General features: G+C 33.3%; 4 protein-coding genes and 1 pseudogene across 5 annotated transcripts; all 5 read left to right on the top strand.

Annotated features, from left to right (window-relative positions):
- Nucleotides 1-37,315: 37,315 nt before the first annotated feature.
- On the top strand, nt 37,316-38,308 carry LOC131600995 (xyloglucan endotransglucosylase/hydrolase protein 22-like; annotated as a pseudogene).
- A 1,320-nt stretch (nt 38,309-39,628) lies between these two features.
- On the top strand, nt 39,629-41,102 carry LOC131628327 (xyloglucan endotransglucosylase/hydrolase protein 24-like). The gene is made up of 3 exons (XM_058899174.1): nt 39,629-39,968; nt 40,088-40,281; nt 40,378-41,102. Exons 1-3 carry the CDS (start codon nt 39,687-39,689, stop codon nt 40,784-40,786), a joined length of 885 nt encoding a protein of 294 aa, XP_058755157.1. The 5' UTR covers nt 39,629-39,686; the 3' UTR covers nt 40,787-41,102.
- A 10,282-nt stretch (nt 41,103-51,384) lies between these two features.
- On the top strand, nt 51,385-52,640 carry LOC131628306 (xyloglucan endotransglucosylase/hydrolase protein 24-like). Its single transcript, XM_058899159.1, has 3 exons — nt 51,385-51,770; nt 51,890-52,083; nt 52,174-52,640. The coding sequence occupies exons 1-3, from the start codon at nt 51,489-51,491 to the stop codon at nt 52,520-52,522; spliced, it is 825 nt and encodes a 274-aa protein (XP_058755142.1). The 5' UTR covers nt 51,385-51,488; the 3' UTR covers nt 52,523-52,640.
- A 4,269-nt stretch (nt 52,641-56,909) lies between these two features.
- Nucleotides 56,910-58,263, top strand: LOC131628316 (probable xyloglucan endotransglucosylase/hydrolase protein 23). Its single transcript, XM_058899166.1, has 3 exons — nt 56,910-57,348; nt 57,468-57,661; nt 57,753-58,263. The coding sequence occupies exons 1-3, from the start codon at nt 57,067-57,069 to the stop codon at nt 58,099-58,101; spliced, it is 825 nt and encodes a 274-aa protein (XP_058755149.1). The 5' UTR covers nt 56,910-57,066; the 3' UTR covers nt 58,102-58,263.
- Nucleotides 58,264-66,419: 8,156 nt separating this feature from the next.
- Nucleotides 66,420-69,863, top strand: LOC131628297 (probable xyloglucan endotransglucosylase/hydrolase protein 23). Of its 2 annotated transcripts, none has more exons than XM_058899149.1 (3): nt 66,420-66,953; nt 68,991-69,184; nt 69,274-69,863. In XM_058899149.1, the coding sequence occupies exons 1-3, from the start codon at nt 66,690-66,692 to the stop codon at nt 69,665-69,667; spliced, it is 852 nt and encodes a 283-aa protein (XP_058755132.1). In that variant the 5' UTR covers nt 66,420-66,689; the 3' UTR covers nt 69,668-69,863. The 2 variants fall into 2 exon arrangements, with proteins under 2 accessions (XP_058755132.1, XP_058755135.1); XM_058899152.1 differs by having other exon boundaries at nt 66,650-66,953; nt 68,981-69,184.
- The last annotated feature ends 2,226 nt before the right edge of the window (nt 69,864-72,089 follow it).

Below are 72,089 nucleotides of genomic sequence, written 5' to 3'. Positions count from 1 at the left end.
TTGTAACTGGTTAACACAAATTATTTATCGGTTACAGCAGACAAAATCATAATAACTCAGTGTCGTGTGTAACCAGTTAATGTGTTTAATTAATCAGTTAACACGACCTAAAAACTATTTTTTTCTTGTCCATAAATATTTTTCTACCAGCTCTAACCAATTATACCTTATTTATCAGTTGAAACATTTAAATTATCAAGTTTTGACTCAACAAATTCTACATCATTAATATCATCACCGAAATTGAAACAAAGACACTTTGCATTACTAGTTACGTTTTATTTTTCCATGACTCTAGCATAGGGATCATATAGTTTTATAAATTAACGCGGTTTAGAATTTTGACAGTGAAATAATAATTTCCTTCCTTACTTGTACGATAAGCGGCATCACAGAAATTCAGACGTAGTAATGTGACTAAACGGAGCATTTTGACCAATCTTTATTCTTAATCCTTAACATGACCGTAGTGCAACGCAATGAAAGTCGGTGAAATTTTGAGCGGTTTACATGAAATGGTGTATACGATAGTCAACCTTATCAAAATAGTTTTTTTCTTTGTTATTCCAGTCAAACCACATGATATAGAAACCAGAAATTAATACATATTTCTAGAATTTACACACTTTGTAGTAAAAGGTTATGTAGGGAGACGGTACTAGAAGCTACTTCAATTTGTAGCACTTTTGATGAATACCATACCACGAACACTAGTTCGGTTTAATAGTGCTAGCTACCCTTAAAAGCACCATGTAATGGACCACTAAACTGATTAAAAGTCATAAACTATGATTAACTAACATTATATGCATCTGAAACCGATTGCTGTGTACACCTGTCCATTTTCACTTCATCTCACCAACCAACTATTATAGTAACCAGTAACAAACTCGTGTTCCAACGGGTTCTAATATGGGACGCGCATTTGTTTCAGATATATATTTTAAATAGAAAAATGTTTGGTATCCATGAAAAAATAATAATTAAATGTATGAAAAAATATCTAATATCCGTAAAAAAATGATAATTGAATATATCAAAAAATGTCTGGTATCCGTGAAAATATAACAATTGAATGTATAGGAAAATGTCTGGTACCCGTGAAAAAATAACAATTGAATGTATAGAAAAATGTCTGGTACCCATGAAATGATAACTGAATGTATAGAAAAATATCTGGTACCCGTGAAAAATAATAATTGAATGTATAGAAAAATGCATGGTACCCGTCAAAAAAATAATAATTGAATATATAGAATAAAAAATAATAATTAAATATATAAAAAAATGTCTGATATCCGTAAAAAATAATAATTAAATGTATAAAATATATTAAATTTTAAATAAATATAATTTTTTAATTAGCTATAAAAAAACGTGAATACAAATATTTGTTTTAATTTAATATTTTAAAATGATGATCATTATCATAAAAAATATTAATAACAATAAATATCTTAAATCTATAATTTCAGATCATAAATAAAAAATTATTTATAATATATAAAAAAAATAAAAGTTGAAAAATATTTAGAATGTTAGAATAATTATAATTATTTTATAATTATTGATTTAATTGTAATAAATATGTGTCTCATATAATTGTTGATATTTTTTGAAAAACAACAATTAAATAAGAATATGGTAGAATAGAAAGAGAAAAAAGCATGAGCATATGTAGAGTAGGAAAAGAAAAAAGTTCTGTTTTCAAGGAAAATTTGGTTAATTTTTTAATTTGAAATATTCAAGCATGGATTGGAAAGAGCTCCAAAGGATGTAAGAGTAAAAGATAGAAGCAGAAGGGATCAACGTAGCACCATAATGAAGCAAAAGAACAGATTGGTACTTTTTAAAACAGTTTTTTTTCTTATATTGTAGATGCTATTTTTAGACTTAGTTCTTACACCAACACATATATCCAATACTATTCAGTATTCACCTTATTTATACGGTGAATAGTATTTTTTAAAATAAAAAATATTTTAAGAACAATGCTATGAATATTGAACAATGACATACACATGAATAATAAACAATGATAAAGTTGGTTAATGAAGAGATCAAATTGGTTAATAAACGTCAAAATTTTAAAATAATTTAGTAATAAAATAAGTTGGCTAATGAAAAGTAAAAATGGTTAATAAAACAATGAAGTTGGTTAATAAACGTCCAGATATTAAAATAATTTTTAGTAGTAAAAGTCAAAACTCGAGGTTGTAACTGGTTAACACAAATTATTTATCGGTTACAGTAGACAAAATCATAATAACTCAGTGTCGTGTGTAACCAGTTAATGTGTTTAATTAATCAGTTAACACGACCTAAAAACTATTTTTTTCTTGTCCATAAATATTTTTCTACCAGCTCTAACCAATTATACCTTATATTTATCAGTTACAACATTTAAAGTTGATATACATATTGTTATCTTATTGAAAATGTTAGAGAGAGGTTCTCTACCTTCTCTCTAACTCTTCGAGAGTTTTTCTTTTTTCAAGCTGTTCTCATGGGATTCTACACGGAGCAGGCAGGAGGGTGGAATAGGGTTGACAGGCACAAAGCTAAGAATGAAGGTAGGGGAATGTGGGATGTGGCGGACGGAGGGAAGAAGAAGGACGTTGCCGGTGGGGTATCGTCTTTTTATATTACGGAGTTTGGGAACGAATGGGGAGCCAAGGATTTGTTTCACGAACTGAAAGATCATGGTGATTTAGTGGAAGTGGTCATCCCTCCTAGGAGGGACCGCAGAGGCAAAAGATTTGGGTTTGCACGTTATCAAAATGTGGTTGATGAGAAGTTATTGGCTATCAAGTTAGACAATACGTTGCTGGAAGGAAGGAAACTTTATGCCAATATTCCTAGATTCCAAAGAGTTGGGTGCACTAATGTTAGGGCACCACCTAAGGGTAACCTTGTGAACGGAAGAAACGTAGAGGTCAGAGGAAGACATGGTGCAGGATGGATAGATAGACGGTCTTTTGCGGAGGTTGCGATGAATCGGAAGTCCTCAGGGATTTCTAACGGAGGGGCGTCTTCCATCAAAACTTTTGAAGTCTCTGCGGAGGAGGAGGACGTTACCAGATATGGGAGGGCGTACGTAGGAACTTTGAAGAATTCTGCGTTGGCACCAATCTTGAAAAAGCTGTTTATAGAAGAAGGGATTTTTACGATCAGGGTGACGTTATTGGGCCCTAATTTATGTCTGCTTGAAGATCTTATCATAGGGGAGGTAGAAATTTTCATAGAAGAACGAAGGAAGTGGTGGGAAGAATGGTTCAGTAGCATCAGGGCATGGAAAGCTTCAGACATTGATAAGGAGAGATTAATCTGGATTAAAGTTTCTGGTCTTCCATGTCATGCATGGAGTGTGAAACTTTTTAATCTAATGGCTGAAGCGTTTGGAGTTTTCATCAAATGTAGTGACAATACGGTGACAAGAGTGGTGATGGATGAAGCTAAGTTTCTTATCAAGACCAAGCTAGGGGTTTCGATCGATGAAACTTGTGTGGTGATAGTAGATGGTGAATCGTTCAGGTGCTTCCTAAAAGAAGAGGCGTTTGCTCATGAATCTGCCGAATCGGCATCTAGAGACAGAGATGTGGAAGAATCGGAGTTTTCTTCCTCTCCGGCGGAGCAGGGTTTTCTCGAGGAAGTGGTAGGGGGTGACAGTGACGCATCAAATGATCCTTTGACCTTGGACAGAGTGTTGAAGGAGACTAGCTATGAGGTAGGGTCTGGGACAGACGGCAACAGAGGGTCTGTTTTGCAGCCAGTAGGCGGCGGGTTGGAGAAGTCTCTCTCAAAAGGTGTCAACGTGGTATTTAACGTGGAGAGGGAGCCAAATGATGTTTCGGTAAATTCCCATGCTCCAGGTGCATTTAATGCAGCCGAAGATGTCAGGTTTTTTAAGGAGGACGTGTCCTTGTCCCGTAGCGGCAAGAAGGAGGGTTTGATGGCTGGCATTAGTGTTAGTGGGACCCGGGCATCTAGTGGAATAAAAGAGGTTGGGTGTGATGCTTGTGGGCCATCGAAACAGGCTGCCAAACTTTTAAGCCCATTATCTTTCGATAATGCTTGCAGAAAGGCTATCTCTAAGCCCAATGGGGCTTGTAGCAAAATAAGGAAAAAGTCTGTGAGGAAGATTCACGAATACGCTGAGAGGGTAAATGCTGCCCCTTCTTATTTTGCTTGTATCGCGCCGAGAAAAACCAATAGCGCTCACCAATCTGGCTGCCACGTGGAGAAGATAGCAGAAGACCGTTTTAGCCTTTCCAAGGAGGAAGATGACATCTCGAACGGTACGTTTTTGCCTTGTCTGTCTCATACCGATTCCGACGTTAGGAGGTGTAACCGTAGGATTATCAATTCTCCTAATTCTGAGGTGGGTAACAAATTGTGGAAATCTCTTTCTGATTTGGGGGTTGTTGGTGGTGGTGATGAAAACAGTTCTGTTAAAAAGCTGGAGGAGATGGAAAGGAGAGACAGTAGGGGAGCGAAGGGAGGGAAGGTGTTTAAAAAATCGTTGTTATGAATATTGTTTCTTACAATATCAGAGGGGGTGGGAACTATTCAAAGAGAAAGAGAATTAGTTTCCTGTTATGTTCTGGAAATGTTGATGTGTGTTTGTTACAAGAAACCAAGCTTGAATGTGTTAATGACTTAATTGCTAAATCCTTTTGGGGAGGTTTTGAAGTTGAGTGGACGGCTAGTAGCTCGGTTGGAGCGGCGGGAGGTATGTTAATTCTTTGGAAGAAGGACTCTCTGCAAGTCAATTACAGTTTTAGAGGGTTGGGTTATGTTGGGATCAACATCTCCTTAGATGGAAGGTTGATTAATGTAGTTAATATTTATGCTCCCAACTCGGTAGTGCAAAGAAGAAAGGTGTGGGACGGTTTGGTGGAATTGCGGAACAGGGCTGGTGACGTTCAGTGGTGCTTAGGGGGTGATTTTAACGAGGTTACTTCTAGTCAAGAGAGGTTGGGGGAAGGGGCTAATCATAACAGGAGAGGTATGATTGACTTTAAGGACTTTATCGGCATGATGGGTGTGGTTGATGTTCCTTGCGTCGGTGGAAAGTATACTTGGTTCAAAGATAACGGAAAGGCGTTCAGTAGACTTGACCGCTTTTTGGTGACAAATAAGTTGTTAGAGGTGTGGGGGGTTATAGACCAAAGGATTGGCGCTAGAGATTTATCGGACCATGCCCCGATACGTCTTTTTTGTGGGAACATTGATTGGGGACCGAAGCCTTTTAGATTCAACAATGCTTGGCTTAAACATGAGGATTTCAAATCCTTTATTTGTAATGAATGGGCAAAACTGAAGTTTGTGGGAAGAGGAGATTTCGTTCTTTTCGAAAAGCTAAAAGCCTTGAAGCCTCTTATCAAAAATTGGAATCATGAGGTGTTTGGGTGGGTCGATTTAAAGATAGAGGACGAGGTTGGTAAGATCAACGATTTGGATGATTCTTTGGCTAACAACTTCGGGAGTCCCTCCCTCTCTTTAGCGGAAGATAGGAAAGAAGCTAGTAAGGAATTTTGGAGATTGATTGGTGTCAAAGAAACCATGCTTAGACTAAAGTCTAGGCAACTTTGGTTAAAGGAGGGCGACAAGAATACTCGATTTTTTCACAACTCTATTAGAGAAAGAAGGAGGAGAAATGCCATAACAGTGTTGGAAGGCGCCGAGGGCACGGTTGAGGGTGTGGAAGAGATTAAAGAGGAGATCAAAAACCACTTTGAAAATTACTTTAAAGAAGACGACATGGATAGGGCAGTCCCGGAAGGAGTTGAAATCGCAAGATTGAATGAGGTGGACAGAGATTGGTTGGATAGGCCTTTTGAGGAGGATGAGGTGAAACGAGCAGTATGGGATTGTGATGGTAGCAAAAGCCCCGGTCCGGATGGCTACTCAATTGAATTTTTTCAATTCTTTTGGGAAACTCTTAAGAAGGATGTGCTTTTATTTGTGGAAGATTTTTACGCCAAGGCGAGATTAACTAATGGTTGTACGTCTTCTTTCATAGCTCTTATTCCGAAGGTTAAAAACCCTCAATCCTTAAATGAATTCAGACCAATTTGTTTAGTTGGATGCTTGTACAAGATCCTTGCTAAAATGTTGGCGGGTAGATTGAAAAATGTTGTTGGGAAATTGGTGGCGCCTAACCAAACGGCTTTTGTTCCGGGTAGAAGCATTCTTGATGGTGTTTTGGTGGTGAACGAAGTTTTGGATCTAGCAAAAAGAGAGAAGAGGAGTTGTGTCATTTTGAAAGTGGATTTTGAAAAAGCTTATGATCGGGTGAATTGGAAGTTTCTTCTTTTCGTACTTAAGAAGATGGGGTTTGGAGATAGATGGTTGAGATGGATGGAGGGATGTATTTGCAATAGTGGAATGTCCGTTTTAATCAATGGTAGCATCACGAAAGATTTTAAGGTTTTTAAAGGGCTCCGTCAAGGTGATCCGTTGTCTCCTTTCTTATTTGTTCTAGTTTCGGAAGTCCTCACGGCTTTAGTGAGAGGAGCTATAGCGAATGGAGATTTTAGGGGGTTCAAAATAAACGAAGAAGTGAGTGTTAATGTGTTACAATTCGCGGATGACACCATCTTAGTGGCGGAAGGTGATACGGCGAATCTATGGAGTTTCAAGGTTTTGCTCAGGGGCTTTGAACTTATGTCGGGGCTGCGTGTTAATTTTAACAAAAGCAAACTATACGGGGTTAATGTGGACGAAGACTATCTAGAAGCGGCGTCTACTTTTCTTTCTTGCAATGTGGGGATAACTCCTTTTAAATTTCTTGGAGTTAAGGTGGGAGACAATCCGAGGAAGCTTTCTATGTGGAGGGATTTGATTTCGATGTTTAAGAGGCGGTTGTCCGTGTGGAAGGGTATCAACCTCAATTGTGCGGGGCGGGTGTGCTTGATTAATTCCGTGTTAAGCTCGTTACCTATTTATACTCTTTCCTTCTACAAAGCGCCGACTAAGATCTTAAATGAAATCCGGGCAATTCAAGCAAGATTCTTGTGGAATGGTAATGATTCAAAAAGAACTATCCATTGGGTGTCTTGGGATACCGTTTGCAAACCTCGGGAAGAGGGTGGTTTGGGTGTTAAAAATATCGAAATAATGAACTTGGCTTTGATTAGCAAATGGAAGTGGAGGATATTGGTGGAGAAGGAGGCGGAGTGGAGTAAAATTCTCAAGGCTAGATACGGAAACTTAAGGTTGAAAATCCTTATAGGTGACATATCGGTCGTGAAGAAAAAAGACTCCATTTGGTGGAGGGATTTGGTTACATCTGACAATTATTCTGCTCTTTTTAACCATAATTTTGCAGGTGCAATTGGGTGTCAACTCGGAAGCGGCGCTGCTGTCCCGTTCTGGTACAGCAATTGGGCGGGGCAGCCGGCACTCATGTTCCAATTTCCGGAGCTGTTTGTGCTTGCAACCGACGATGCCTTGTCAGTATCGGAGGCTGGCTGTTTTGTCGACTCTGTTTGGTGCTGGAAGTCTGCCGTAGAGCTGCTCCACAATGGCAGCAGTAGCAGCATCTCTTTATGGCTGGATTTGATCGATCAAATCGGTGCGTTTCGGCCTACGGAGGGGACTCAAGACAAGTTTTCTTGGGGCTGTAACGGGGAAGGTATTTTTAGCGTAAGCTCATGCTACGATAGATTTTATGAAAAGCTTAAAAGCCCCTCCTTAGTCTCTCCTTTTCTCAAGAGTTTTGGTTTTCTTTGGAGCATTAAAGCCCCTCCGAAAATCCTTTTTTTCGGTTGGAGACTCTTGCATAATAGATTGGCAACGAAGGATCAATTGACTAAACGGGGAATACCTTTGGTTGATGGAGGGAATAGGTGTGTTTTTTGTCAAGTGGAGGAGGAAGATTTATATCATTTAAAGGGAGGGTGTTCTGTCATTTCGAGTATTTGGAGGAAGGTGTTCGAATGGATCGGTCCGGTTGACAATTTTCTTTTGGTTGACTTTGAGGAGTTCTTTGTTTGCTATGAGAAGGTGAAGGTTAAAACTAAGAGAATTATCATTGCGGTCATATGGCTAGCTACGGTGTGGATCATTTGGTTAAATCGTAATGCGATTATTTTTAGAAATGAATCTTTTAGTTTTACCGAATGTATGTCGGGGATTGTTTATTACTCTTGGATTTGGCTTCAATCGTATTATGCCGTTAGGGATAATTGTAATTTTCACATATGGAATATCCTTCCTCTCAATTGTTTTGAGTAGTTGGAGCTTTCCTTTTGTTCTTCCCGGTTTGGAGTATCCATAATACTCCGTTTTAATCCCATTGCTTATTAAAAAAAAAAACATTTAAATTATCAAGTTTTGACTCAACAAATTCTACATCATTAATATCATCACCGAAATTGAAACAAAGACACTTTGCATTACTAGTTACGTTTTATTTTTCCATGACTCTAGCATAGAATCATATAGTTTATAAATTAAGGCGGTGTAGAATTTTGACAGTGAAATAATAGTTTCCTTCCTTACTAGTACGATAAGCGGCATCACAGAAATTCAGACGTAGTAATGTGACTAAACGTAGCATTTTGACCAATCTTTATTCTTAATCCTTAACATGACCGTAGTGCAACGCAATGAAAGTCGGTGAAATTTTGAGCGGTTTAGATGAAATGGTGTATACGATAGTCAACCTTATCAAATTAGTTTTTTTCTTTGCTATTCCAATCATGCACCACATGATATAGATACCAGAAATTAATGCCTATAGTACATAATTCTAGAATTTACACGCTTTGTAGTAAAAGGTTATGTAGGGAGACGGTACTAGAAGCTACTTCAATTGGTAGCACTTTTGATGAATACCACAAACACTAGTTCGGTTTAGTAGTGGCTACCCTAAAAAGTACCACGTAATGGACCACTTAACTGATTAAAAGTCACAAACTATGATTAATTAACATTATAAGCATCTGAAACTGAAACCGATTGCTGTGTCCAGCTGTCCATTTCCACTTCATCACACCAACCAACTTTTATTATTTTATTAAAAATAATGTTATTCTTACACTTAATTCTCATGCTTATGAGTGGCAATAGATCAGGTCTGTCTATAAAAGTCGATGACTTAGTTTATTTAAGGCCAAATCAGACTAAGCTTTTTGCTAAACCGGTCAGATTTAAGTTTTTTAAAAGTTTATGTAGTTAAATAGCTTAGACTTTAACTATTAAAAAAAGTTTAGGGTTAAATATGTTTTTCGTCTCTATAAAATTGTAAATTTTGTTTTTAGTCCCTATAAAAATAAATGTCATGGTTTGGTCCCTACAAAATTATTATGCACGTAGTTTTAGTCCCTACTGTTAAACTAATATGTATTTTTGAATGATTCTTTTGGAGACATGTTAAGAACGTTTTAAAAAGTTTCTTGTAAAAAAATAAACTCAAAATTTGATTTTTTAAGTCGAGATTTTCATTACTTTTATCATTATTTATTGAAATTTAAAAAATTCATATTTAATTCATGTCATTCTAAAAAATTATAAAATTTGGTAAATAAATATTTTACAGTATTCTAAACAGTCATAAAAAAAATTCAAAAATTTAAAAATTAAAGGGTAATTAAACAATTTTTAAAATTTAAAAAGTAGCAGGGACTAAAAATGCATGAAATTTTTTTTAGAAGGACCATTCATTGAAGAAAAAATTTTTAAGGACTAAAATTAAATGTTGATTTATTTATAGGGACGAAAAACTTATTTAACCCAAAAGTTTATAAAATCGTATAGGCCGGTGTATATATATATATAAGCTAAATAGACTGACATATATTAGAAAAAAAATGCTAAATAGGTCGACCTTTATATGCATGTATAGACCGACCTATAAGGCTTATTAAGTAATATGGATTTATTGAAAACCTTAATGAGAAGTAGATTTTTAAATAGACTTTCAGGCCAAATTAGATTTTTAAAAAGGTCAGGCCAAGTCAAAAAAATGAGCCTATAGTAGGCCATAGGTCAGACTCAGGCCTTGTAAGTTTATCGTAGGCCAGACTCAGGCCTTATAAAGCCTAGCCTAACCTGACCTATTTCCACCCCTACTTATACCAATACATACACCCAATATTATTCACACTATTTGTATAGTGAATAGTATTTTTTTAAATAAAAAATATTTTTTGAACAGTGATATTAAATTGACACTATAAGAAAAATGCCTCCCAGCGACGTGATGTTGTGACGTGGGAAACACGTGGCATAAAAAGTGCAGTCGCGACATGGAAAGCACGCCACTATAATTTTTTCATATTTAATAATCAAAACTAAAATATCACATGGGTAGTCAAAGAATACTTTTGTAAAAAATAGGTTGTGACGTTGGCACTACAAAAAAAGTGCTTCCCAGCGACATATATTAGCGACGTGGAAGTCACGTGGGTAATTATTGCCTCTAGCGACGTGACAACCACGTCGCAATAGCTTTTTAAATTTAAAATAACTTTATAAACATAAAGTAATGAGGAGTCAGGCGTTGGGTTACGTGAATAAAGTTGCGACGTGGGTTACACGTCGCTACATTAAATGTATAAATTAAAATTTAAAAAGCTATAACGTTCACATGGGTGGGAAGATTCAAATTTTAAAAAATTCAGTTGTGACGTTATAAACACGTCGCAACCTTTAGAGGGAAAATTCAACGTTCCAATGAAGTGACATGGTGGCAGCATTTATGGCAGAGACATTAATTAAATATTACCGTTTGCTTGTTGCGACGTGGTTTGCACGTGGCAAATAACGAGGTTTAATACACGTCGCTACATTTGGTATTAATCAAAGCAATTCACTTCACTCCACCACACCAAATTCGTTTCAGAAACCATTTTCGTTTCAGCAAGCTAATTCTCTCCCAAAATTGAAACCTTCTCTCCCAAAATCCAACTCCAAATTGAAACCATTTTCGTTTTATATATCAAAGGTAATTAAGGTTGCATCAGTATTTTCTTATAGTATCATTCTATATTCTGTTTTTAATTTTTGATTTTTTTTTTGTATAGGTTTAGTAGATTGAAGAAGGTGGAGTAGATTGAAGAAGGAGGAGTAGATTGAAGAAGAGGTAAGTAAATAAAATAGATTTTTAATGTGATTTATAATGATTTTTGGTATAGATTTATGGTATAAAATAAAATTTATTTGTATAGGTTTTTGTTTTTAATAGGTTTTTGTTTATATTCTGTTTTCTGTTTTCAATAGGTTTTTGTTTTTTTTATAGATTAATAGATTTATTATAGTAAATAAAATTTTTAAACAGAATATATTAAAACTAAAAACGAAATATTAAAACTATAGATTTATTATAGATTTAAAAAGAATATAGGTTTTTAAATAGAATATAGATTTATTATAGATTTAAACAGAATATAGGTTTTTAAATAGATTTATAATATATTTAAACAGAATATAGATTTAAATAGATTTATTATATATTAAAATTATTATATATTAAAACTATAGGTTTTTATTATAGATATAAATAGAATATAGTAAATAAAATAAAAATGAAAATTAAATATATTTTTTATTAATATTTTTAAAACTATTAGAAAAAAATTGATATATTAAAACTATCATTAAAATTATTATATATTATTATTATTATTAAAACGAATTTTTTGTTTAATACTTTACAATATATAAAATAGATTATTATAAATATTAATATAATTTTAAAAAGAATATAATAGTTGCCGAATGAGGAAGCGCAGAAATTTTATCAGTTGTTGAATGAGATGAATACGCCGTTGTTTGATGGATCGTCTGACTCAAAGTTATCAATGTGTGTGAGATTGTTGGCCGCCAAGGCAAATTGGAATGTTCCTGATCAGTGTTTGGAATTCTTCGTAAAGATGATGTTGAACTCAACTGCAATGAAAGACAACTTGCCTACAACATTTTATGAAGCAAAGAAGTTGGTGTCGAAGTTGGGCTTAAGAGTAAGAAAGATTGATTGTTGCATTAATGGTTGTATGTTGTTCTACGACAATGAGTTTGGTACTCAAGATGGGTTGTTGGAGGAATGTAAGTTTTGTATGAGTCCAAAATATAAAGTTCCAAGTAGAGCCGTTAACACTAATCAAGACCGTGTAGCAGTAAAGTCCATGTTTTATCTTCCGATAATACCAAGGTTAAAAAGAATGTTTGCTTCAATGCACAGTGCAAGTCAAATGACATGGCATCACACAAATAACACAAGTCCAGGCACTATGCGGCATCCATCTGATGGCGAGGCATGGAAGCATTTTGATCGAATACATCCTGATTTTGCCGCAGAACCTAGAAATGTCAGGCTTGGATTATGCTCAGATTGTTTTACTCCTTATGTTCAAGCGTCGGGAAGTATGTATTCTTGTTGGCCAGTTATTGTAACCCCTTACAACCTCCCTCCTGAGATGTGCATGACAAAACCATACATGTTTTTGACGTGCGTCATTCCAGGACCTTCGAGTCCAAAAGCAGGAATTGATGTGTATTTACAACCTTTAATTGATGATTTGAAGAGATTGTGGATTAGAGAATGGACTTATGATATATCATGTAAAGAAAACTTTACAATGCGAGCTTCATTGATGTGGACCATCAACGACTTTCCAGCATATGGCATATTGTCTGGTTGGGGTAAGCATGGCAAAATGGGTTGTCCGCATTGCATGGGAAACAACAAAGGGTTCACGTTGGATAAAGGTGGGAAAAGCTCGTGGTTTGACTGTCACCGCAGATTCCTACCACGAAATCACTCCTATAGAAGAAACATGACAAACTTTAAAAAAGATGTACGAGTGAAAGATTCGCCTCCGCCTCGATTGTCACCATGGGCTATATGGGAACAAGTTAGTGAGCTACCAAAATTTACAGATACTGGCAAAGAATGCAGAATTGAAGGATACGGAGTCACGCACAATTGGACAAAAAGAAGTATATTTTGGGACCTCCCGTATTGGAAAGATAACTTGTTGCGCCATAATCTAGATGTTATGCATATTGAGAAGAATTTTTTTGATAATGTATTTAACACAGTGATGGATGTGAAAGGCAAAACGAAAGATAATGAAAAGGCCAGACAAGACATGGAAAAATGGTGTAACAGAAGAGAGTTGGAGTTGAAGCCTCTACCGAATGGAAAGTTATTAAAACCCAAGGCTTGTTTCACTCTGACTTCCCAAGAAGCTAAAGCTGTTTGTCGATGGCTAAAAGATTTGAGAATGCCCGATGGGTATTCATCAAATTTATCAAGGTGTGCTGACCCTAACACTGGGAAGTTGCATGGAATGAAAAGTCACGATTGTCACATTTTCATGGAACAATTGTTACCAATTGCATTTGGCTCGCTACCCAAACATGTTCTTGATCCACTAACTGAAATTAGTCAGTTTTTTAGAGATATTTGTGCGTCAGCTTTAAAAGTGGAAGACATCATGAAGTTGGACCAAAACATTGCAATCATTCTTTGTAAGTTGGAACAAGTATTTCCGCCTGGTTTCTTTGACTCCATGGAACATTTACCTGTGCATCTTGCATATGAAGCTTTTCTTGGTGGACCAGTTCAATATAGGTGGATGTATCCGTTTGAAAGGTTCATGGGTGATTCAAAGCGATCAGTGAAGAATAAAGCAAGAGTTGAAGGTTCTATATGTGCACATTACCTGCATCGAGAAACATCACATTTTTGCAGTCATTATTTCAATCACTTGATGTTAACTCCTAGAACCATACGGAATCCGGTAAATGTCAACCAGAGGAGTCAATTCACCTTATCAGTATTCGGTCTTCCAGGTCGACCTTCTGGAAAGAAGAGTGTGCATTGGTTGACCCAGAAAGAAATGCAATCCGCACATGTCCATGTCTTGATCAACTGCGTTGAAGTTAAACAATACCTTGAGTAAGTTTACCCAATAGTTTTTTTACCTTTGTTGACAATGTCTGTATACCAAACTTATTTAACTTATGGTGTATATTTTGTAGGGAATTTAACAATGCCTATTTTCATAGTAACGGTGTACAGTCAACATCCGGCGTCATTCATGCTCAATTTCCCTTATGGTTCAAGCAAAGATTGTCTACCGTGTTTCCACCAACTCCAGAAATACTCCATTTGAGAAACTTGGCAGAAGGCCCTATCCAAAGCGCAAATGATTGGCACACATACTTCGTGAACGGATATAAGTTTCACACTGAGGCATGGACCGAAGGGAAAAAAACCATAAACAGTGGTGTATTTGTAAAAGGAGTTACAGATGGTGGTGAAGATGACTTTTATGGAGTTATTAAACATATCTACGAGTTGGTATACCATTACTTGGATTCAGAAAATAAAGTTGTCTTGTTTTATTGTGAATGGTATGATCCAAGTAGAGGCACAAAAATAGACAGGTCATACGGTACTGTTGAGATTCAAATGAACCGGAAATACAAAGAGTATGATCCTTTCATAATGTCAAATATTGTTAGGCAAGTTTATTATGTACCTTATCCTTCATTTGTGACACGTAAAAGAGGATGGTGTGTTGTAATAAAAACAAAACCGCAAGGTCATATTGAAAATGGCGATCAAGTAGAAGATGTTGCCTATCAAGTTGATGATGTTGATCAAATTAATGAAGTGGTTGCAGCTGAAGACATTACAAGTTTGAATGACACAACTGTTGAGGGACATCAAGTTGATGCATCTATATTGTTGGTTGAAAATAATGTGGATGAAGAGAATGATGAAGAGTTTGAATCCGATGACAATAATGAAGAGAATGACGAAGAGAATGATGAAGAGATTGCTTCCGATGACAAAAATGAAGAGAATGACGAAGAGAATGATGAAGAGAATGATATGGATAGCGAAGATGAAGAATAACTAAACATTGAATGTAATATCTAATTATGTGTTAATGAATAACTATTTATGTGTTAATGAATAACTATTTATGTGTTAATGAATATCTATTTATGTGTTAATGAATAACTATTTATGTGTTAATGAATATCTATTTATGTGTTAATGAATATCTATTAAATATCTATTTATGTGTTAATGAATAATCTATTTAGTGTTAATGAATATATATTGATCTTAATGAATTTATTATCTTTGTTGGTGAATAACAAAATAGGTAACATGCCACCTAAGAGTAAAGATAGTGGTAGGAAGTCCCAACGTCCGAGGATAGTAGTATGTGACGCGCCTCACACAGCCGCGTGTCCCCGCCCTCAGAGTCATGTTGATCCTATGTCTCTAGCCAGTACTCAGGCTTTTACCCCATTACTCTCCTCCCACACATTCCCGCCTGGGGTACCTGCATCTTTCCAGTACTCAGCGGTACCGCCATCCTTCCAGCATCCTGGTGTGCCATCGTCCTTCCAGCAGGCAGGAGGACCTAGCTTTCCATTCACACATACTGGTGTGCCCCCGTCCAGCTTTCCATTCTCCCATACTGGCATGCCTTCATCCTTCCAGCAGACTGGAGGATCTGGTTTTTCATATCCCATCCAGATGACTTCATCCTTCCAGCAGATGGGAGGGTCCAGCAGTACACGTCCGACACAGGCTGGACGATCTCATAGTCCACGCCCCACACAGGCTGGACAATCTCCCCGTTCACGTCCCACACAGGCTGGACGATCTCCTAGTCCACGCCCCACACAGGTTGGAGGCTCACGCACCCCACATCCCACACATGTACCAGCACGTGAGGTTGATGAGGCAGTTGATGAGATAGATGGAGCTGATCTTCGTGGGAGGGATGATCCCGATGAGATTCATGTCATTGACGACAGATTTTGGATTCAGCCCGAAGGAAGCAAGTAAGTTTCCTATTTAAAAACTTTTATAGTATGTATACATTTTCATTTTTTATATAAATTTATATCTAACATTTTCATTTTTTTGTTTTAGTTTTACGCCGAGTCGGACTACTGCTAGGATTGTTAACTATATAATTCAGCAGATGTATAAATAAGCTTTTAAGAGCTATGGGGACGTCAAATATAAAGATGAATGGTTTAGAATGTTTAAGGTATTGTTATTTATATAGGTTATGCATTTAATTTATTGTTTTAGTTATAGTTATTTAAATAAAATTCTCATTATAATTACTTAACATTTTATTTTAATGTCATACAACATTATTGCAGGAGAAATGTGTGTGGGATCCTTTGAGTGAAAAAAGTATTCAGAAAGTTTTCAATACCAGATGCTCTAAAAGAATGTCTGATATGCTGCGGCGAGTAAGGGAGAATTATGAGCTTCATGGCATCCGTCCTAACTGGATAGGCGAGGAGGTTTTTCGTGAGCTTGTTACATATTGGAGGAGTCCAGAATTCCGGGCTAAATCAGAAACTTTTAAGAAGATGAGGGCATCTGAAAAGGGCGGTTGTGTCAACACAGTTGGAAGTATTAGCACCGCCGAGCATGCCCGACGATTGGTAAAAATTTTAAAATTTTTAAGTTACATCTTTATTCATAATATATTTTACTAATTATTTTTAATTATATTATTTAGGCTAAGGAGTTGGGGAGAAGATCATTGATGCCTGAGCTGATTTCGAGGACCCGGACAAGGAGATTGGGAGGTTTTGTCGACGAGCGCACGAAGTTGTATCTTGTAAGTGAAATTTACGTTGTTTATTTTTTTTAAATTAATACAAAATTTGTGACGTGAATTTCATGTGGCAATTGATAAATTGCCACGTGAAAATCATGTGGCAAATCATAAGCTGTGGCGTGAAAATCACGTGGCAACTTTTTAATATATTTTAATTTATAGTATGTACATATTTAATTAGTATAATTAAATATGCATTTAAATATTTAACTTAAATTTTTTTATTGAATATGTGTGCAGGAAGATTATGATAGCCGACTTGCCATTTTTCTGGAAAATAATCCTCAATTCATGCCAGCAGAGGGGGAGCCGCTTAACGCGGATGTTGATCACTATATTTGGTGTGAGGTTATTAAAGAAAAAGGACCTAATGGTTGCTTTTTTGGTGCTGGAAATTTGGCGGCCAGCTATAGACGTGGTGACCGCAATCTGTTTCAAAGAGTTCAGGATGGAGAAGGTGGATCGCGTCAACCAAATCTGACACAGGAACAAACTGAATTAATAAGGCAATTGGCGAGACGCGAAAATGAGGCCCAGATCGAGATGATGCGGAAGAAGCAGTCTGATATGGAGGAGCAGCATGCGCGACAGATAGAGGGCATTATGAAGAAGCAAGCTGAGATGGAGGAGCGGATGAGACGGTTTATACAAGGAGGTGGAAATTACAGTAATGCTCCTCCTCAAGAGCCGGAGGATGACGGAGTGGCTGATGATTTTAATCCGGATAATTATTTTCCGGATGATGCCTCTTAAAAACATTTTGTATTTTATTTGTTTTAAATTTATTTTTATGTAAAATATTCTACATTTTAATTCATTAAAATATTAGTTTTAAATTTTTAGTTTTATTTAATTGAATTTATTATATAAAGTTTATTATATGAATTTATTTTATACAAATTTATTATATAAATTAGTTTTTATAGATTTTATTATATAAATTTTATTTTATAGATTTTATTATATAAGTTTTATTATATAAATTTTATTATATATAAATTTTATTATATATTAATTAATTATATAAAATATATAAAACAAATCAAATCTAGCCTGAATAAATTTTTTTAAAAAAAAAAACATTTAATGTAGCGATGTGGGAAACACGTCGCTACATTGGTCAACAAACACACTTTCCCACACCTGCCACACCTGCTGTGTGTGCAGGGAGCTGTTTCCTATGTAAACATGTTGCGACGTTTGTTTCACGTCGCTACTTTATGACGTGGTCTCCACGTCGCTACAATGTTGCCACTCGTGCTCCTGCGACATATATGCTCACGTCGCTACTTTTTGGTTGCCACGTGATTTTGCACGTTGCGACGTGTGGTCCACGTCGCTGCAGACAACATTTTTTGTAGTGTGGGACCACGTCGCAAGCTCTAAAATAAAAACAAAAAACAAAGTCTGAAACGTACATATAGGGTGGGAAATTTAAAAAATTTCAAATTTCTAGTTCTGACGTGTAAAACACGTAGCAAACTTTTCAGAGGGAAAATAACATTTACTTGACTTGACTGGTGCAGGTAATGGCAGGGAGAAGCAGTAAATGTTTTGATCGTTGAGCATATTGCGACGTGGAAAGCACGTGTGTAAACGGAGGCGTGAATCCCACGTCGCTAATGATGACTTTGACTTGACACTGGCAGGTTATGGCACATGGTGGTAGTTGGGAAAGTAAATGCCCTTTACCGTTGAGTGGGTTGCGACGTTGATGACATGTCGGAAATTAGCGACGTGAATGACACTTCGGTCCAACATTTAATTTCTTGACCATTAGAAGTATTGCGACGTGGATTTCATTTGGGAAGTTTGTGTCATGTATCCCACGTCGCTGTTAGTCTTATATATTCCATACTCACAATACTCTCCACCCCCTTCACGTTTCTCTTCTTCTTCTTCCCCTCACAATTCTCTTCTTCCTCCCCTCACATAACTCAGAAACATTTTTCTGTATTGCTCATCTTCAAATCATTTCCTTTTTTTCTTCCATTACAATTTCTATTAAGGTATGACACTTTTATCATATTCTTTTAGCTGTATCTTTTATTTTCTTCAAATATTATTTATACTAATTTAGATATTTAATTTCTGTTAATTTTTTTTCTTAAAGGATTGAAGAATATTGAAGAGATTTAAAGAAAGATTGGACAAAAAAGATTGAAGGAGACGTATTTTTGCAATTTTAATTTTGATATATTGTTTGGATGGTTGCTTAATTTTTAGATATTATATTTTTTTGTTTTAAAATTTGACAAATTAATTTTAAACAAAAATATATGTATTTATATATTTATTATAAAACGGAATATATATTATATTATTAAGACAACAAAATATATGTTATTTAATGATATAAAATAGTTATTATTAGTTTGTTTTGAAATATTATGTTTTTTATTTTGTAAAATTTATTATTAAGTAAAACGAAATAATAGTTAATATTAGTTAATATAATTTATATTATGTATTTTTTTAAACAGAATGTAAGTTGAGGTAAAACGAAAATTTATTTTTTAAAATAGTTAATATTTGTTAATATAATTTATATTATATTATTATTTTCATACAGAATATTATTTTATACATAATATGTATATTATATTTAAAATAGATTATATTTTTAAAACATAATATATATATATATATATATATATATATATATATATATATATATATATATATATATATATATTGTATTTTTTTTTGTAAAATTTATCTTTAGGTAAAACAAAAATTATAGAATATGTAATATAATTTATATCATATTAATTTTTTTTTAAACAGAATAATATTTTAAGACTGAATATTTAAATTTTTTATTAGGTAAAACAAAATTTATATTATATTACTAATTTTTAAAACAGAATATATATTTGTTAATGGAAAATAAAATATTTATTATGTTTAAATGGTAAGAAAAAAATTTAATGTTAAACAAAATTTAATATATATATATATATATATATATATATATATATATATATATATAATTGGTAAAAAAGAAAATGTAATATTTATAATTAAGTATGTTATTATGTTTAAAAGGTAAAAAAGAAAATTTTAGTAGAAAAATAGAATATCATATTATATGTTAGATTTTTATTAAATGTTTTTTAATAAATAAATAATAGCTATGTAATAAAAATATTCTATTAAATGAATTTAAAACAAACATATAATATTATTATATGTATTAATTGTAATATTTGTATTTAAAAATAATTTATTATTTGAAGCAAACAATGTAGACTAATAATGTAGATTGTTAAATTTTGTATTAGTAAATATTTTTATTATATTAGAATAAAACTTAAAAAAATAGAAAATAATAGTTATGTGTTAAAAATATTTTATTAAATATGTATTTTAAACAAACACATAATATTATTATATGTATTATATTTGTAGTATTTGTATTTAAAAAAGTATTTTATTATTTATAGTATAAAATATAATATATTAAATAGTAAAAAATTTATTCATATGAAATTGTGTGACTGTAAAAATATGCAGTATGAAATATTATCTGTACTATCTTAGTTGGATGTACGATAGATTGGAACCAGGAAGACGTGCACTTAAATCAAATTTCATAGAAGAGGTTGATGGGTTTATCAAGTGGGCATTTGTTCAGGAATGTTGTCGAAGCGAAAGGGGGGGGGTTAGGTGTCCTTGTCTTAAATGTGAATGTAGACGTATAATTAGTGATCCAGAGGAAGTAACACGTCATTTACATAGAAGGGGTTTCATTAATAATTATTGGGTTTGGACGTTTAATGGTGAAAAACTGCCGATGAACGTGCCGGAGACTAGCAATTCGCATGCTTCAAGTAGTAGACCGACTATGGAATATGAGGAAAACTTTAATCTGATCGGTGACATGGTTGAGGATGCTTTTGGTGTGAATGTGACCTATGATCAACCCGGAGATTTTGATGAGGAAGAGTTGCCGAATGAGGAAGCGCAGAGATTTTATTAGTTGTTGAATGAGATGAATATACCGTTGTTTGAGGGGTCGTCAGACTCAAAATAATCAATGTGTATGAGATTATTGGTTGCCAAGGCAAATTGGAATGTTCCTAATCAGTGTTTGTAATTCTTCACAAAAATGATGTTGGACTCGACTCCTATGAAAGACAACTTGTCTACAACTTTTAATGATGCAAAGAAGTTGGTTTCGAAGTTGGGTTTAAGTGTAAGAAAAATTGACTGTTGCATTAATGGTTGCATGTTGTTTTATGATAATGAGTTTGGTACTAATGATGGATTGTTGTGTTAGAACAAGAATTGTTCTGATCAATTATCTTAGTTTTGATGATAACAATAATATGAATTTTGCTTAAGATAATATGGTACTCTAATCCAATGCAATTTCCTTTTCAGGAAATATATATAAAGAGTACGCATAATTCAGCGCTCAGAAGCTTTGTCTCAAAGGGTTCAGCATGCAACATCAGAACATGGTCTGGCAAGACATCAGAAGATGGTCGAAGCAGAATCAGAACATGGGTCTATGGAAGCATCAGAAGAACATGAGATCAGAAGCACTGAAAGTTCTGATGGTATCACGCTCAGAAGCACTTCAAGGTCAGAAGATCAGAAGATGCTATGCACCAAGCTGTTTGACTCTGATGATATTCAAACGTTGTATTCACAAACATCAGATCAGAAGGAAGTACAAGTGGCAGGCTACGCTGACTGACAAAAGGAACGTTAAAAGCTACTAAAGGCTACGTCAGTAGACACAGCGTGAACAAGGCTCGAGGTAGTTGACAAAAGCGTATAACATTAAATGCGATGCTGTACGGAACACGCAAAGCATTAAATGCACTCAACGGTCATCTTCTCCAACGCCTATAAATATGAAGTTCTGATGAGAAGCAAGGTTAACCAATTCTACACCTATTCTGTGAATATCAACTTGCTGAAACGCTGTTCAAATCAAAGCTCAGAATCTTCATCTTCATCAAAGCTCACTACATTGCTGTTGTAATATATTAGTGAGATTAAGCTTAAACGTTAAGAGAAATATCACAGTTTGTGATTATAGCTTTTAAGAAGCAATTATAATACTCTTAGAATTGATTACATTAAGTTGTAAGGAACTAGAGTGATCGTGTGGATCAGAATACTCTAGGAAGTCTTAGAGGTTATCTAAGCAGGTTGTAACTAGAGTGATCGTGTGGATCAGAATACTCTAGAAAAGTCTTAGAGGGTATCTAAGCAGTTGTTCCTGGAGTGATCAGTGTGTGATCAGAAGACTCTGGAAGACTTAGTTGCTGACTAAGTGGAGAACCATTGTAATCCGTGCGATTAGTGGATTAAATCCTCAGTTGAGGTAAATCATCTCTGCGGGGGTGGACTGGAGTAGTTTAGTTAACAACGAACCAGGATAAAAATAACTGTGCAATTTATTTTTATCTGTCAAGTTTTTAAAGCTACACTTATTCAAACCCCCCCCCCCCTTTCTAAGTGTTTTTCTATCCTTCAATTGGCATCAGAGCGCCGGTTCTAAGGTGCAAGCACTTAACCGTGTTTAGAAAAGATTCAGGAAGAGAAAAACGCTTCAGTAAAAGATGGCTGGTGAAATTGAAAAGTCTACACCTGCATCTACATCTGGCTCTGCTGAGCAACACAACGGTAACAATGGTTATACTAGACCGCCGGTATTTGATGGCGAAAACTTTGAATACTGGAAAGATAAATTGGAAAGTTACTTTCTTGGTCTAGATGGTGATCTATGGGATCTTCTAATTGATGGTTACAAACATCCAGTAAATGCCAGTGGCGTAAAGCTGACAAGGCAAGAAATGAATGATGATCAGAAGAAGCTTTTCAGGAATCATCATAAATGCAGAACTGTTTTGCTAAATGCTATCTCTCATGCTGAGTATGAGAAGATATCTAACAGGGAAACGGCCTATGACATATATGATTCCTTGAAAATGACTCATGAAGGAAATGCTCAAGTCAAGGAGACTAAAGCTCTCGCTTTAATCCAGAAGTATGAAGCCTTCAAGATGGAGGATGATGAAGACATTGAAAAGATGTTTTCAAGATTTCAAACTCTTACTGCTGGATTGAGAGTTCTTGACAAGGGATACACCAAGGCTGATCACGTAAAGAAGATCATCAGAAGCTTACCCAGAAGATGGGGTCCTATGGTGACTGCATTCAAGATTGCAAAGAATCTGAATGAAGTTTCTCTGGAAGAGCTTATCAGTGCCTTGAGGAGTCATGAAATAGAGCTGGACGCAAATGAGCCTCAAAAGAAAGGTAAGTCTATTGCATTAAAATCCAATATCAAGAAATGCACTAACGCTTTTCAGGCTAGAGAAGAAGATCCTGAAGAATCAGAATCTGAAGAAGAAGATGAACTGTCCTTGATCTCCAGAAGGCTGAATCAACTCTGGAAGACCAAGCAAAGGAAGTTCAGAGGCTTCAGAAGTTCAAAGAAATTTGAACGTGGAGAATCTTCTGATGACAGAAGATTTGACAAGAAGAAGGTCATGTGCTATGAATGCAATGAGTCTGGACACTTCAAGAATGAATGTCCAAAACTTCAGAAGGAAAATCCCAAGAAGAAGTTTCATAAGAAGAAAGGTCTTATGGCAACCTGGGATGAGTCAGAAGATGATTCAGACTCTGAAGATGAGCAGGCTAACTGTGCGCTGATGGCGACAGAAGATGACGGATCATAATCTACATCAGAATCAGATTCTGAAGAGGTATTTTCTGAACTTACTAGAGATGAGTTAGTTTCCGGTCTAACAGAACTTCTGGAACTCAAGTCTCAGATTAGTCTCAAATACAAAAAGCTGAAAAAGCTATTTGAATTTGAAACAAAGAAGCTTGAGTTGGAAAATTCTGAATTAAAAGAAAAACTTTTAAAATTATCCAATAATGTTGGATCTCCTTCTGATTCAGAAAAATCCACTCCTAGTCTAAACCATATTCTGAAAGAATATGATTTAAGTTTCAGGAAGTTCTTATCTAGAAGTATTGGCAGAAGTCAGCTAGCTTCTATGATATATGCTGTGTCTGGAAACAAAAGAGTTGGCATTGGTTTTGAGGGTGAAACCCCATACAAACTTGAACCAGTTGATGAAATGAAATTCACATACAAGCCATTGTATGATCAGTTCAAGTATGGCCACTCCCATGATATTAGGCACACCTCACATGCTCAAAGTTTTCACATAACACACACCAAAAAGCATGTGACACAACCTAGGAAATATCATGAAACTCACATTAAGAATTATCATGCTGTTCCTTCTATTGCTTACAATGTTAAACCCAAGTTCAATCAGAACTTGAGAAAATCTAACAAGAAAGGACCCAAGAAAATGTGGGTACCTAAGGATAAGATTATTCCTATTGCAGATATCCTTGGCTGCAAAAAGGACAAAGCACAACATGTCATGGTACCTGGACTCTGGATGCTCACGACACATGACAGGAAGAAGGTCTATGTTCCAAGACCTGGTGCTTAAGTCTGGAGGAGAAGTCAAGTTTGGAGGAGATCAGAAGGGCAAGATAATTGGCTCTGGAACTATAAAGTCTGGTAACTCTCCTTCCATTTCTAATGTACTTCTTGTAGAAGGATTAACACATAACCTCTTATCTATCAGTCAATTGAGTGACAATGGTTATGATATAATCTTTAATCAAAAGTCTTGCAAGGCTGTAAATCAGAAGGATGGCTCAATCCTATTTACAGGCAAGAGGAAGAACAACATTTATAAGACAGATCTGCAAGATCTTATGAGTCAGAAGGTGACTTGTCTTATGTCTGTTTCTGAAGAGCAGTGGGTCTGGCACAGAAGATTAGGTCATGCTAGTTTGAAAAAGATTTCTCAGATTAACAAACTAAATCTGGTCAGAGGACTCCCTAATCTGAAATTCAAATCAGATGCTCTTTGTGAAGCATGTCAGAAGGGCAAGTTCTCCAAACCTGCATTCAAGTCCAAGAATGTTGTTTCTACCTCAAGGCCATTAGAACTCTTGCACATTGATCTGTTTGGCCCAGTCAAAACAGCATCTGTCAGAGGGAAGAAATATGGATTAGTCATCGTAGATGATTATAGCCGCTGGACGTGGGTAAAATTCTTGAAACACAAGGATGAGACTCATTCAGTGTTCTTTGATTTCTGCATTCAGATTCAATCTGAAAAAGAGTGTAAAATCATAAAGGTTAGAAGTGATCATGGTGGTGAATTTGAGAACAGATCCTTTGAAGAATTCTTCAAAGAAAATGGTATTGCCCATGATTTCTCTTGTCCTAGAACTCCACAGCAAAATGGGGTTGTAGAACGAAAGAATAGGACTCTGCAAGAAATGGCCAGAACCATGATCAATGAAACCAATATGGCTAAGCATTTCTGGGCAGAAGCAATAAACACTGCATGCTATATTCAGAATAGAATCTCTATCAGACCTATTCTAAATAAGACTCCTTATGAATTGTGGAAGAATAGAAAGCCCAACATTTCATATTTCCATCCTTTTGGATGTGTATGCTTTATTCTGAACACTAAAGATCATCTTGGTAAGTTTGATTCCAAAGCACAAAAATGTTTCCTTCTTGGATATTCTGAACGCTCAAAAGGCTACAGAGTATACAATACTGAAACATTGATTGTAGAAGAATCAATCAATATCAGGTTTGATGATAAGCTTGGTTCTGAAAAACCAAAGCAGTTTGATAATTTTGCAGATTGGGATATTGATATATCAGAAGTTGTTGAGCCAAGAAGCAACGCATCAGAAGCAGAGCTTCTCAGAAGCAAAGAATCTGAAGATCAAGTATCAGCTTCTCTGGAGAATCTAAGCATTTCTGAAGAACCATCTGTCAGAAGATCATCCAGACTCATCTCTGATCATTCAGAAGATGTCATTCTTGGAAAGAAGGATGATCCAATCAGAACAAGAGCATTCCTTAAGAACAATGCAAACTGTCAATTAGGTCTTGTATCTTTGATCGAGCCAACTTCTGTTGATCATGCTCTAGAAGATCCAGACTGGATAATTGCTATGCAAGAAGAACTGAATCAGTTTACAAGGAATGATGTTTGGGATCTTGTTCCAAGACCAGATGGATTCAATATAATCGGCACAAAATGGGTCTTCAGAAACAAGCTCAGTGAGATAGGTGAAGTGGTAAGGAACAAAGCCAGACTGGTGGCTCAGGGTTATAGTCAGCAAGAAGGGATTGACTATACAGAAACCTTTGCACCAGTGGCCAGGTTAGAATCTATTCGTCTATTAATTTCATTTGCCACTCAACATAACATCACTCTCTATCAGATGGATGTTAAGAGTGCCTTCTTAAATGGTTATATAGATGAAGAAGTTTATGTCCATCAACCTCCTGGTTTTGAAGACTCTCTGTCTCCTAATCATGTTTTTAAACTAAAGAAATCATTGTATGGATTGAAACAGGCTCCTAGAGCTTGGTATGAACGCTTAAGTTCTTTCCTTCTGGATAATGGTTTCACTAGAGGAAAAGTGGACACTACTCTCTTTTGTAAAACCTTTAAAAGGGATATTTTAATTTGTCAAATATATGTAGATGATATTATTTTTGGAACATCTAATGCTACACTTGGAAAGGAGTTTGCTGAGTCTATGCAGGCTGAGTTTGAAATGAGCATGATGGGAGAACTCAAGTATTTCCTTGGAATACAAATAAATCAAACATCAGAAGGAACGTATGTTCACCAAACCAAGTATGTGAAGGAACTTCTGAAGAAGTTTAATCTTCTAGACTGCAGAGAAGCCAAAACTCCTATGCATCCAACATGCATCCTAGGTAAGGATGAGGTAAGTAAGAAGGTAGATCAGAAGTTATACAGAGGTATGATTGGATCTCTTCTATATTTGACTGCTTCTAGACCTGACATTCTGTTCAGTGTTTGTTTATGTGCTAGATTCCAATCAGATCCTAGAGAATCTCATTTAACTGCTGTTAAGAGAATTCTAAGGTATCTGAAAGGTACTACTAATGTTGGCTTAGTTTACAGAAAATCTAAAGAATACAACTTAGTAGGATTCTGCGATGCTGACTATGCTGGAGACAGAATTGAAAGAAAGAGTACTTCAGGAAGTTGCCAATTTCTTGGAAGTCATTTGATCTCCTGGTATAGCAAGAAGCAAGCAACTATTGCTCTATCAACAACAGAAGCAGAATATGTCGCTGCTGCTGGTTGCAGTACACAGATGCTCTGGATGAAGAGTCAGTTAGAAGATTATCAGATATATGAGAGTAACATTCCTATATTCTGTGATAATACTTCTGCTATATGTTTATCTAAGAATCCTATTCTTCATTCAAAGGCTAAACATATTGAGATTAAACATCATTTCATAAGGGACTATGTTCAGAAGGGTGTTATATCTTTAAACTTTGTTGATACAGACCATCAATGGGCTGATATCTTTACAAAACCCCTGGCTGAAGATAGGTTTAAGTTCATTCTGAAGAACATCAGTATGGATTTATGCCCAGAATGAGAAGATGAGAAGTTCTTATGTATGAGTATCTTCTGAAATGATTGTGAATTTTTTGTTAATCAGAAGTTCTGATTGAAATCTTTTAGAAATTATGATTCGGTTATTACTAACGATTCATTGTCTAAGTTGATTCAGAACCTCTTTTAAAGCAAAACAGCTATAACGTTTTATCTCGGGATGGTAAACCTGTCGTTACTATTCATGGATAAGCGCGCGTGCAGTTGAAGGGACGCCGACCATAGGTAACTGTGCTAGTCACCTCATTCGTCTTTATTATCTCTCCTCACGTCACGTAACATTAAATGCTTTTCATCATTTACTCTCTTTCAGTTTTCTTTTTATATTCTTCAAACGCGTCTCCTTCCCTCTTATATTTTCTCTATTACACTCTGTCTGTGTTTTCTTTCTCTATCTTTTTGCATTCATATCAAACCCTAGCTGTTCATTATCTGCAAATCCATCATGAACTCTTCATCAAGCCCAGGAAACCATGAAAATGATCAAAACAAAAAGAGAAAAGCTGTTGAAACATCTTCGTCCAAACCCAAAAAGATAAAGATCACCTATGACCCTCTCAAGGTGAATCCATTCGAAGCAAAGTTGTCTGGAAACTATTCTAGACGTGTGTTTCAACCCCCTGCATCAGAACCAAGTCTCCCTGACCCCTCGCCTGGAAGCCCAAGAAGCAGTCAATGATGCGTTTCACTCCTTCATGGCATGCTGGCGCAGATTTTGTCTTAGCTAGGGTCTTAGTTTTTGGTCTTAGCAGTTTTCTTTCCTTGTTGCATCTGCTTGTTAAACATCTTCTCATGTAATATCGTTTGATTATCAATGAAAAGTTTTCTCTGTTTTTACATTTCATGGATTTTTATTTGTCGTTTCATTCACCTGAATCTTTTGATATATTCTTTTTGATGTTATGACAAAAAGGGGGAGAAGATAAATGATAAATGATTTGATTAATCTATCAGTTGCTGGGTAAAGCTCCCACACATTTACTAACAAGAACTGCAAGTTCTATATGGTTTAAGTGTTTTGCAGGTATAAAGAAGTGAAGAGAATCTTCAAAGCAAACACAAGAAGCAAAACCATAAGAAGTGTTATTCTGTAAAAAGAATAAACTCATGGAAATTGAAGCAAGCTGAGTGCTGTCAAGCTTCAGAAATCAGAAGCAAGAAAGAAGAATGAATCAGAAGCACTGATAATAGAATTTGATCCACATTTGTCTATTTGCTCTGACAAAATTCTATTTGCTCTGATACATTAATTTAGCCTATATGGCTCTGATACATATCATGTGTTATAATATACATTTTATGTTCTGAATCGTTCATGCTGACTTTTGTCGTTTAGTTTTTTTTCTGTAACATTTCAGGATGTAGAGATGCTCTGATGATGCTCTGGTACATTCAACAATGTTCTGATACAAATCTAGCATGAAGTGATGTTGGTAGAAATTCAAGCTCTGAAGCTATCTGAGGGAAGCAGAAATCAGAAGCTGTGAATGTTCTAAAGATCAAGAAATTCAAGTTCTGAAGCTGTCCTAGATGGAAGCAGAAGTCAGAAGCTGTGAATGTTCAGAAGATCAAAGAAATTCAAGTTCTGAAGCTGTCCTAGATGGAAGCAGGAATCAAAAGCTGTGAGTGTTCTAGGGATCTAAAGAAATTCTAGTTCTGAAGCTGTCCAATGGAAGCAGAAGTCAGAAGCTATGAATTCTCTAAAGACAGAAGCTTATGTGATCGTCTCTACCGAAATAATCAGGGAAGTCTTTTATTAAAGTTCTTCGAGTATTTATTTCAGGGGGAGATTATTTATCTCAGGGGGAGACATATTCATATGCTTATGCTATAGCTGTGTAATTTGTCTTTTGCCGTCTGCTCTTTCTGATCGCAAATTCATATCATTTATATATGTTTTTGTCATCATCAAAAAGGGGGAGATTGTTAGAACAAGAATTGTTCTGATCAATTATCTTAGTTTTGATGATAACAATAATATGAATTTTGCTTAAGATAATATGGTACTCTAATCCAATGCAATTTCCTTTTCAGGAAATATATATAAAGAGTACGCATAATTCAGCGCTCAGAAGCTTTGTCTCAAAGGGTTCAGCATGCAACATCAGAACATGGTCTGGCAAGACATCAGAAGATGGTCGAAGCAGAATCAGAACATGGGTCTATGGAAGCATCAGAAGAACATGAGATCAGAAGCACTGAAAGTTCTGATGGTATCACGCTCAGAAGCACTTCAAGGTCAGAAGATCAGGAGATGCTATGCACCAAGCTGTTTGACTCTGATGATATTCAAACGTTGTATTCACAAACATCAGATCAGAAGGAAGTACAAGTGGCAGGCTACGCTGACTGACAAAAGGAACGTTAAAAGCTACTAAAGGCTACGTCAGTAGACACAGCGTGAACAAGGCTCGAGGTAGTTGACAAAAGCGTATAACATTAAATGCGATGCTGTACGGAACACGCAAAGCATTAAATGCACTCAACGGTCATCTTCTCCAACGCCTATAAATATGAAGTTCTGATGAGAAGCAAGGTTAACCAATTCTACACCTATTCTGTGAATATCAACTTGCTGAAACGTTGTTCAAATCAAAGCTCAGAATCTTCATCTTCATCAAAGCTCACTACATTGCTGTTGTAATATATTAGTGAGATTAAGCTTAAACGTTAAGAGAAATATCACAGTTTGTGATTATAGCTTTTAAGAAGCAATTGTAATACTCTTAGAATTGATTACATTAAGTTGTAAGGAACTAGAGTGATCGTGTGGATCAGAATACTCTAGGAAGTTTTAGAGGTTATCTAAGCAGGTTGTAACTAGAGTGATCGTGTGGATCAGAATACTCTAGAAAAGTCTTAGAGGGTATCTAAGCAGTTGTTCCTGGAGTGATCAGTGTGTGATCAGAAGACTCTGGAAGACTTAGTTGCTGACTAAGTGGAGAACCATTGTAATCCGTGCGATTAGTGGATTAAATCCTCAGTTGAGGTAAATCATCTCTGCGGGGGTGGACTGGAGTAGTTTAGTTAACAACGAACCAGGATAAAAATAACTGTGCAATTTATTTTTATCTGTCAAGTTTTTAAAGCTACACTTATTCAAACCCCCCCTTTCTAAGTGTTTTTCTATCCTTCATGTTGGAGGAATGTAAGTTCTGTGAGAATCTAAGAAATCAAATTCAAAGTAAAGTTGTTAATTGTAAGCAAACACGTGTAGCAGTGAAGTCCATGTTTTATCTTCCGATTATACCAAGGTTAAAAATAATGTTTGCTTCAATGCATAGTGTAAGTCAGATGACATGACATCATACAAACAAAACAAGTCCAGGCAGTATGCGACATCCATCTGATGGTGAGCCTTGGAAGCACTTTGATCGAATACATCCTGATTTTGCCGCAGAACATAGAAATGTCAGGCTTGGATTATGCTCTGATGGATTTACTCCATATGTCCAAGGGTCTGGAACTGCATATTCTTGTTGGCCAGTTATTGTAACCCCTTACAACCTCCCTCCTGAGATGTGCATGACAAAACCGTACATGTTTCTGACATGTATCATTCCAGGACCATCGAGTCTAAAAGTTGGAATTGATGTGTACTTACAACATCTAATTGATGATTTAAAAAGATCGTGCATTGTAGAATGCACCTATGATATATCCCGTAAAAAAAATTTTACTTTGCAAGCAGACTTGATGTGGACAATTAACGACTTTCCAGCATATGGCATGCTGTCTGGTTGGGGTACTCATGGCAAAATGGGTTGTCCGCATTGCATGGGATATTCTAAGGCGCTTACGTTAGATAAAGGGGGGAAGAGCTCGTGGTTTGACTGTCATCGAAGATTCCTACCAAGAAATCATACCTATCAAAGAAACAAGACAAATTTCAAAAAAGACGAAGTGGTAAAAGATCTTCCTATGCCCCGATTGTCACCGGGTGCAGTATGGGACCAAGTTTGCCACCTACCAAAATTCACAGATATTGGTAAAACATGTAGAATTCCAGGATACGGGGTCGAATATAATTAGACAAAAAGAAGTATATTTTGGGACCTCCCGTATTGGAAAGATAATTTGTTGCGCCATAACCTGGATGTTATGCATATTGAGAAGAATTTTTTTGATAATGTATTTAACACGGTGATGGATGTCAAAGACAAAACAAAAGATAATGAGAAGGCTAGACATGACATGGAAAAGTGGTGTAATCGAAAAGAGTTGGAGTTGAAGCCTCAACCGAATGGAAAATTATTAAAACCCAAGGCTAGTTACACTCTGACTTCATAAGAGGCTAAAGCAGTTTGTAGATGGTTAAAAGAATTGAGGATGCCTGACGGGTATTATTCAAAGTTAGCAAGGTGTGCCGACGCTAACACTGGGAAGTTGCATGGTATGAAAAGTCATGATTGCCACATATTTATGGAACAATTTTTACCAATTGCGTTCGGTTCTCTACCCAAACATGTGCTTAATCCACAAACTGAAATTAGTCAATTTTTTAGAGATATTTGTGCGTCAACTTTAAGAGTGGATGACATCATTAAGTTGGACCAAAATATTCCAGTCATTCTCTGTAAGTTGGAACAAATATTTCCACCCGATTTTTTTGACTCCATGGAACATTTACCTGTGCATCTTGCATACGAAGTTTATCTTGGAGGACCTATTCATTATAGGTGGATGTATCAATTTGAAAGGTTTATGGGTGATTCTAAGCGATCAGTGAAAAATAAAGCTAGAGTTGAAGGATCAATATGTTCACATTACTTGCATCGGGAGACATCACATTTTTGCAATCACTATTTCAACAGTTTGATGTTAACTCCAAGAATCATAAGAAATCCTGTAAATATAAGCGAAAGAAGTAAATTCACCTTGCCAGTCTTTGGGTTTCCAGGTCGTCCATCTAGACAGAAAGGTGTTCATTGGTTAACCCAACAAGAAATGCAATCCGCACATGTCCATGTCTTGATCAATTCCGTTGAAGTTAAACCATATCTTGAGTAAGTATACCCAACTATTTAATTTTATCTATATTGTGTAAATATTATTACCTTGAAACTTATAGTGTATTTTTTATAGGGAACTTAACAACGTCTATTTTCAAAGCACCAGTGTACAATCAACATCTGGTGTCATTCATGCACAATTTCCAACATGGTTCAAGGAGAGATTGTCATGCATTGTTACACCGACTCCAAAAATACTCCATTTGAGAAATTTGTCTGAAGGCCCTATTCAAAGCGCAAATGAATGGCACACGTACTTCGTGAACAGATATAAATTTCACACTGAGACTTGGACTGAAGGGAAAAAAACCAAAAATAGTGGTGTATTCGTAAAAGGAGTTACAGATGGGGGTGAAGATGACTTATATGGCTTCGTTAAACATATGTACGAGTTGGTATACAATTACTTGGACTCGGAGAATAAAGTTGTCTTGTTCTAATGCGAATGGTATGATCCAACTAGAGGCACAAAAATAGACACGACATACGGTACTGTTGAGATTCAAATGGACCGAGGTACAGAGAGTATGAATCTTTCATAATGTCACATCTTGTTAGGAAAGTTTATTATGTTCCTTATCCTTCATTTGTGCCACGTAAACGAGGGTGGTGTGTTGTAATAAAAACAAAACCATTGGGCCATATGAAAACTGGCGATCTAGTGGAAGATCTTGCTTACCAAGTTAATGAAGTTGGACCAATTAATGATGTCATTGCAGTTGAGTAAATTACCAGTTTGTCTGATACAATAAATGAGGGGTATGAAGTTAATGCTTCTATATTGTTGGTTGAAGATAATGTGGATGGAGAGCATGAAGGCGTTGAGTCCGAGGATAATATCACATTAAATGATGATAATGATATGGATGACGAGCATGTAGATTTAGAATAATAAATGTATTTGGATGAGAATGTGTTTTTTTTTTGTAATTTTACTTAATGAACCATCTATTGAATGTGTTAATGAATATATATGAGAAACATGTTTGAATATATTTGTGTAAATGTATATATTTGATTAATTGTGTATTCTCAATAAATAGGTAATATGCCAACCCGATCTGAGAAGGGTAAGGGTCAGAAGACCCGACGCCCAAGGATAGTAGTATGCCAGTCACCTCAGTCGGCAGTATGTCCTCCCCCACAGAGTCAGTTAGATCACATGTCCATGGCCAGCACTCAACCTCTTACGTCATTACTTTCCTATCAGGAGTATCCTATGTCTGGGGCACCATCTTTATTAGCCCACCTACGGAACCTAGCTATCCGTTCCACCAGACTGGAGGACCTAGTTATTCATCATACCAGCATAGTGCAAGATCTAGCTTTCCACCTACCACACATGTGCCCCCAGGCTTCCAGCAGACTGGGGGATCCCACACCCTACATCCGTCACAGATGCCCCCAGGCTTCCAGCCGACTTGGGGATCCCGCACTCCACATCCCACACAGGTGCCCCTATCCTTTCAGCGGACCGGGGGTCACACACCTCGCCTACCACACAGGTGCCCCCATCCTTTCAGCAGACTGGAGGGTCACACACCTCACCTACCACACATATACCTACACGTGAGGATGATCATGTGGAGCCGAACGGGGATGATACTGCGTATGGAGACGATGATCAGTCTGATGGTGACGATACTTAGGGGGAGGATGATCCGAGAGAGATTCATATCATTGAAGGCAGATATTATATTTGGCCCGCAGGAAGTTCATAAGTATCTTATATGTTAAATTTTAATTAAGTTTACATTTCTTTTTTTAAATATAAATTTATATTTAAAGCATGCTAATTAAAATTATTGTTTTTTAGTTTTGGGCCGAGTCGGACTGCTGCCAGGTGTGTGTACTATGTGATTCAACAAATGTATAAAGAAGTTTGGACGACTTTTGGAGACGTTTCAAATAAAGAGGCTTAGTTTAATTGTTTTAAGGTATAATTAATTAATTTTTTGAGTCATTGTTTATTTAAATTTTTTTACTATAGTTTTCTAACAGTTTATTTAAATGTCATCAGGGAAAATGTACTTGGGATAAAATGAGCGAGAAACTTGTTAATTTTTTTATTAAAGCAGAACATCAAAAAGACTTTCCGACACGTTGCGACACGTTAGAAAGCGTTGGGAACGTGATGGTAGTCGTCCCGAGTGGATGGGCCAAGAATTTTTTGATAAACTTCTTATGTATTGGAAATCAGACGAATTTAAGGCTAAATCTGAAAATGCCAAAAAAATGAGGGCATCTGAAAAAGGGGGTCACCTTAATGCAGTTGGAATTATAAGCACTTACAAACATTCTCGACGCATGGTAATTATTACCACTTTTTAAAGTTATGTTTTGATTAATTATTTGTTTTTAATTAAAGTTAATTTTATTATTTAGGCTAAGAGGTTGGGGAGACAACCACTGATGGTCGAGCTGGTTAAAGAAACTCAGACAAAAAAATCAGGTGATTATGTTGATGAGCGTACACGAAAAGCTTTGGTAAGTTATTAAATTTTTATTATATTTTTTTTATATTTAATGGCAATTTTGTGATGTGATTTTCACGTGGCAACTAAAAAAGTCGTGGCGTGATTTTCACGTGGCAACTAAAAAAGTTGCGGAGTGATTTTCATGTGGCAACTCTGATGTTGTGGCATAAAAATCACATGACAACTAATTTTCATTTTATTATTTAATATATTTTAATTTAAGTTAAATACTTAATATAATTTTTTGTGTAAGAGGATTATCAAACATTGCTTGTAATATTTTTTGTCAATAATCCCAAATATACTCCTAGAGAAGGAGAGCCTCTTCATCCAGATGTTGATTTTTATATTTGGAATGAAGTCGTTGGCGGAAAAGGGCCTAATGTGTGTTTTTTTGGTGGTGGAAATTTGGCGGGAAGCTTGAGAAGTGGGGATAAAACTTTATTTGAAAGAGTTAGAGATAGGGAAGGATCGTCACGTCCAGCACAATTGTCACCACAAGTAATGGAAACAATAAGACAATTGGCCCCAACTGAGGCGAGACGTGAGTCAGAGCAACGTGAGGCGGCGCTAAAAGCCCAAATGGATGAGCAAGTGCAACGTGAGTCGACGCTAAAAGCGCAAATGGATGGGCAACAACAACAAATAGAGGAAATGGCAAAGAGGCAAGCAGAGATGGAGCAGCAAATGCGGTTATTTATGCAATTCCAACAAAGAAGTAGTAGTCAACCGTTTGGTGGAAACGTATGAGTGGTTGGAAATGAGCGAGAGAATGATGATGAAGATATGAACCTTGAGAATTTTCCCGATCCAAATGACCGTTAGGATTAATTTTATTTTTATTTAAATTTGAAATTGTGTAGGATAATTTAATTTTATAAAACATTTTGTTTATTATATTATAAATTCAATATATTTTAGTATTTTGTTTATTATTATTATTTCAATTGAATAAATATTTTTATTAATATATATATATATATATATATATATATATATATATATATATATATTAATTTTGAATAAAAAATATTAAGAATAAAACCTTTTTTATAATAATAATAATAATTTTATTTTTTTTTTAAAAAATTAACGTTTGTGACGTGTTATACATGTCACTAATTTGTGACATGTTTATCACGTTGCTACACTTTTAAATTAATCAGAAATTTTGTGAAATGATATCCACGTCGCTAGTTTGTGTCATGCTTTCCACGCCACAACTTTTCTCCGTGTTTTGTGCCATCCTACTTTTTCCTAGCGCTATCTGTTCCAACAGACAAAAGTTAATGGGTTATGTGCATCACGTTGCGACGTGATTTCCATATCACTATTTAGTGACGTGATAATCATGACACAGCAAAGTTGCCACGCTCTCCCAAGCGGCATAAATGTCCACATCGCTAATTTTATGTTGTGACGTGATATTCTATTTTGTGGCATAGGAATCACGTCGCTACAGAGCTTATTTTTTGTAGTGTGAACAGTGACATGTACGTAAACAGTAAACAATGATAAAATTGGTTAATGATATATAAAAAATTGGTTAATAAAGTGATCAAGTTGGTTAATAATCGTTAAAATATTAATATTATTTAGTAATAAAACAAAGTTGGTTAATGAAAAATAAAAAATTGATTAATAAAACAATGAAGTTGGTTAATAAACGTTCAGATATTAAAAATAATTTTTAGTAGTAAAATAAAGTTGGTTAATGGAGTGTAAAATATTGGTTAATGTAGTTATGAAATTGGTTAATAAAAATCTAAATATTAAAAATAATTTTTAATAGTAAAATAAAGTTGGTTAATGAAATGTAAACGATTGATAAATAAAGTGATAAAGTTGGTTGATGGGACAATTTTATATCGGTATCTCTTAATCTAAACAAATTTTAAAAAATTCTTTATTATTATAATAATATTTTATCGTTCACGTCATTGTTCAAAAATATATATTTTTATTTGAAAAACACTATTGACCATATAAAAATATGGTGAATAGTACTGGTGTGGTGTAAAAATTTGATGTATAAATAACATTACTCTTTTATCTTAAGTAGTGTTATTTGACATATGTATGAATAGTGTTGGGCGTATATATTAGGGTGTGTTTGTTTGACGAATTTAAATTACAATCCCAGGAATGTTATTTCTTGGAATGGTAATCCCAGGAGTTTTATTCCCATCAATTTGTTTGGTAAATAATTAAGGTTCCAAGGAATAATTTTGAATTTTATTTTATTTATAATTTTAAATTTTTAAAAATATAAAATATTGTGTTAAAATGATATGAAAATGGGTAGTTTGAGTTGGTTATTTTTTATTCCCATGGGAATATATAATTCCCACCCTTTGACATGGGAATAAATAGTTAAAATTTTGTGAATAACTTATATTCCTGCGAATTATTTATTCCAAGGCATTTTTTTTCTTTCCCATCTACCAAACAAAGGAATAACTATTTCCAACCTCAAATTCCCAGGAATCTTTTTTCTAACACCGAAACAAACACACCCTTGGTGTAAGGACTAGATGTAAGAAAATATCATTACTCTTTTATTATTAACCAAACAACATTCTTTCCTATAAACTAAACCTTATGCACTACTCTAAATTAGAGTACATCATTTTTCTTTCACCATTTCTCACACAAAACAACTCTCTTCTGTCTCACACATAAATACTGTCCAATGGCTGTTAATCATGTAATAACTTTTTTAATATATACACCTTTTATGGTAGCTTTTGCTGGCAACTTATACCAAGATGTTGGTACTTGGTATCACTTGGGAGAAGGAAGAGCTAAGATTCTAACAATGGTCAGCTTCTTACTTTGGATCTCTAGATAGAACCTCTGGCTCTGGCTTTCAATCCAATAATCAATATCTTTATGGTAAAATTGACATGCAAATCAAACTAGTACCTGGAAATTCAGCTGGCACTGTCACAGCTTATGTGAGTTTAATTTTAAACAATACCTTCTGAATAATGCTGTTTTATATTTTTCTTAAGCATGCATAGTATTTGATATAAAACTGCAGATTTTCACACCTATTCCTTTCTATGGAATCCTGCACATGCTGTGTAAGTTTTTCTAAAATTCATATCAAAATTATCTTGTAAAATTCTCATAATTAATTCATTTGACTTCATGATTTTATTTTTCTTTTCAGATTTTACATTGATGGAAGACCAATTAGCTAGGGAATTCAAGAATTTAGAGAGTGAAGGTTTTCCAAAGAATCAAGCAATGAGACTATATTCAAGTCTATGGAATGCAGATGATTGGGCAACAAGAGGTGGTCTTGTGAAAACAGATTGGACGTCACAAGCTCCATTTACTGCTTCTTTTAGAAACTTCAAAGCCAGTGGTTGTGTTTGGTCCAATGGAGTTTCTTCATGCAAATCCAACTCTTCTTCTGATGATAATGCTTGGTTATCTCAACAACTTGATATTACAAACCAGAAGAAACTAAAATGGGTGCAGAAGAATTACATGATATATAATTACTGTAATGATGCTAAACGATTTCCTCAAGGTCTCCATGTGGAATGCACTGTTCGTACCAAGTCATAAGAGGATCACAACTTTTACTAGTTTATTTTTTTAATACTATGTAACATATGTATTATTTTTTGAGCTACGTTATTTGTATTTACAGTTTACCCGTACGGTAAATAGTATTTTTATTAAAAAAAATAATATATTTTTTGAATTAAAGAAGACGGATAGAAAAATAGCATAATTAACAAATTTTATTATTTTATTAATTAATATTTCGTACTTCGTTAACCAACTTCGTTTTATTATTAAATTATTTTTAATATCTAAACATTTATTATTCAACTTTATCACTTTATTAATCAATGTTTTATATATTATTAATTAATTTTATTTTACTATTAAAAAATTATTTTTAATATATGAGTCCTTATTAACCAAATAATAAATTACATTAATTAATTTTACATTCAATTAACCAATTTTATGTTTTCATTATTTATACAATGGAAAAGCTATCATGTGCCTCAATGGCACAAAATAATTAAATATTTATAGAAATATTTTCTTGGAAAGCGTGCATTCAATGTATCGAAACTTTACATATGACTTTATTACATTTAATTTAATTTAATTTTTTTCTAATTATAGTATCTTAACATGTGTCCTTATGGCACATGTTAGCCTGACCCTTTATACATGTACTAGCATGGTTAGTGGTAAACAAGTTCTCCAAATATTGGACTGTGTGGATTGAATTGGGATGTGAAAGTGGTATTGATGATATGAAATTAAAGTTAACAATTAAGTTAACAAATAATTAATACTAAAAGAAAATAAACTTTTAAGTTAACTTATTAAAAAATTAAAAAATAATAAAATAAATTAAAAAGTTTATAATATTATGTTTTGGATAATTCTAATAGAATTTAACTTAAAAAACTCAGCCCATAAGAAAATAGTGTATTATCTAATATTCTTTAACTTCAAATAAGAAGAAAAAAAAGATTATCAAAGGAGTTTTATTTAAGCATATAAATATTTATAAGTTTTAAATCATAAACAAAATTTAAAAAGTGATATTGTAAAAAATATCCATAGTCATATCCTGAGGGTTGTTGATAATGTATTTACTAGTACTACTTGGCTTGCCCAAAAAGAAATAATGATGATGAAATTTGAGTCCCCACAATAAACCGACTTAGCATTTTCGACAGCAAGAAATATGTGAAACGTATTCTAAACCTTCACTACTTTGAGTCTCATATTTTGGCTGCATAAAAGAAAACGAGTGATAGCCACTTGTAAACTTAATTGGCTCTTCTATATAATAATTAATATTTGTGCCAAGTCATGATGGAATGAAAAACTACTGCTGCTAGCTGTACACGGCAACATATCTGAGTGACTGCACTTTTCTCTCTTTCTTACTTCCTTCCTATCACAAATGTATGACTATAAATACAACTTCCATTTCATTACCACAATCATCCCTTCAATATTCATTTCATCACCATTACTGATCTATACAACATGGCCTTTATTCATTCTTCAACCATCACTTTCCTCCTTTCTCAACTATTTTTTGCTTATTTTATGACAGCATATGCAGCAGGGAATTTCTACCAAAATTTTGATATTACTTGGGGTGATGGTCGTGCCAACATACTTGACAACGGTCAACTTCTCACTCTTTCTCTTGACAAAGCCTCTGGTTCTGGTTTTCAATCCAAGAACGAATATCTCTTCGGTAACATTGATATGCAACTCAAGCTTGTACCAGGAAATTCTGCTGGCACTGTCACTGCTTACTATGTAAGTACTAATAACGCTTACTATTTTAATTCTTATATGCTACTAGTAGTAATACTTGTAGTAATATTCATTGAAGTTTCAAATTCCTAATTCCTTATTTTTGCTATGCCATGATGCAGTTATCATCAAAAGGATCAAACTGGGATGAGATTGATTTTGAATTCTTAGGAAATGTAAGCGGAGAACCATACATTCTTCATACAAATGTGTTTAGTCAAGGCAAAGGAAACAGAGAGCAACAATTCTATCTATGGTTTGATCCAACTGCTGATTTCCACACTTATTCCATTCTATGGAATCCTCAGCGCATTGTGTAAGTACTTTTTACAAATTCCACAAACATTTCAATTTCATTCAGTGAGTGTTGATTAATGATTGATGAGCATGTGTGCATATTCAATGAATGCAGTTTTTCAGTGGATGGAACAGCAATAAGAGAATTCAAGAATATGGAATCAAAAGGAGTTGCATTTCTAAAGAGTCAAGCAATGAGAATATATTCAAGTCTATGGAATGCTGATGATTGGGCAACAAGAGGTGGTCTTGTCAAAACTGATTGGAATCAAGCTCCATTCATAGCTTCATACAGAAATTTCAATGCAGATGCTTCCTCATCCAATGCTTGGTACTCTCAACAGTTGGATTCAACAAGTCAACAGAGATTAAGTTGGGTTCAAAAGAATTACATGATTTACAATTATTGCAATGACACCAAAAGATTTCCTCAAGGCCTTCCAACTGAGTGTATTACACAATGTTTTGAGTCATTGTGCAGAGTGAAAAACGGCGGAAAAGAAAAAGACGAAGATCAAAATTGAATTGTATATTATGTGTATATTACATACTGGGCTATATTCCTTATATAGGATATATAGGGTATGGACATAAGAAGGTTGGGCCCATGAACTGAATACTGAATATATGAGGCCCAATACAGTGTAACACGGTTAAAAGCCCCCCATAAGCTAGGTGTAAATACAATGTAAGCCTAGCTTAGTGATATTTTCTACAAAAGGATAGTTGTCCAACGGTTTTGTGAGTATGTCGGCAAGTTGTTGCTTAGACGGAACGGGTAGGAGATGGAATAAGTTTTGCTGCAGTTTCTCGCGAACTAAATGACAGTCGAGTTCAATATGTTTGGTTCTTTCGTGGAATGACGAATTGCTAGCAATGTGGATAGCTGAGGCATTGTCACAGTATAAATTGGCCGGTGTTTGGAAGGATATATTGATGTCGTTGAGTAGATTTGTAATCCATTGAATTTCGCATACGGTTGTCGCCATGGCACGGTATTCAGCTTCTGTTGAGCTTCGAGAAACAGTTGGTTGTTTCTTTGATTTCCATGAAACGAGGGAATTGCCTAGAAATATGCAGTAGCCGGTAATAGATCTTCGAGTGTCAGGGCACGTGGCCCAGTCAGAATCCGAAAAAGCCTTAATTTGCAGTTGTTGGTTGCTTGGGAAGAAGAGTCCTTGGGCAGGTGCAGATTTCAGATAACGCAGGACACGTAGAGCAGCTTCATAATGAGTGTCTGTTGGAGCCTGCATATGTTGGCTCAACTGTTGGACGGCATATGCAATGTCTGGACGAGTGTTGAGGAGGTAAATGAGCTGTCCTACTAGTCTTCTGTACTTTGTTGGATCTGCCATTGGAATTCCTGTGTTTTCAGTCAAGCGTGTATCTCTTGCCATTGGAGTTTTTGCTGGTTTGCAAGCAAGGAGTCCTGTTGTGGAGAGAAGATCTAAGGTGTATTTTCTCTGATTGATGTTGATGCCCTTGCTGTTTCTTGCTATCTCCAGTCCTAGAAAATATTTTAGAGGTCCAAGATCCTTTAGATTGAAGTGTGTATGCAGGAGCTGTTTGGTTTGAGTAATAATCTCAAGATTATTTCCTGCAAGCAGCAAATCATCAACATAAATTAGGATCATAGTATAGGAATTGGCAGATTTGTGTATGAACAAGGAATGGTCACATGAACATTGTCTGTAATTGTTTGTGAGAAGCACTTGAGATAGCTTGTCAAACCATTGCCTGCTGGACTGTTTTAAGCCATACAATGATTTGAGAAGTCTGCATACTTGATTTGGAGCTGAAGCATGCATACCCTTGGGTAGTGACATGTAAACTTCTTCATCCAAATCACCATGTAAGAAGGCATTATGCACATCTAATTGAAACAGATAAAAATTAAAAGTAGCAGCTAGGGCAAGGAGAATTCTTACTGTGGTTAGTTTTGCAACAGGTGAAAAAGTATTAAAGAAATCAATACCTTCTATTTGCTTGAATCCTTGTGCAACAAGTCTTGCTTTATGTCTTTCTAAGGTGCCATCTGAGTTGTATTTTGTTTTATACACCCATTTAGAACCAATAGTTTTCTTACCTGGAGGAAGAGTTGTGATGATCCATGTTTTGTTCAAAGTGAGGGCTTCAATATCATTGTTCATGGCTTGAATCCAATGATTGTGAGCACTGGCCTCTTTGTATGTTAATGGATCAGATGTGGTTGTTATAGCTGTTATGTATGCATGATGTGCAGGTGAAATGCCGTTGTATGATATGTATTTGGATATGTCATATATGGGAGATGAAAGGGAAGTAGTGCATATAAAATCTTTCAAGTAGGCAGGGGTGGATTTAATCCTAGCAGAATGTCTAATGGTATTGTCCTGATTATTAACAATTTGTACTTCATTGGAGTTATCAGTAGGCTGATGCTGATTTGTTTCAGTGTTATCCTCAGTATTGTGTATAGAATCTTGGGGCATAGGTGATTGGTTAGGAGTTTGCTGAGTGTTGGTATGGGTAGGTTGATCATCAAGGTCAAATATAAAGGGTATAGTGTTGCTGTCCAATTGGTTTGGTGATTGGTTTTCAGGATTGCTGGTAGTGTCAATAGGAGTTGGGTATGGGAATTGGTTTTCATAGAAGATTGTGTTTCTAGATGTGAATAAAGCTCTAGTTTTGAGGTCATATAACAGATAGCCTTTGATACCTAAAGTAAATCCTAAGAAAATACAGGGAGTGGCTCTAGGATCTAGTTTATCCCTGTTTCTAGTGAGTGTAGAAGCATAAGCCAAACAGCCAAAGACTTTAAGTTTGTCAAATGAAGGTGGTGAATTAAATAACAATTCATGTGGTGTTTTATTTTGTATGGTGTGGCTGCTAAGTCTATTTATGAGGTATGTGGTGTGGCATAGTGCAAATGACCAGGAAATTTTGGGCAGATTAGAGTGGAAGAGTAATGATCTAGTGACTTGTAATAAATGCCTATGTTTTCTTTCAACAACAGAATTCTGTTGGGGTGTTTCTACACAGCTCTTTTGATGTAAAATGCCATGTGATGCATAAAAAGAGGGCATAATGAATTCAGGTCCATTGTCAGACCTTATGGTTTTAATTGTGCATGAAAATTGTGTTTTGCAATATGCTATGAAGTTTTGAACAAGGAGTCGAGTTTCAGATTTACTATGCATAAGAAAAGTCCAAGTATATCTTGAATAGTCATCTACAATAGTTAAAAAATATTTGTAGCCATCTAAAGAAGTAATAGCAATGGGACCCCAAATGTCCATATGTATTAAGTCAAAACACTTAGTAGTGATACTATTACTAGTAGGAAATGTAAGCTTACATTGTTTGCTTAAATGACAAGTATGGCATGGTTGTATTTTCTTAACAGTTATAATAGGGAAATCTTTAGACATTTGAGAGAGAACATCATGGGATGGATGTCCCAATCTATGATGCCAAGGGGAATTCTTATTGTTAACAGAATCAGAAATGATGTTATTACATGTTGTTTTTGTGTTATCAACAGAAATAGGTATCCTATGTAAGATGTAAAGACTATTGAGAGGGGTGACTTGGCCAATCTTCTGCTTGGTAGACACATCCTGTATATAACAGGAGTTGTGTAAGAATGTTACACTATAAGCAGAGTTGTGACATAATTTGGAAATGGATATGAGGCTAAATTTGAAATTAGGGATGTAAAAAACATTTTGTAAGCTAAGTGACTGAGTGATATGCACTGTTCCAGAGAAATGTGCAATGAGATGTGTGCCATTAGGTAAATTGATGATAACTGGATTTATGTACTGAATATCAGCAAAACAGGATATATGAGGGCAAACATGGTGAGATGCACCTGAGTCTAAAATCCAGATTGAAGGGTTAGAGAGTGTACTACCTGTATGATTCATACCTGATATTGCAGTTTTGTCATCCTTAGGAGTGTCTTTTCGTGTTTGTTGAAGAAGTTGCAATAGACGTTGGTAATCTTCCTTAGAGATGCTTGGGAGTGCTTCAGGTGTGGCCTGTGGTTTGTGTTCAGATTTGTCCTTTGGATTCTTGTTGCGATACCCAGGTGGGAAGCCATGTTTGAAGTAGCACGTTTCAATAGTGTGGTTTGTCTTGCTGCAATTGGTGCACACCATTGTAGGTTTTCCGGTACCGCGCCCTTTGCCTTTGTTAGCATAAAGAATGGTTGAGTTAGGCGTGTTTTGAATTTGTTGCTGGGCAAGAAGCGAGTACACGCGGCTGATGGATGGAAGGGGATCTTGGAGCAAGATTTGCGTGCGAATGCTGTGGTATGAGTCGTTCAATCCTTTCAGGAAGCAAGTCACATACTCCATGTGTTTGTAATGGCGAACAGCTTTAGATAGGCCACAAGAACAAGGTGTAGGGCAAGAGCAAGATGGTGTTGGTCGCAGATCTTCTAACTCGTCCCATAAAATCTTCAAATCAGTGAAATAGGTTGATAAGGATCTTTCACCTTGTTGTATTAAATGGATTTCTCGAAGGAGATCAGAGAACCTGAAGTGATTGCCTTTGGTGAACCTCTCACGCAGATCTTCCCAAAGATCGAATGCAGAATCAAAACAGATTGTGCTTTGTGCTATATGCGGTGAAAGTGTGCGATTTAGCCAAGATAACACCATGCTGTTTGCGCGATCCCATAGCTCACAATTCTTGTCTGAATCTGGTGGTCTGGGAAGAGATCCATTGATGAAAGAAACCTTGTTCTTGGATGTTAAAGCGCGTTTCATTGATTTGCTCCAGTTGTGGTAGTTGTTGTCATCTAGGGGAGGTGCAACGATGGTAGCTCCTGGGTTTTCCCCAGGATGAAGGTAGTAAGGGTTTCTGGGATTCATAGATGGATCTTGGGGTGGTATAACAGTTTCAGTGGTGGGGATGGATTCGGCGTCGCTTTCGTCCGATGCCATGAAAAGTAAGAGAGAAAAAGAACTAGATGCAAGAATGAAGGGATGGGGATGAGGATGAAGATGAGTATGAAATGTTGTTGTATTCTTCTGATACCATATTACACAATGTTTTGAGTCATTGTGCAGAGTGAAAAACGGCGGAAAAGAAAAAGACGAAGATCAAAATTGAATTGTATATTATGTGTATATTACATACTGAGCTATATTCCTTATATAGGATATATAGGGTATGGACATAAGAAGATTGGGCCCATGAACTGAATACTGAATATATGAGGCCCAATACAGTGTAACACGGTTAAAAGAGTGCACTGCATTCTAATTTATATCTACCTATTGCAACTACATACTTAAAGATTTAATTTATTTTTTCTTTTCTAAATTAGGCCAATTCAATTGGGTTTACTTGTAATATGTTTCATGTCAACTCATTTATTCTTTGATACACTAAATAAATATTCATATTTCTTTTCATCCAAGCTTAATATAATCTTCTAAACTGATTCTGTATTTGTTAAAAGTGTCTGTCTATAAATATTAAGATTTTGGCCAATCTGTCTTGGCATCGGTAGGATCCCAGAAATATAAGTTGATTTCACATTATTATTGTCCAAAGAGTGAAGTTTAATTTCCTAGAATAAAAATCATGTAATTCAAGTTAGTCTAGGACAAAACAAATGTAAATTGGGACTTTTTAATGAAAAAGTAACTTTCTAACTTCCTAAAAGAATCTAGACATAAAAAAAATAAAAATAAAAGAATCTAATGATGTGTGCTCCTAAAAATCTATTTAAACTTTATTACGGGAGATACTCTAAAATAATTCGAAAATTTATTGATTAAATTAAGTTTTGAAGTTGTTATAATGTGTTGATCGTTGATATTAACGTTAACGGCTGAATTCGAGAAGAAAAAAACAACTTCGGTGAAAGTTTGATTTTTGAGGTTGATAGAGTTTGAGAGTTTTGAAATGAGAAATATGAAGAATGGGGGAGGAGAAGAGTCTGGTGCGAATATAACGTAAAATGTTTTTGTAGATGCGTCTTAGGAAGCGTTTGTATGTGTATCTACGGAACAAAACAAAATTTAAACAAAAAAAAAGTGTTCCCGAAAGTACATCTATAAAATCAGGGATATTTTAAACAACTCCTATGGTGCATAAGAAACCCATGAGTTAGGGTAAGATATTCTCACAAATAAACACTACAGTTAAGGATTGAACTTTGGTTAATTTGTATTTATTTAATTCAACTCCTACTTAATTAAGATATCTCACCCACCCACACAACCATTCATTTGAGGAGTCTTAAAAGGTATTTATCTTGTCATATATAATTTACAGGTCTTGTAATTAATCCTCAAATGGGTCCATGTACTCTGCTCCAATATTAGTTCTCAAACATTTTAGCTTTCTTTCAATTGTTCAAACATTTTAACTTTCTTTCAATTGTTCGTTCAACATAATTGAACTCTTTGATATTTTGTCTTCAATAAAAAACTTGCACCTTTCAAAATCGATCCTTACAATATTGTTTATAATCACTTGTAACAGAAAATTGATATGTAGTTTTTTAAATATAAATAGACATACTCTATTCATTCAAAATAGCGGAGTTAGAGAAAATAAGAGATTGTAAAGAATTATTATTTTGTCATTTGTTATTCTTTTCTCAATAACAGAGATAGTCAGTTCCTTAAATACGATTTATGATAAAGAATTGGTGTTAGAGCTATGGCATCTTCCAAGTTTAATGTTGAAAATTTTAGTGGAAAAAATAACTTCAACATGTAGCGTGGGTATAGATGTTTGCTCTCCTCACGCATCAAGAATATGAGAAGGCGGTGAAAGGAGAAGCTAAGTTTCCAACTGAGTTAACATTCACACAGAAGAATACAGTAATGAAAAAGTAGTAACGAGTGCCCTTAGGGCACTTTTTAAGTATTTTATATAAAAAATATTATATTTTTTATAAAAGTCAATATTTTAATTTTCAATGCATTTATAATGTATTAAATATACACATTTTTAAAAAAACTTACTACTTTAATACCTTAAAGAGTGTCCCAAGGGCTCTGGTTAGTATTTCCCAATGAAAAATACATATATCATATTATTATTATCATCGTTGGATGATGAAGTTTTGGGAGAAGTATCTAGATAAGAGACTGCGGACCTATGAAGCGTCGACACGCCATTCAGAAGGCGTGTCACGACATCGGACACGTGTCGGACATGGATACTCGTACGACATGTATCTGACACGTTTTTGCAGTGTTCAACGAAAAATAATAATTTAATTGCAGCGAACACGAATACGACACCTTGTTTCAAATAAATGACACACTTAACTCCAAAAAATTTAAAATTTTTTTATAAAAAGAAAAGCCCAACTCAATGATTATCATATTTTTATTTATAAAAATAATAGAGTTTTTTTACCTTTCATAATTCACTTCTCCGCTATAAAACTAACACAATTATGATTTCTTATTTTTTTTCTTATTCCACGGTTTAGAGGCCGGTTTTATCAATATGGAGTGACTATGATATGATTTGTATTGTTTTGTTTTGGTGGATTTATGTCTTTTTGTGTTGATTGAAAGTACTAAGTTTTTATATATATATATATATATATATATATATATATATATATATATATATATATATATATATATATATATATATATATATATATATATATATATATATATATATATAAATTTTGCTTCTCGTTTTAAACTCTTTATAAACTGTGCTCATACTCATACATTGCATTATTATATTAATATATAAAATATATATATAGTCGTGTCCGTGTCCTATGTTTTCTATATTAGTGGGATTCTCGTGCCCGTATCTGTGTCCGAGTCCAGGCTTCATAGATGCAGACAAGCTTTGGGCAAAGCTTGAAACGTCTATGCATGAAGAAACAAGTATATACTATGCAAATGCATGAATGTGAGTCTATTCAGAAACATATTGATAATTTCAACCAAATTATTCTTAGTTATTTGCCAAGAGCTTATGACGATCTTGTAGACACCATAATTTTTGGTAGAAGTTCACTATCCATGAAGGAAGTGAAAATGTTTGTGCAGTCTTGGGAACGAAAAAGGTGAATGAACGATTCATATGAGGGCACTAGCTCGGGTGATGGTCTAATGATAAGAGGATGGATAGAGAAAAGGAAGAAGAAGTTCCAAACAAGGCGATCAAACTCACACAACAAGAATAAGAACGACAATATATGCCATATTTGTCAAAGAGAAAGAAGTTAGAAAAGAAATTGTCTAGAGCTCAAGAGAGACAAAGTAAGTACTTGAGAGTTTGGTGGAGAAGATGTTGCCTTAGAAGAATCAGATGAAGGAAATGTTATTTTCGTCTCATCTAATGTTAATGATGAAGTTAGCTTTAAAGTTTTGAGCCGATTTTCTATTTACCATCATCGTTGTTCATCAATGATGGTGAAATATTTGTCATAGGCATGATAGCTTTTATTGCTTTGATTTACGAAAGAAGCAGCATACTTGATTGTAATAAGATGACAGATATGCCTTGGGAATTTTCCTTGTACTTTTTCAAATTGCTGGATTGACTGATGTCTACTATCATTTTTGTTTGTTGTATTCGATCATTGTCTTTTGCGTTTGTTGTAGTAGTGTATTGCTTTGAATATACATTTATCGCATTTGGTGATTTATTTGTGCTTCTCGGGCGATGCCCGTGATAGACTAAGTTGAGTTCATGTAATCATATTTTGAACTGTGCTTACTGTTCGTCGGGTAGGATCCTCGTCCCTTCCCCCGAGGCTTGGCCTAGATCGAGGTGGACGTCTACAATCTCTACCACTTACGTCTAGGTGTTGGCTAGATCCATGGAGGGTGTGTCATCTACACAAAAGTGTGTTTAATAGGCCTTAGATGTGATGTGTGCGCTTGGGTCGTTTCAGAATCATAGAAATGCATTAAGTGTGTAATAGATACGCAGTTGGACCTAGAACGTGTTTAGGTTGTATAGGAATCATAAAAACGCGTTAAGTTTGTATCGTATACACAACCGAATGAATAGTGTGCTTTAAGCCGTATCGGAATCGCATAAATGCTTTTAGTCTATATCGGATGCGCAATTGGACTTGGAATGTGTTTAAGTTGTATCACAACCGCATAAATGTGTTAAGTCTGTATTAGATACACAACTGCATAAATGCATTCAGTCTGTATGAGATACACAATAAGCTCGGAATATTCTTAAGTCATATCAAAATCGCAAAAGTGCATTAAATCTGTATCGTAGACATAGTCATATACTTTATCTTAGTTCTCTTTTTCCAGTCTTACTTTTGGAACGAGAATGTTGAGTGGTGGTTAGATGCTGACACCAACTGTTCTTCTTGCAAGTGACACTCGGGACACCTTTCTCTGGGCACTTCCAATGGTCCTCCACTTCACTATCTGATCGATGGAGACCCTAGTGCATCAAGTGGAAATCCTGTTGCATCCAAAGGATGCACCGCGGTATCGGATTGGTGCCTGGAGTTGACTACAAAATTGTCGTATCCGCGTGTCATTAACTACGAACATCTGATATCATGAAGACATTTTCTCGGTATGAGCTTCGCCAAGCGGGAGACGCGAGGACGATGCTAGGTCGGGGGATAAATTGTAAATTTTCTGCCTGGTCATCATGGAAATCACCTTTAGAGCCCGAGACACCCTAGGTAGGTCTAAGACTCCTTCTTCTACTATTTTGTTGACTTCTCGCTTATGAGATCTGTAGAAGTTATGAACTAGTTAATCGAAGATTTGGATTTTAGTTACGAAAGTCCAGATCTGGAACTTCTGAGTTCGTTCGATTCACGGAAAACACTTGAATTAGAAGCCAATTCGTTTCTTGATTCGGTAGCCTGAGGATGTTACGATTTGGTGAATCAAAAATTGGATCTAAAATTGCGGAAGCCGTAGGAATCAGAAGTCAATTCTCATAAACAACGCCACTTTTTCGTTTGGAAACCAGAAATAGATGCTCAAGCTCCGCGAAGGAACCTAAAATGAAGAGAGTTGGTTAACCGATGATCTTGAACAATAGCTCTGATCTCCTTTACTGTGGCGCGGGGTGGACTTGTTTGATTTAACACTCCAACATTTAAGTCAGTTCGAGATTCAAGATGACTATAATAAAATTGGAGATCAAGATTATTTTTTTGTGGTATGTAAATTATTTTTATATATTATATTGAGTATAGTGAACTTTTCAAAAATTGAATTTCAGTCAATTGGGTCTTTTGGCCGATCTATAATGTATTCAAAGTTACATATAAGTAGAACAAAGCACTATATGTGTTGAATTTATCTCCTATGGCCTATTAAATAGGAACAGTTCAATTCTTTTTATCGGAACATAGAAATTCTCTTTAAAGTGTTATATGGGAATTCTTGTTGGATTGAGTCCTATCCTCAAAGTCGGTTGTCTGATGGCGGTGTTGATATTTTATTAACCTGCTCTGGACAAAATATATGCTGTGAAATTTGAGACCCCACATAAATAATGGAACCAATTCTGCATTTTACATAGCCATTAAGTAAATGCGCGTCATTCAAATTCTTTTTTATTTCTTTGAGTCTCATATGTTTGGTTGGCTGCAAAAAACGACTCATACCCACCCACTTGCAAATATTTTATCATATTTAAAACAAATGTTATGGTCCCCACATTCTTAATTTTTTTTTCTTAGTCATATCTAGTCTAAAACATAATAAGGTTTTGTTTAACAGAAATATAAATTCATTTTTGTATACGTACTTCACAAAATTCTAGTATTAACTCAACTTCACAAAATTGTTTATTAACTAAGAATCACTTTTATTTATATATATAGTGATATTTGAATATTATGATATTTTTGAATTTAAAAATATTTAATTAAAATTAATTAATTAATCGTTAGTTGATTCAGTAATGATTGGCGCTGAATTTGATAGATCAAATTGACGGATTTTCACATCAAAAAAAAAAGATTTTCTAATGATATTTAAGCATTGATAGTAGGTGTGAAGCGCCTATTAAAACATGGTTCTTGAATTGTATATAAATAATATTTGCACCAACTCATGATGGAATGTAAAACTACGACAGCTAGCTGTACACGGCAACAACATATCCGACTGCACTTTCCTCTATTCCTTCCTTCCTTCCTTCCACTCATACTATATAAATACAACTCCCACTTCTCTGCAACCATCATCGCTTCAACTTCTCTTCCAAAATTTTCATACACTTTCAATTCTAATATTTACCATGGCCTTTTTTCATTCTCTTCCAACCATCACTATTCTCTCCCTGTTGATATTTGTTTCATTCACCACAACATATGCAGCAGGAAACTTCTACCAAAACTTCGATATTACTTGGGGTGATGGTCGTGCAAAAATACTTGATAACGGTCAACTTCTCACTCTTTCTCTTGACAAAGCCTCTGGTTCTGGATTTCAATCCAAGAATGAATATCTCTTCGGCAACATTGATATGCAGCTCAAGCTTGTACCTGGAAATTCTGCAGGCACTGTCACTGCTTACTATGTAAGTACAAACAACACTTACTATTTTAATGCTAATTAATATGCTAAAATAATATTTACAGTAATATTAACTGAAGTTTCAAATTCCTAATTAGTTATTTTTTCTATGGCATAATGCAGTTATCATCAAAAGGATCAAACTGGGATGAGATTGATTTTGAATTCTTGGGAAATGTAAGTGGACAACCATACATTCTTCACACCAATGTGTTTAGTCAAGGAAAAGGAAACAGAGAACAACAATTCTATTTATGGTTTGATCCAACTGCTGATTTCCACACCTACTCCATTCTTTGGAATCCTCAACGCATTGTGTAAGTACTTTTTACAAATTTGAAAGACATTTCAATTTCATTCAATGAGTTGATTATTGATGAGCATGTGTGTATATTTATTGAATGCAGTTTTTCTGTGGATGGAACACCAATAAGAGAATTCAAGAATATGGAATCAAAGGGAGTTGCATTTCCAAAGAATCAAGCAATGAGGATATATTCAAGTCTATGGAATGCTGATGATTGGGCAACAAGAGGCGGTCTTGTCAAGACAGATTGGAATCAAGCTCCATTTGTAGCATCATACAGAAATTTCAATGCAGATGCTTCATCATCCAATGCTTGGTACTCTCAACAATTGGATTCAACAAGTCAACAGAGATTGAGTTGGGTTCAAAAGAATTATATGATTTACAATTATTGTAATGACAGCAAAAGATTTCCTCAAGGACTACCAACAGAATGCACTGCATCCTAAAGATTTAATTTATTTTTCTTCTTTAAATTAGGCCAATTCAATTGGCTTTACTTGTAATTTGTTTTATGTCATTCATTTATTCTTTGATACACTAAATAAATATTCATATTGCTTTTCATCCAAGCATAATATAATCTTCTAAACTGATTCTATATTTGTTAAAAGTGTCTATAAATATAAAGATTTTGGCCAATCTGTCTTGGCATCGGTAGGACCCCAGAAATATAAGTTGATTTCGCATAATTATTGTCCAAAGAGTGAAGTTTAATTTCCTAGAATAAAAATCATGTAATTCAAGTTAGTCTAGGAGAAAACAAATGTAAATTGGGACTTTATAATGAAAAAGGAATTGTCTAACTTTCTAAAAGAATCTAGGCTTAATAACACTTGTGGTGTTCATATTTTAACCAACTCCCGAATTTGATCCCTCCTTTTTAAAACAGAACAAAGGAGTCCCTAAACTTATTTGATGAATGCAATATTGGTCCCAAACCCCATTTTCCCTCAAAAAAAAAAAAAAAAGCTGATGTGTCCAAATTTTAAATGATGTGGCCATAAGTTTAATTACGTGGTGTTGCATATTTGGATATTTAAATTATTAATTCATCTAACTAATTTATAAAATAGGATAAAAACACTAAAATAATTTTAAGAAATAATATTTTTGTCCTTTTTTATAAATTAATTAGATGAATTAATAATTTAAGTATCCAAATATGTAATGCCACATAATCACCACATCATTTAAAATTTGGACACATCAACTTTTTTTGGAGGGGAAATGGGGTTTGGGACCAGTATTGCATCCATCAAACAAGTTTAGGGACTGCTTTGTTTTGTTTTAAAATGGAGGGACCAGATTCGTGAGTTAGTCAAAATACGAGGATCAAAAGTGTTATTAAGCCAAGAATCTAATGATGTCTACACCTAAATATCTATTTAAACTCTATTATGGAAAATATTCTAAAATAATTCGAGGTGTGCACTTGAGAGTTTGGTGGAGAAGATGTTGCCTTAGAAGAATCAGATGAAGGAAATTTCTTTTTGTCTCATCTAATGTTAATGATGACGTTAGCTTTAGAGCTTTGCGCCAGTTTTCTATTTATCATCATCATTGTTCATCAGTAATGGTGAAATATTTGTCGTAGGCGTGAGCTTTTATTGCTTTGATTTACGAAAGAAGCAGCATACTTGATTGTAATAAAATGGCATATGCCTTCGAAATTTTCCTTGTACTTTTGCAAATTGGTGGATTTACTGATGTCTACTATCATTTTGGTTTGTTGTATTCGATCATTGTCTTCATCGTTTGTTGTAGTAGTGTATTGCTTTGAATATTCATTTATCGCATTTGGCGATTTGTTTGTGCTTCTCGGGTGATGCCTGTGATCAGCTAAGTTAAGTTCATGTAATCATATTTTGAACTGTGCTCCACGTCATAGGGGATTGTTCGTCGACCAAGGTTAGGATCCCCGTCCCTTCTCCCGGGGCTTGGCCTAGATCGAGGTGGACGTCTCCAATCTCCACCACCCAAATCTAGGGGTTGGCTAGATCCATGGAGGGTGCGTCATCTACACAAAAGTGTGTTTAATAGACCTTAGATGCGAGGTGTGCACTTGAGTCGTTTCAGAATCATAAAAATGCTTTAAGTGTGTATTAGATACGTAGTTGGACCTAGAACGTTTTTAAGTTGTATCAGAATCACAAAAACGTGTTAAGTTCGTATCCGATACACAACTGAACATTGAGTGTGCTTTAAGCCGTATCGGAATCGCATAAATGCTTTTAGTCTGTATCGGATGCGCAATTGGACTTGGAATGTGTTTAAGTTGTATCGCAACCGCATAAATGTGTTACGTATGTATTAGATACACGACCAGATATAGAGTGTGTTTTAACCCGTATCGAAATTACATAAATGCATTCAGTCTGCATGAGATACAAAATAAGCTCGGAATATGCTTAAGCCGTATAAAAATCACAGAAGTGCATTAAATATGTATCGGAGATATAGTCATATACTTTATATTTGTTCTCTTTTTCCAGTCTTACTTTTGGAACAAGAATGTTTAGTGGTGGTCAGATGCTGACACCAGCCTTTCTTCTTGCAACTGGCATTCAACACACCTTTCTCTGGGCACTTCCAGTGGTCCACTACTTCGATATCCGATCAATGGAGACCCTGGTGAATCAAGTGGAAATCATGTTGTATCCACAGAATGCACCACGGTATTGGATCGACGCTTGGAGTTGACTACAAATTTGTCGTATCTGCGTGTCATTAACTATGAACATATGGTATCTTGAAGGCGTTTTCTCGGTATGAGCTTTGGCAAGAGGGTGACGCTAGGTCGGGGACAAATTGTAAATTTTTTGCCCAGTCTTCATGGAAATCGCCTTTAGAGCCCGACACACCCTAGGTCAGGATCTAAGACTCCTTCTTATACTATTTTGTGGACTTCTTGCTTGTGAGATCTGTAGAAGTTATGAACTAGTTAATCAGAGATTTGAATTTGAGTTGCGAAAGTCTAGATCTGGAACTTTTGAGTTCGTTCAATTCATGGAAAACACTTGAATCAGAAGCCAATTCGTTTCTTAATTCGGTAGCATGAGGATGTTATGATTTGGTGAATCAAAAATTGGATATGAAATCATGGAAATTGTAGGAATCATAACTCAATTCTCATAAACGGCGTCACTTTTTTGTTCGGGAACCGGAACTGGATGCTCAAGCTCCACGAAGGAACCAAAAATGAAGAGAGTTGGTTAAATGATGATCTTGAACATTGGCGTGGGATGGACCTATATGATTAACACTCCAACATCCAAATCAGTTTGAAGTTCAAGATGAGTATAGTAAAATTGAAGATCAAAATTGTTTTTTCGTAGTATATAAACTATTTTTATATGTTAGATCAAATAGAATGAACTTTTCAAAAATTGAATTTCAATCGATTTGGCTGATCTATAATGTATTCAAAGTTACAAATTCTATAAGTAGAACAAAGCAGTATATGTGTTGAATTTATCTCCTGTGTTTTATTAAATAGGAACAATCCAATTTTTTTATCGGAACATAGAAATTCTCTTTAAAGTGTTATATGGGAATTCTTGTTGGATTTAGTCCTATCCTCAAAGTCGGTTGTCTGATGGCGGTGTTGATATTTTATTGGACAAAAAATATAATGTGAAATCTGAGACCCCACATAAATAATGGAACCAACTCTGCATTTTACATAGCCATTAAGTAAATGTGCGGCATTAAAATTCTTTTTTATTTCTTTGAGTCTCATATGTTTGGTTGGCTGCATGATAGACTCAAACTACCCACCTGCAATTATTTTATTATTTTTAAAAACAAATTTTATTGTCTCCACAATCTTAGACTATAGTAATGGAAAAGAAATGGAGGGTAAGAAATAGAGTGGATTCCTACTCTATTTAAATATCATAAAATCAATGGTGCAGAATTGAACGGAGCAGAGTTGGATGAAGCGGAATAGAGTAGATTGGAATGAATATACTATTTTATTGTTCGGAAATTTTAAGACGGAATAAAATAAGTTGTTCATTCCGTTCAAATTGAAGAGGAAATAAAATGGTGGTAAATAATAAAATAAAATGAAATTCATATCACTCCATTCTACTTTATTCCATTCATTTTTAAATTATTCAAATGAAATATCTTTTTATTCAATCTTATTCCGCTCCATCCGGTTCCATCAATCCAAACAAAACCTAATTTTTTTTCTTAATCACATCCTTAGTTAAAACATACTATAATAAGTTTTGTTTAACAGAAATATGAATTCATTTTTGTATACGTACTTTCTCCTTGTTTTTCTACATCTAGTATGATGCTAGTTGATTTTAACTCAACTTCACAAAATTGTTTATTAACTAAGAATCACTTTTATTTATATATAGTGATATTTGAATATTATGTTACTTTTAAATTTAAGAATGTCTAAATAAAATTAATTAAGTTGTTAGAATGGTAATTTATTTAAAGTTAAATTTTAGAACATTCCAATTAATGAAATTAGGTTATTAAAAATGTAATTAGATCAAAATTAAAATTTGGAACAAATAAGAAGTTTAGTCATTAATAACGTATATAGAATCTGATACATTGTTTTGAGAATAAAAATGAGGTGAATTCTTATCTACCCAACTCAAAAAGTTGGGTAGTGTTACCTTCAATGTAAAATGTCTTGAAAACAATCAAAAATATAATATTTAATAATTAATTAAATAAGATAAAATTAAATGATGCAATGTGATATCATGTGTGGAGTGCCTGCCTATTAAAACACGTCTCTTCTATTCTATATAAATAATATTTGCACCAACTCATGATGGAATGAAAAACTACGACAGCTAGCTGTACACGGCAACATATCCGAGTGATTGCATTTTCCTCTATTCGTTCCTTCCTTTCTTCCACTCATACTATATAAATAACAACTCCCACTTCTCTGCAACCATCATCGCTTCAACTTCTCTTCCAAGATTTTCATACACTTTCAATTATAATATTTACCATGGCCTTTTTTCATTCTCTTCCAACCATCACTATTCTCTCTCTGTTGGTATTTGTTTCATTCACCACAACATATGCTGCAGGAAACTTCTACCAAAACTTTGATATAACTTGGGGAGATGGTCGTGCCAACATACTCAACAACGGTCAACTTCTAACTCTTTCTCTTGACAAAGCCTCTGGTTCTGGTTTTCAATCCAAAAACGAATATCTCTTCGGAAACATCGACATGCAGCTCAAGCTTGTACCTGGAAATTCTGCTGGCACTGTCACTGCTTACTATGTAAGTACTAATAACTCTTACTATCTTAATGTTAATTAATATGCTAGAATAATAGTTATATTAATATTAATTCAAGTTGCAAATTCCTAATTATTTACTTTTTCTATGGCATGATGCAGTTATCATCAAAAGGATCAAATTGGGATGAGATTGATTTTGAATTCTTGGGAAATGTAACTGGAGAACCATACATTCTTCACACCAATGTGTTTAGTCAAGGAAAAGGAAACAGAGAACAACAATTCTATTTATGGTTTGATCCAACTGCTGATTTCCACACCTACTCCATTCTCTGGAATCCTCAACGCATTGTGTAAGTACTCTTTACAAATTTGAATGTCGACATTTCAAATTCATTCAATGAGTTGATTAATGATGATCATGTGTATATTCATTGAATGCAGTTTTTCGGTGGATGGAACAGCAATAAGAGAATTCAAGAACATGGAATCAAAAGGAGTTGCATTTCCAAAGAATCAAGCAATGAGAATATATTCAAGTCTATGGAATGCTGATGATTGGGCAACAAGAGGTGGTCTTGTCAAAACAGATTGGAATCAAGCTCCATTCGTAGCTTCATACAGGAATTTCAATGCAGATGCTTCATCATCCAATGCTTGGTACTCTCAACAATTGGATTCAACAAGTCAACAGAGATTGAGTTGGGTTCAGAACAACTACATGATTTACAATTATTGCAATGACAGCAAAAGATTTCCACAGGGACTTCCAACTGAGTGCACTGCATCTTAATCAGTCTTTCTATATTCATATAGAAACTATATGTTTCAAGATTTAATTTTTTGTTTTTCTTTTTAGTTAGGCCTATTCATTTTGTTTTACTTGTAATTTGCTTCATATCAATTCATTCTTTATTCTTTGATATAATGAAAAAATAAATATTCAGATTTTTTATTTTTTTTCGTTCAAGTCAATGTAATCTTTTAATTTTAATAGAGTTCAAAATCAAAAGTTAACTATGTTCAGTTGTTTATTAATGAATTGTGATATTATGTTATATTTCTATACTTAAATATTTTATCAATAAGATTATAGAATTAATGATTTCCAACTCCAATTTATATCAATTGTATGGAGTTGACATTTAAAAAATATATACTATTTCTAACTTAGTTTTAGTTGAGTAAAAATACTTATTTATTAGTTGTTTACTAAATAAAGATAGTGATATAGCTGATATAAAATAATAATCAAATATTATTTTTTTAGTTATTTTTTATTTAAACAAGTTCAAGACATAATGTAGAAAATAAAATCAAGAATGTGGTGAAAATGTTTGCAAAGCGTGTATGAGATAGATGCTCTAGTAAGAGAGTGGGCACTATTATATTTGTTGACCGTCTAATAAAAACAACTTGATAGTATTGTACACATCTATCTTCCATTCATTATGATCAATAAGCGCGTCTACACAAAATTGATAAGCATTTTGATTGTGTACTCAAAAATGGAATTTTTAAATTTTAAATTACTCTTAAGATATTATATTATATTTTATATTTATAATAGTAGTAACTCTATATATGATAGTTTAATATATATGCTTATTTTCAAGTCTGGATTAAAAAAAAAGTTTTGTTAGACTGTCAACAAATTTATAATATAAGAAAATGAATGGTTTTGGAAAAGTGCTAAATACCCTTATTTAATTTTTTGCCACTACATTAAAATTGTGGTTTTTTGGTCTTTGTTACATAAAGTTCTTAATTTTATTATTAAAATAATACAACACATATTTTATCAAACTTATCAAATCTCTCTCTATTCTCTATTTTTTTTCTCTTTCATCACTTTCTCTTTTCTTTATTCCAAAAAAAAACCTATCAATCTATAATATAAGAAAATTAATGGTTGTGGAAAAGTCTAAAATACCCTTATTTAATTTTTTGCCCCCACATTAAAATTGTGATTTTTTGGTCTTTGTACCATAAAGTTCTTAATTTTATTATTAAAATAATACAACTTTTATATTTTATCAAACTTATCAAATCTCTCTCTATTCTCTATTTTTTTCTCTTTCATCACTTTCTCTCTTCTTTATTCCAAAAAAAATCTATCAATCTATAATATAAGAAAATTAATGGTTGTGGAAAAGTTCAAAATACCCTTATTTGATTTTTTGCCGTCACATTAAAATTGTGGTTTTTAGGTCCTTGTACCATAAAGTTCTTAATTTTATTATTAAAATAATACAACTATTATATTTTATCAAACTTATCAAGTCTCTCTCTATTCTCTATTTTTTTCCTCTTTCATCACTTTCTCTCTTCTTTATTCCAAAAATAATCTATCAATCTAGAATATAAGAAAATTAATGGTTGTGAAAAAGTCAAAAATACCCTTATTTGATTTTTTGCCACCACATTAAAATTGTGGTTTGTTGGTCTTTGTACCATAAAGTTCTTAATTTTATTATTAAAATAATACAACTCTTATATTTTATCGAACTTATCAAATCTCTCTTTATTCTCTATTTTTTTTCTCTTTTATCACTTTCTCACTTCTTTCTTCCAAAAATTTTTTATTAATATATTTTTTTTATATACGAAAAGTGATATTTATGATCGAAATATTTTTTAGTAAAAAATGATATACGGGAGAAATTTATTCAAAAAATTTATTATTGATCTAAATATTTTTATATACGAAAATTTAATATTGATCCAAATATTTTTGTAAATGATACCTAAATAAAAATAATATTTGTATACGGAAAAAATTTATTATTTACGAAAAATGGTATTTATGATCCAAATATATTTTATTCAAAAATGATATAGGGAAAAAATCTATTATTGATCTAAATATTTTTATATACGAAATTTACTATTGATACAAATAATTTTGTAAATGATACCTAAATAAAAATGAAGTTTGTATACGCGAAAAAAAATCTATTATTAATCTAAATATTTTTATATGCGAAAAATGTTATTTATGATCCAAATATTTTTTATTCAAAAACGGAATAGGCCAAAAAATATATTATTAATCTAAATATTTTTATATATGAAAATTTGATATTGATCCAAATATTTTTGTAAATGACACCTAAACAAAAATAATATTTGTATATGGAAAAAATCTATTATTTACGAAAAATGGTATTTATGATCCAAATATTTTTTATTCAAAAATGATATAGGGAAAAAATCTATTATTGATCTAAATATTTATATATACGAAATTTATTATTGATCCAAAGATTTTTGTAAATGATACCTAAACAAAAATGAAGTTTGTATATGGGAAAAAAAATTCTATTATTAATCTAAATATTTTTATATGCGAAAAATGTTATTTATGATCCAAATATTTTTTATTCAAAAACGGAATAGGCCAAAAAATCTATTATTGATCTAAATATTTTTATATACGAAAATTGGATATTGTTCCAAATATTTTTGTAAATGACACCTAAACAAAAATAATATTTGTATATGGAAAAAAACCTATTATTTACAAAAAATGGTATTTATGATCCAAATATTTTTATTCCAAAATAATATACAGGAAAATAATCTACTATTGATCTAAATATTTTTATATATGAAATTTACTATTGATCCAAATATTTTTGTAAATGATACCTAAACAAAAATGAGGTCTGTATACGGGAAAAAAATATGTTATTGATCTAAATATTTTTATATACGAGAAATTATATTTATGATCAAATATTTTTTATCAAAAAATGGTATACGGGAACAAATATATTATTGATCTAAATATTTTAATATACGAAAATTTAATTTTGATCCAAATATTTTTGTAAATGATACCTAAACAAGAATAATATTTTTATATGGAAAAAAATCTATTATTTACGAAAAATGGTATTTATGACCCAAATATTTTTTATTTAAAAATGATATACGGGAAAAAATTTATTATTGATCTAAATATTTTTATATAGGAAATTTACTATTGATCCAAATATTTTTGTAAATGATACCTAAACAAAAATGAAGTCTGTATACGGGAAACAAATCTATTATTGATTTAAATATTTTTATATACGAGAAATGATATTTATGATTAAATATTTTTAATCCAAAAATGGTATACGGAAAAAATCTATTATTGATATAAAATGTATGTATAAAATGTAATAAAATGTTAGAGTATAACTCGAGTACGTACAAAATGGTATACGGGTTTTTTACTAGTATGTAATAATGAGAACGTTAAAATGTTGACCATAAGCAACGCACTATATAACTCGAGTATGTATAAAATGTTAGAGTATAACTCGAGTACGTACAAAATGTTAGAGTAAGGGTCGATGCATTTTTGTCATGATGCTTTGAAAAGTAAGTAAGCATTCTCACATTTTTTATAAAGGGGTGTGGGCAAAAAAGTTATTTCATTAGAATATGATTCATTTAAAAATATGGAATATAGAAAAATATATAGAGATAGTGGACACTATGGTTTGAAGGAATATTAATTATATGTGTCTATCGGAAACTAAGTGGGCGGGTAGAAAAGTAAAAGAATTAGGCATTTCACAGTTTAGGCTTTGGTACATAACAAAGTTAGATTGAGAAATGGAGTTAGAGTTATTTTAGACAAGGAGTGAAAGAAATATATTGTGATATAAAAATGTTAGGAGATCATATCATAGCCCTAAAATATATGGTGCATCATGACACCTTTAATATTATTAGTGTTTACACACCTCAAATTGGATTAATATAACACCTTAAAGTAAATTTTTTAGATGAATTAAAAATCTTGTTTTAGAATATACCTTAGGAGAAAAAAAAATGTAGAAGGGGGTATAAATGGGTATGTAGAGAGCTTATTGAGATGTTTTAAGGAAGTACACTGGGGTATAAAAGGCATCCTACATTTTGCATTTGCTTTTGATATTACAGTTAGTACTTGTTATAGAAAAAAAATAACATCTTATTACATTTAAGAGTGGGGTTACATGTTCTTAAATAAATTTCTTTTATGGAAATCTGTTTAGAAATTTTACTTGGACAATAAAATTATACTTTGAGAGAACTCCATTATCCAACTTATATTATTGGTTATGGATATGATAGTCAAGTGGTGAGTGAAAAAAGAAGTCTGAAGGGCTCAACGGATCAAGTGGTGGCACTTGAAGGGTGGAAAACAAAATATTTTCCAACACAAGATCTTAGAGGGAGGTTTCATACAACCACAAGAAAATACAAATGATATGTGGGACAAGATGACATGAGAGATTAGAAAAGTAGAAAGAGAAATATGGGGAGATTCAAGAGGTTTTGGACATAGGGATAAAGAATTATGGTGGTGGATGAAATTAAAGTGTTTAGAGTAAAGTTAAAATAAAAAATGAGTGTTTTAAAGATTGATCTATGTGCAAAAATATGAAAATTTCGGACAATTTTAAGATAGTTAAGAAAGAGACCATAAAGACAGTGAGTGAAGAAAGAACTCAAACTTTTGACGGATTATACCAATTGTTAGAAACTAAGTAAGAATAAAAATTTATACACGAGCTTCTTAAGGGAATATAAATAAAGAAAAGAGACTTGGATCGAATGAAGTGTGTTAAAGATGAAAAAGACATATTTTTTGTTCATGAAAAGGATATAAAGAATACATGGAAGGAGTATTTCTATAATTTATTTATTGAAGGTGTTAGCCTAGGATTTTTGACACAGCACTAAAACACACTAAGCCTGGTTTTAAAGAGTCTCAAGAATAGATCCACAAGATTATGACCACTCTCTCTTTAAAACATGTTTAAAATCTCGAAAAGTTTTACAGTGAGCTAACATTTTGACATGAAAGTATGCTACAATGGTGATGAGTTCGACTCTCCTATCAGGTTTTTAGACTTACTATATTTTGGAGGTGATCTAGAGATGTTTCGAAACTACATTGCAAGATTCAACAAAAAACCTCTTCGACAGAGGTAGTTAAAGGTTGTAAAGACGTTTTAAATAGTAAACAACAATTTAGAGTCTGTTCAAAAACCAAGGACACGTGGAGACATATCAAAATTCAGAAGCTTGCGTAATAGGATACATGTCAAGTTCTGGGGTAGTAATTGTTATCAACGGTTGTTAATGTATTTAGTATATAAGTTGATTTCATTCATGTAATGAATATTCTTAAATTATATTAGTATTTCCTATAGAACTCGAGTATCCAAGTCACATAGAGAAAAGAGTTTGTGAGGAAACATGTACGAATCTGCTTCTCTTTTCTAACTCTTTAATCAAAGCATTTTATTTTACTTTTAATTATTGTCTTTTTCATTTATTTTACACTTGCAAACAATTCTGCATCGTTCTCAATTGGAACTTCTATTCAATTTACCCATATTCAAACATCAAATATCCAAGCACGAACATACATTTTCTCAAATTTTATGCACAAATTTTCTATAGGAATTTTTTCGAGTTTAATCTCTTAAGTGAACTAAAATTTGTGATTTGATTTAGTGAAAACACCAGTAAACAAATTGGAACGCCTAGTGGAACCCTTTTGTACAAGAAACTTTAACTTTTGCAGAATAGTGTTTTGTGTCTTTTATTGTTTGTTTTGTCCTTCATACATGAAATATTTTTAATGTCTAAGTGTTTATCCGTTTGAGGAGTGATAAAACTCTTGTTGAGATGGTTCATTCAAAAAATCCTTCCCTTCCCTAGAATGATGCTCCTAATACAGAAGAACAACCAATTCAAGTGACGGTTGCTGGTGCATATACTTCGACAACTAGCAGAGTAACCACTCCTTTCATATGTCAAATGGTAGTTTCGACGATATTACTAGAAGTGGTGGTTCCTCCACCAGAAGTATCGAGTATTCCAACTACTCTCAGGGTTATATAAACCATGTTACGAGACCCTAGGTCTTCTTTCCTTCTAAGTTTTACACTACCCCTTAGTAGTACGGAATATCCATATGGCATGCCAGTGATAATGATAGCAGACCTAAAAAATAGTGCATCTACATATTCAGATAATTCATGACTATTTCATCTCCCCCTTAATCCAGACTTAGCATCAGGATCTGCTATAAGCAATCCTACTCAGTAATACAACCTTAAGGAGGGTTAGGATACATCTCTCAAGTTATGCCGTCCCTAACTACTAGTTCTCTTTTGTCTGTGAGGCAACAAATGGATGAAAGTGGCCTTGATATGGGCAAATTGAGGTATTTGATATATTTTTTTTAAAAAGTAATAAATAATGGCGCATTCCTGGACATTTGACATTAGATTTTCAATGGCTGAGGTGAAAGCTTTGTTATGAAATGTATTATTTGTTGTAGTGATTGTTCATTCAGATGTGACTTGGCGGACTTTCACACTTCCTCTCTTTCATGCTAAAAGCTTCGAGACTTGTAAGATAAATCAGTCATACAGACACTTACTTGAATTCTTTTGGAGATGAGACTTGAGATTTATTCCAGTTGAGTGTCATCATTAAAGGATCTTTGTAGTGATCAGTAAACCATAGCTTTGTCTACTTGTATCTTTAAACGCTTATTATGCTTGCACTTTAGTTGTTATCATCAAATACTAGTTGTCATCATCAAAACCATGTTAATCTTTAATAGACCTTTCTTGATAATTGACCTGCAAAACATGGTTTCGTACATGATGTTCAACAAATTGTTAGCGCCTTGTACTCCAAGATTTGCTCGCAATAACTAAAAACCAAGTAATACTTCAGGTTGTGCAACAGGAGATGGAACCTTAAGTCCAATTCAGGTAATTGGATAGATCTAGCTACCAGAAGAGTATGGACTAGATCTGGATGTAGTGAAATCTCTACTTATGGATTCGCGACATTTTGCTGAGGAGGTGGAAGTAGAGGTTGTTGATTGATTGTTGCTTGAGCTTCAGCAAAGGAAACTACTTCTCGAGCCATAATAGAACGAGTATCTTTGGATCCAACAATCACTTGGAATCATAGGAACTATATATCTAAAACATTTAATGAGTCAAAGTTAAAATGATGATCGATTGGATCGAACGTGATGGATATTTTTGATTGATTCTAAAAGCTCTTGATTCGGTGATTTGCGAAGTTTATGAAATGACGAATCAAAGAGAGAAAGTAAAATTGTGAAAATCACAAGAATCAGAAGTCGATTCCCACATACGGTGCCACTAGTCCGTTTCAGAAGCAGAAATGAAGTGAGGATCGGAACTGCATGGCAAATCTGAGCTTCCGACGCGGTGAAAAGGAGACTGATATTAAAGGTTAACACTCCAACGCTCAACTTAATATGTAAGAAAGAAGAGTGAATTGAATTGAGGAGAGTAGTGAATGTGAATGTAGTTGATATTTGTTAAGAGTGCATTGCGGAGAGTAGTGAATGTGAATGTAGTTGATATTTGTTAAGAGTGCATTGCGGAGAGTAGTGAATGTGAATGTAGTTGATATTTGTTAAGAGTGAATTGCGGAGAGTAGTGAATGTGAATGTATATTCTTTGTGATCATGAGGAAGAGAATTCTCATATACTGAAAAGATTTTGAAAGGATTGTAATTCTAAAATCTGCATATGCGTCAATCTCGATTTTGATAGAAAAATGATTCCATGCACCTTTCTCTATGAGTATGTTTTTAATATTTTTAAAAATAAAATTATTTGTGTCTACCTTTCTCTACAAGTATTTTTTTTTAAACATGAGATTGAATGGAAAATAGATTTAATGGTTGGGAGGATCTCTGACTGTAGTGGTTGCACTTTCTTTTATTATTGTAGATCACAATCCGTTTCAATAGAGATCCTATGAGTAAAATTTAGTATCCATCGAGAAGCAGCATTTGGATATGCTCAAATCTAACAAATGAAAAAAGTAAATATGATTACATCCAGCTGGCTGCTCTCTGCCTCTTTGCAAGGGGATATGGTCAATTGTGGCGACGTTGACAGGAACCTTATCCACTAAGTAAAAAAGATATCATTCATACAACATTACTTTATTTACATGATGAAAGTGACCGTGTGTAGCCATGCAACTTCTTCCCAAAATCCAATATTAAACCGTGTACTCCTCCAATTGCAACATACCCTCTCTAATAGTATTCACCTTTATCTATTAATTAAATACGACAAAGTTTGTTGGTTGAGTTATCATTTGAGCTTTTGACAGCTAAATTTCTTTATACCATTCAATTCAATACAACTACCTACAGCTTGCTACAAGTACTATATCACAAACTCACCTTCCTATCCTTTTCCCCTCTTAATTAGCAACTTGCTTCAAATCTCACATTCTTCATTTACTATATATACACCAAACAACTCTTCAATCTTCACAACATATCCAACATTACCACTTTTACTAATTCACAACATCATGGCTTTTACCACTTGCAACAAATTACTAGTGCTCCTTTTCATAAATGTAGCATCTGTTGCTGCTAACTTCAACCAAGATTTTCAAATTACATGGGGAGATGGTCGTGCCAAAATACTCAACAACGCCAATCTTCTTACTCTCTCCCTCGACAAAGCCTCCGGCTCTGGCTTTCAATCCAAAAATGAATATTTATTTGGTAAAATTGATATGCAACTTAAACTTGTTCCGGGAAACTCTGCTGGCACTGTCACCGTCTATTATGTAAGTATACATGCATGAAAAAAAATTATATTGTATTTGAAATTTTATTTAATGCTTAGAGATCATAACTAATTAGAATTTTTTATGTTAAACTAGTAACAAACCCGTGCATACGCACGGGTTCTGGTCTGATACGCGCATTTATTTACATAATATATTTATTTTAAATAGAATATTTAAAATGAAAAAATATTTAGATCAATAATAAATTTTTCGTATATCAAAATATTTAGATCAATAATAATTTTTTTCCTCTTATATCATTCTTGGATCATAAATATTTGAATCATAAATATCATCTTTCTTATATATAAATATGTAGACAAGAGTATATTTTTTCCCGTATTCAAATATTATTTATGTTTAGGTATCATTTACAAAAATATTTGGATAAATTGTAAATTTTTGTATATAAAAATATTTAGATAAATAATAGATTTTTTCTCATATACCATTTTTGAATAAATTTTTTATGAATCTAAATACCATTTTTCGTATATAAAAATATTTAGATCAATAATAATTTTTTTCCATATACAAATATTATTTTTGTTTAGGTATCATTTATAAAATATTTGAATAAATAGTAAATTTATGGATAAAAAATATTTAGATCAATAATAGATTTTTTCCCGTATATCATTTTTGAATAAATTTTTTTTGGATCATAAATTCCATTTTTCGTATATAAAAATATTTAGATCAATAATAGATTTTTTCCCGTATTTAAATATTATTTATGTTCAGTATCATTTATAAATATATCTGGATCAATAGTAAATTTTTGTATATAAAAATATTTAGATCATTAATAGATTTTTTCCCGTATACCATTTTTGAATTAAAATTTTTTTTGGATCATAAATACTATTTTTCATATAGAAAAATATTTAGGTCACTTATAGATTTTTTCCCGTATACAATATTATTTATGTTTAGGTATCGTTTATAAATATATCTGGATCAATAGTAAATTTTTGTATATAAAAATATTTATATCATTAATAGATTTTTTCCCGTATACCATTTTTGAATTAAATTTTTTTGGATCATAAATACTATTTTTCATATAGAAAAATATTTAGGTCAATTATAGATTTTTTCCTGTATACAATATTATTTATGTTTAGGTATCGTTTATAAATATATCTGGATCAATAGTAAATTTTCGTATAATAGATTTTTTCTCACATATCATTTTTGAATTAAAATTTTTGGGATCATAAACACCATTTTTCATATAGAAAAATATTTAGATCAATTATAGATTTTTCCCGTATACAAATATTATTTATGTTTAGGTAATGTTTACAAAAATATCTATATCAATAGTAAATTTTCGTGTATAAAAATATTTAGATCAATAATAGATTTTTTTTCCGTTTACCATTTTTGAATAAAATTTTTTGGATCATATATATCATTTTCCGTATATAAAAATATTTAGATCAATAATAAATTTTTTCCGTATACAAATATTATTTTTGTTTAGATATCATTTATAAAGATGTTGAGTGCATAGTAAATTTTCGGATAAAAAATATTTAGATCAATAATAGATTTTTTTTCTGTATACCATTTTTTAATAAATTTTTTTTTAATCATAAATAATATTTTTCTTATATAAAAATATTTAGATCAATAATTGATTTTTCTGATACAAATATTATTTATGTTTAGGTATCATTTACAAAAATATCTGAATGAATTGTAAATTTTTGTATACAAAAATATAGATCAATAATAATTTTTTCCCTTATATTATTTTTTATTAAAGTTTTATAGATCATAAATACCATTTTTTTTTAAAGAGTAAATGAAGTATAGAGAGATTAGGGTAGAAAACTAAAAAGGTGAAGAGAGAGAAAGAATGGTGAAAATAAGTTATAATATAGATGAATAAAATATTAAGATATAATGGACAATTGTGTGGATAGACCAAAAAACCAACAATTTTAATAGGTGTACAAAAAATAAGGATAGATAATTTTGTAAAAACCAGAGTCACTTATTTTCTTATATTATAGATTAATTCAGCTATCATCAAAAGGAGGTGCATGGGATGAGATAGACTTTGAATTCTTGGGAAATTTGAGTGGTGATCCTTACATAGTTCACACCAATGTGTTTAGTCAAGGAAAAGGCAATAGAGAGCAACAATTTCATCTATGGTTTGACCCAACTGCAGATTTTCACACATACTCAATTCTATGGAATCCACAACGTATTGTGTAAGCATTCATCCAATTCAACTATATATTGATCTATTATAAATTGTTATCATAGTGAAGTGATTAAACTTTTGATGAACTAATTTCAGGTTTTCAGTGGACGGGACACCAATAAGGGAGTTCAAGAATTTGGAAAGAATAGGAGTTCCATTTCCTAAGAATCAAGCAATGAGGATATACTCAAGCCTGTGGAATGCTGATGATTGGGCAACAAGAGGTGGGCTTGTAAAGACGGATTGGTCGAAAGCTCCATTCACTGCTTCATACAGAAATTTCAATGCAAATAATGCTTGTATATGGAGCAGTGGAAAATCATCATGCAAATCTTCTCCTACATCTGCTGCATCATGGCTGTCACAAGAGCTTGACTCAACTGGTTTGCAGAGGATGAGATGGGTGCAGAAGAACTATATGATTTATAATTACTGCACAGATAAGAAGAGGTTTCCACAAGGACTTCCACTTGAATGCACACACTCTTAGGACCATTCTCCTATGTAGCATATCATCATTCTTTTGTTTTTTTGTCTTATATTCGTTACTTGTTTTTTTTACTTCTATTTTATTTATTAATTTACCATGTAACATATCACTTCAAGTCGGCGGTTTACAAATCTACTATCAAACCATTAAAAAAATTCACCATTTTATATATATTATCCTTTTTTTTTCTCAACAATTTACAAAACAAAAGAACTAAATTGTCTTTTTATAATCCAATCATTTTATTCAATTTTCAAACAAATCAAAATGCAACACATGTCCCCCAATCTTTAACTTTTTAAATTATCATTTTTCTTTTCTCTCTCCAATATTTTTACTTTCATTTTAATTTTCTCTTTTCTTTTTAATTTTTTAAACATAAATAAATTAATAAATTTAATTAACATAATTATTAAAAATATTATTTTCAAATGTCAAAATTATTCATAATTATTAAAAAAATATTTTCAAATGTCAACATTTCTATTTTCTCACTGAAAACTATCAGCAAAATACATATTTTATTTTAATTAACAATTGTTTTTATTTGAAACACAAATTTTTTATTTTCAAATGTCAAAATTTTTATTTTTCTCACGAGGCACATGATTAGTTAAATTTACGCAATTTTTTTTTATAAATATTGCTTTCAAGAGTATAAAACCATCTTACAAAATTATTATAACCTATCATTATTTTTTATACAATTATATTTATCATTTAATATTATAAATATCTACACAAATTATATATATAATATCAAATAAATATACGTGTAAGGTAGCACGTGTGATTTACCAGTAAATATGATGAGATTTGAGACTTCACATAATCATTGGAACCAACTTTACTTTTAAGATTTTAAGATAGCCATACGCGTTATTAAAATCTTTTTTTTACTACTTTAGTCTCATATATATGTTGGGTTGGCAACAAGAAACACCGACACCAACGCAAATATTTTATTTTTGAATTAAAAATGCTTTTGCCTCCTGTTATTTTCTTCCTTTAACTTTTTGTTTTATATCTTAATTTTATAAATTAGATAATAAAGTATAAAAAAATATGGTGAATTTTTATTTTCCCAGCTTAAAAAGTTGGATAAAATTACGTTCTGTATAAAATGTGTTGGAAACAACACATAATTGTATAATTTAATAAATAAATATGTTAAAATTAAATAATATTTTGTGATTAGTTAAATGTAAATTATCCAATTGTTTGTGATGGGTAGATAAGTTGTCCCAAAAAAAACGTAACTATCTTCAAATAGCAAGGAACAAAGAGAGAACTCGTAAAATGTAATAATATTAATTTGATTTAATTAATCACAAAGTCATTTAACTTAATTTTAAATTTTACTTTAATCATTTATCTAATAAAAGTTAAAAGTTTTAGTCATTTAAAAATTATTTTGTTAGCTAAATTAATCCTTTTTGTTAAATGTTAAGAAAAAATGTTAAGTTGTGATAATCTGAAATGATACATTGATAATAATCAAAATAGTGAGTAAGCAATTTAGTTAAGGGATTAAATTGAAACGTTATAATTAGTTAAGGGATCAGATTAGGACATTAACCAAACTACAATTAAAATGATCGGATTAGGATTTCATAATATTTTATCAGACCATAACCTATAATTTATATTGAGGAAAACAAATGTGAACTATTAGTCTCACATTGCTTGTAAAATTTGAAGTTGAGCTCTTTATAAGTAAGAAGACTCATACACCTATCACATTAAGGTTTTTGGTGAATATGTGATGTCTCTCTCACTTATTTGAGTGAGTCTTTACTTTTAGGTGAGAGTTTTACTCAATATGAATGTTTCTCCCTCATAATGAACCAACAATTTACCAATAGAATCTTGAATTTAAAGAAATTAAACTAGAATTGTGTTAATTTTTTTATTAAAACGAAAAAGCATTAAACCAAAATGGAGAACCAGACAAGTGCTAATATGCTCTAATGAAGGGTTAATGAACTTTTTGGTCCCTCTAAATATTGCAGATTTCGTTTTTAGTCCCTCCAAAATTTTCCTTTAAGAAATCATCCCTTCAAAATTTTTTGTCTAAACTATTGGTCCCTAATGTCAAATTTGCTAGAGATTAGCTACGATTTTAGCCACCGATTAGCTACGAAATTTGACGTTAGGGACCAATAATTTAGACGAAAAATTTTGAAGGGACCATTTCTTAAAGGAAAATTTTGGAGGGACTAAAAACGAAATCTGCAATATTTAGAGGGACCAAAAAGTTCATTAACCCTCTAATGAATAATGATTTCGTTGCTATATGACTTAAAAGCTTTTTTAACAGAAGCATTGTTAGAGTTAATGGCTCGTGCAAGCTTTTTAACAAGAACTACTACATACTCAAGTGCACAACAACCTCCTTGCCCAAGATTTGGAGTCATTGGAT

Source organism: Vicia villosa, linkage group LG1 (assembly GCF_029867415.1).
Source record: "Vicia villosa cultivar HV-30 ecotype Madison, WI linkage group LG1, Vvil1.0, whole genome shotgun sequence".
NCBI lineage: Eukaryota > Viridiplantae > Streptophyta > Magnoliopsida > Fabales > Fabaceae > Vicia > Vicia villosa.
The sequence above is the reverse complement of the archived record's forward strand: the minus strand, read 5'-3'. Positions and strand labels throughout refer to the sequence as shown.

Bases quoted from the DNA above. Each gene is read 5' to 3' on its own strand.
- LOC131628316 (XM_058899166.1), top strand. From the start codon at position 57,067: ATGGCCTTTTTTCATTCTCTTCCAACCATCACTATTCTCTCTCTGTTG. The intron at 57,349-57,467 runs GTAAGTACTAAT...GGCATGATGCAG, and splicing joins GCACTGTCACTGCTTACTAT to TTATCATCAAAAGGATCAAA. The intron at 57,662-57,752 runs GTAAGTACTCTT...CATTGAATGCAG, and splicing joins TGGAATCCTCAACGCATTGT to TTTTTCGGTGGATGGAACAG.
- LOC131628306 (XM_058899159.1), top strand. From the start codon at position 51,489: ATGGCCTTTTTTCATTCTCTTCCAACCATCACTATTCTCTCCCTGTTG. The intron at 51,771-51,889 runs GTAAGTACAAAC...GGCATAATGCAG, and splicing joins GCACTGTCACTGCTTACTAT to TTATCATCAAAAGGATCAAA. The intron at 52,084-52,173 runs GTAAGTACTTTT...TATTGAATGCAG, and splicing joins TGGAATCCTCAACGCATTGT to TTTTTCTGTGGATGGAACAC.
- LOC131628297 (XM_058899149.1), top strand. From the start codon at position 66,690: ATGGCTTTTACCACTTGCAACAAATTACTAGTGCTCCTTTTCATAAAT. The intron at 66,954-68,990 runs GTAAGTATACAT...AGATTAATTCAG, and splicing joins GCACTGTCACCGTCTATTAT to CTATCATCAAAAGGAGGTGC. The intron at 69,185-69,273 runs GTAAGCATTCAT...AACTAATTTCAG, and splicing joins TGGAATCCACAACGTATTGT to GTTTTCAGTGGACGGGACAC.
- LOC131628327 (XM_058899174.1), top strand. From the start codon at position 39,687: ATGGCCTTTATTCATTCTTCAACCATCACTTTCCTCCTTTCTCAACTA. The intron at 39,969-40,087 runs GTAAGTACTAAT...GCCATGATGCAG, and splicing joins GCACTGTCACTGCTTACTAT to TTATCATCAAAAGGATCAAA. The intron at 40,282-40,377 runs GTAAGTACTTTT...CAATGAATGCAG, and splicing joins TGGAATCCTCAGCGCATTGT to TTTTTCAGTGGATGGAACAG.